The sequence below is a fragment of the Haliaeetus leucocephalus genome, unplaced genomic scaffold (genome assembly GCF_000737465.1).
Source record: "Haliaeetus leucocephalus isolate CR32 unplaced genomic scaffold, Haliaeetus_leucocephalus-4.0 Scaffold0, whole genome shotgun sequence".
NCBI lineage: Eukaryota > Metazoa > Chordata > Aves > Accipitriformes > Accipitridae > Haliaeetus > Haliaeetus leucocephalus.
The window spans coordinates 24,078,078-24,150,166 of record NW_010972436.1 but is presented as its reverse complement, the minus strand read 5'-3'; the positions used below and the strand labels follow the sequence as shown (position 1 = coordinate 24,150,166).

The following is a 72,089-nucleotide window of genomic DNA, read 5'->3' as shown; positions in this document are numbered from 1 at the left end:
ACTGAGGAACAGAAGAAGTACTATAATGCCCTAAAAAAACTTGGATCTAAGAAACCTCAAAAACCCATCCCAAGACCGTTGGTAAGACCATCTTAACTAGAATATGATAGAAGATATAAATATGGTGACCGTATTTAAACTCAGTGGCCAGGCATCTGGAAATAAACTTCATGTTAAAGCCCATCATCTTCCTCATTCAATATAGTATTTACATTTTACTCTCTTTTTCTTAATTCCATCCAATGCAGCCTTTCTTTGTGAGTATTAATTAAGGAAATTTACAGCCTATTTCTCACCTATTCAAATATATAACCTATTTATAAATGTTCGTATTAAGTATTTGATATTCATAACGATCTTGGTTACTTAAGTTGCATAATACTGCTTCTGCAACTAGATTGGATTATTGCAGGTGAGAATGAAGAGTGAGTAGTACATGCCTCATGGCTGTTATTTACTTTTAAATAATCTTATGCTTCATTTCTTATAGTTTCTTAAATTTACTTCCAGGCCTGTCTTCACAGAGTAACTATTCAGTTTTTCTTGCTTAAGACATTTTAATTAGAAACGCTTATCCTAAAATGTCTGCCTCAATAAGTATTTCTATTAAAAGAGCAATCACAATGTACTCTGAATGTTTTCCTGCTGTATATTTTTTTTCTATGGAAATGTGGTTGCATGATACCTGAAAATACTTAGCCAAGTACTTTCTTTGAAGGTCTAAAGAAATCACCTAAAAATGCTTCTAGTAGCTTATTGTTAAATTTATATTCTCTTAAATTCTCTTTCTAAGCACAAATTACTGATTAATATTTGAATGTAGCCTGGGTCTTAGAAGTAGCATTAAGCAGTTCTTCTCGTTCTCTCCACAGAATGTGTTCCAAGGATTACTGTTTGATATAGTATCGCACAAAGCATTTGACATTACGGTTGTAACTTTCATCTGTCTAAATATGGTCATTATGATGGCAGAAGGTAGCCAGGATGGCATCAAGGATATTCTTAATAAAATCAACTATTTTTTTGTGGCGGTATTTACTGGGGAATGTGTCATAAAAATATTGGCCTTAAGACATTACTTCTTCACCAGTGGCTGGAACATATTTGATTTAGCTGTTGTGGTCCTTTCACTAGTTAGTAAGTATCAATCGTTATTAGATCAGGTAATGTGTCTTACCAATACTAAGCCGAATTTCAGTATGAAGTAGCAACTTACATATATCAGATAAACAAATTCCAGATCCATTGTACTTTTTCAAACCATATGCTAAGTGATTCTTTCTAAAAGGATGTATTTTTGTTTTCCCTTATATTTTTGCAGAGTACTAAAAGGTAAATGGATAGTTTTCAATTTTTTTTTTAAAGTATGAGTTTTATTGAGTAATTAATAGAATAGGAATTTAATGCAATACATCTTTTCTAAGTTATTGTACTTAAACTGTTGTCTTAATGTTTTTATGCTTTTGATTTACATGTAATTACGTGAACTGTTGTTTGCATAGTAAAAGTAAATTCAGGTTAAAAATACTGTATGAAAATAATTTGTATGAAAAATGGGAAAGATTTATTTCATTTTCCAGGACTTTCTTTCAAGAAGGCAGATCCTGAAGGCTGATTTAGAAAGCTCAGGAAAATTTCATTGCTCAACACCATTCTAAATCTGGGCCACTATTTGTGACTGTGAAAAGTCTTATTAAAACTGGCTTGGTTTTGGTTTGCTTTTCAAGTAAGACTAGATGCTTGTCGTTTCTTCTACAAAGGGTCATATATAGCTTTAGTTTCTTGTGCAATTTATTTGATCTGTGCTTCCTACTCATGCTCAGGTTATATCATAAAGGATGGGAAAGAAAAATTGATCTGAGTTCTCTGCTTCATCCCTAAGCTCAGTACCCCTTTGCTACCCCATGCAACCCAGAAAAATGCTGACTTCTTAAGCCTTCTGTTTGTAATCATTTACATTCCTACTGTATCATTACTCTGATAGCAGGACATTGAATGAGGTGTGATGGAGGACGAATACTGAAAGACAGTTTTCCTTTATTTTCTTGTCACTCTTCTCTGATCTCATTCAAGTACCAAGCATTAATGCAAGTCTCACATTTAGCGTGTGGCTTAGGCCCGTAGAAGCAGCAATCAAACAGCAGCTAGGAGACAAGCCCCATAGCTTCCAGCACAGGAGCTGAATGGGTTTAAAAGGATTTTTTTAAGTACTTAAGCAATGCGTAATTTCATCCCCTGAATTAGAGAAATCTGGGAGAATGCAGTTTCCAAACTATATATAATCTTGATACCTCTTTAATATTTAAATGTATTACAACTTGTCTTTCTTTCCTTTTGTAAGCTCTTTTGTAAGCAATTGCAGTATTGATGATAATGTTTTTGTTGGAAGTGGTGTAATATGATCAATGTTACTTTCAACACCTAAAGCATAGAATGTAACAAGATGGACATAAATAGGGAATTTCAGTGATATGGCTTGACAACATTTTGTTTTTTGTTTCATTTCAAAGGTATTGGACTTTCTGAAGGCTTTCAAAGTTTCTTCTCTCCTACACTTTTGAGAATTTTTCGTTTGGCACGAATTGGCCGAATCCTGAGATTAGTTCGAAAAGCTAGAGGAATTCGAACTCTTCTCTTTGCATTACTGATGTCTCTTCCTGCACTGTTCAACATTGGTCTTTTGCTTTTTCTGGTTATGTTCATTTATGCCATTGTGGGCATGACAAACTTTGCCTGTGTTGGCTGGGAAGGTGGGATTGATAACCTTTTCAACTTTCAAACCTTTGATAGTAGCATTCTCTGTCTCTTCCAAATTACAACATCAGCTGGTTGGGATGGTCTTTTGGTCCCTCTGTTAAAAGGATCTGATTCATGTGCTCCCAACTTAAATTTAACACGTGAACAGAGAAAAACTTGCACAAATAAGGAGGTTGGTATTTTATTTTTTGTAAGCTATGTCATTATATCATTTCTTATTGTTGTAAATATGTACATAGCTGTCATTTTAGAGAACTTTGGTGTTGCCACTGAAGAAAGCACAGATCCTCTTTGTGAGGATGACTTTGATATGTTTTATGAGACCTGGGGAAAATTTGATCCTCAGGCAACACAGTTTATTGAATATTCTGCTCTTTCAGACTTTGCAGATGCTCTGGCAGAACCCTTACGCATTCCAAAGCCTAATAAAATTCAGCTCATATCCATGGACCTCCCTATAGTTAGTGGAGATAAGATTCACTGCTTGGATATCTTGCTTGCTTTCACTAAAAGGGTCTTGGGAGAATCTGGAGATTTGGATGGTCTTGAATTGCACATGGAAGAAAAATTTATGGCTGCCAATCAATCTAAAGTTTCGTACAAGCCAATTACCACTACCCTTAAAAGAAAACAAGAGGAGGTATCGGCTCTTATTATTCAAAGGGCCTTCAGGAGATATTTGATGCAGCGTTCTTTTAAAAATAAATCTTTCTTATACCGTCATAAACACTATAACAGCGCTGTCTTTGAAGAAGAAACACATGAGAAGGAAAGTCTTATTGCATCAATGCTTAACAAAAATAATGTTAGGAAGCTAGATAAATCACAGACTACATCTTCCATATCTCTCCCTTTATTTTATGATGGTATTGCTGAAACAGATAGTGATAACGTGGACATGTAAGGTTGCCCCAGGCTGCAGCATTTTTGATTAAACCAATGTCAGTTATTTTTAGATGGAGAAAATGTTTTGATCCCACAGCATAATACTCTAAATTTAGAATAATGATGACAGCCTTTAGAATATTGTGATTGTTCAATTTTGCAAATGCTCCTTAAAACAATTGAGATTTGAACAACTATGTCATAAATATTAGAGGAAAATCAAACCATAGTATTTTTTTCCTCAGCTGCTGAAGTAGGTGAGTTAATTTTTACACCTGTCATTTTTTGTATTACTTCATATTTCTGTGTTTACAGAAGAAATCTGTAAAAGATCAGTTGTAACTGTAATATGATTTATAAGCACACAAGGCTGTAGAACAATGTATATCTCTTTAGGGATAAAGCCTGGTTTGAAAAATTGGTTATTGTAGCAAAATTTAATAATTAATGCATTTTCTGTAAAAGAGCTCACTCAAAACACTTGAGTTTAATCAGCCACTAATTTCTATGTTGTTTGGGACCATCTTCCTCCTAGTGCCTTTGGATGGATTTGTTTATGCTTAAGAATTTTTGAGGTATCTTCACACGTGCACCTAAATGGATTTAACATATCATCCTCAGGTGTCTGTGCTTGAAAGTTGTATATAATTTGTTCTTTGTATCATTCAGTGTATGAAAATTGTGATAATAATAGTTACCAAAATCAAAGGTTGTTATGCAAGAGGTGTTGTTTCCAGAAAGTCTTAAGGATTGTTGTACATCAAATTTCATCATTATGCTTTCTCCAAATGTCATAGAAAGTATTACTTAGTAATCTGAAAAGCAGCTCATGGTATATCTTATGAGACAACATTTATTAAAATTAGAGAAAGTATTTAATTGGTTCTGAAAAAAAATGTGCAAACAATGTGTATTAATATTACTTTTACTGTATTTTTGCAGTTTAGGTTGGTCAGGTGAAATGTCATGGTAGCCTCAGAACTACTAAAGAAATAGGACTATTTTAGATTCTTCAATAAAGAATTCAGATGCTGTGCTGGTTTTGGCTGGGATAGAGTTAATTTTCTTCATAGTAGCTAATATGGGGCTATGGTTTGGATTTGTGCTGGAAACTGTTGATAACACAGGGATGTTTTTGTTACTGCTGAGCAGCGCTTACACAGAGTCAAGGGCTTTTCTGCTTCTCCCCCCACCCCACCAGCGAGCAGGCTGGGGGGGCACAAGGAGTTGGAGGGGACACAGCCGGGACAGCTGACCCCCACTGACCCAAGGGATATCCCAGACCATAGGACGTCATGCTCAGCAGATAAAGCTGGGGGAAGAAGAAGGAAGGGGGGACGTTCGGAGCGAATGGCGTTTGTCTTCCCAAGTCCCCGTCAGGCGTGCTGGAGCCCTGCTGTCCTGGAGATGGCTGAACACCTGCCTGCCATGGGAAGTGCGGAATGAATTCCTTGGTTTGCTTTGCTTGCGTGCACAGCTTTTGCTTTACCTATTAAACTGTCTTTATCTCAGCCCATGAGTTTTCTCACTTTTCTGATTCTCTCCCCCATCCCGCCGTGGGGGAGTGAGCGAGCGGCTGTGTGGGGCTGAGTTGCTGGCTGGGGTTGAACCATGACAGATGCTTAAAATATTTTTGTCTGTTTTGCAAGAGGTATCTTCAGTTTCAGTTTATTACAAGACATAATCTGTTATTAGAGGGGTAGAACCACAGTAATACAATTTGCCAAAAATAGCTACCTATTAGCACAAGAAAACTGAAAATGTTTTACTTTTTAGAGGGAATCAGAAAAGATTTAGCATTTTCAGTCGCTGTCAGCTCAGCAGCGCTGGGCAGTGGGATGCAGAGACTCTTGGTGGGTCTGTTTGAGACCTATTTCTCTCCAGCTTGGGTTGCTTTTGTGATGCTTCTGAGGTGAAACTATTTATTCTGTTCGGTGTGAGCTGGAATGAGCGCAGAATTTTTGTTCTACGGTCAGATACCATTAGATGGCAGCATATACTACGTTTTAGAATATGGCCAGTCTAGGGAATATAGCCTAGAATATGGCCAAGCTAGTGAAACAGATGTCGAACTCATCAGTATGGAGATATTAAATTAATTGTAAATAACTTAGAAAGTAATGTCATAACTCTCTTTTTTTCTGTCCTGGGCTCCCAAGCTAGCCACAGTTCTTGATAGGTGCTTGTTCGCTGACTGTTCTGGTTTTTACATATGACAGACCTTTACAGATTGACAGACCTTAATGATTATGAAAAAAAAAAATGTTCTGTGTGCTTGGATATTCCACAAGGGTAGTTTCAAGCATATATCTATAGCACTGTAGCAGGAAATGTTTGTTAGGAAAGAGGTAAGAATGCTTTGTTCTTGCATATTGGAAAAAAAGGAAAGACTGGAAAAGCCGTGAGAGTATTTTAAACACTAATAATATGTAACAAAATGCCTTTTTTTAAAAATTAATCTGATCTTTACAATTTAAAATTATGTTGTTTGAATGCAACAGCAGGTGCTGTGCCCTGATCCAGAATTAGAAATAATTCAAAGGTGAACACTTTATTTCCATTGCAGGGGCAGCAATTTTGGACAGACTCAGACCTGGCATGAACACATCCCTAGTGATTATTTTACCTCAGAAACATACAAAAGCACCTGAATTCACCACAGTGCAAATTTAAAAGTCTGATGAATTTTTTAATATCGCTTAGGCATTAAAGTAGCCTTAGCACACTATTGCAGGGTTGAAAGGAGAATGGTGATATCCAGCTGTTGCAGCTGCTTCATGCTAGAATTGCCCAAAAGCCAAATCAGCTGCTGAGGCAACGTAGAGTTTCATTAAGACAACTATACATGGTGATGAGTTAATAGCAGTGAAGAGGTGTGAGTTTTTGACAATTCTGGTATCTGGAACTGTGAATTCCTCCAGGTAAAACTGCCTGGACACATGGGAACTTCATGAGAAGTGGTCAGGCGTGCTTGGAACACAGTGGAAGGATATTCCTTTCTCTTTATGACATTTGATACTTGGAGAACAGCAAACCCAAAGGAATATTGGATCCCTCCAGTTAGGAAACACGGTGCATGTAACGCTACTAGTAAATTCCCGAGGACCAGCAATATAATACAGAGCAACATTGCCTCCTTCGTGGTGGTGCAGAACTCCATTATTACATTTCCATTTATCACTGTCCTGTGTAGAAATAGTTAGGAACTGACCACTGGTAACTAAGAGTTTTCTCTTACCTTTGTGATAGCCCTGTATCCCTGAGAACAGGCTCCATAAATGTGTTGTGGAAACTTCTATTTTCTGGAGCTCTTCAGTTACTGCTAACCTTGCAATGTTTGCACTATCCATAGTGTTTCTTCAGGACTCAGAGAGGCCCCGTATGTAATTAAGGTATCTGAAAAGAAATGTACCAGAAAGAGAATCTGTCATGGCATCTTTTCCTTGAACCTACCAAAGGCAGGTAAACATTCTGTCTCAATTTGAGAAATCCCCACAACTCATGTTATGCAAGAAGATGTGCCAAAATATGCTTTTCTAATTCATATTTAGAGTGAACGTTCCCATAAGACTAGCACACCCAACAACTGTAGCAGCTTTAGGCAGAGGTCAGGATTATTGCTAGAGGTGATGGAGAAGAGGTCTATCATATTATGCTGAAACTGAGTAGAACAAATTTGTCAATATTTATGAAAAAAGTTACAAATGTAGAGGAATTGTGTTTAAATACTATTGTTAACTACTGCCAGCTAATAGCAAATCTGACTTAGACTTGCTTCAGCAGACTTTAGAGGCTTACTTTCTGAAGTCTCTCTGTCTTACCTGCTGTCCTGGTTTTGGCTGGGATAGAGTTAATTTTCTTCCTAGTAGCTGGTATAGTGCTATGTTTTGGGTTCAGTATGTGAAGAATGTTGATAACACACTGATGTTTTCACTTGTTGCTCAGTAGTGTTTAGACTAAGTCAAGGATTTTTCAGCTTCTCATACCCAGCCAGCAAGAGGGCTGGAGGGGCACAAGAAGTTGGGAGGGGACACAGCCAGGACAGCTGACCCAAACTGGCCAGAGGGGTATTCCCTACCATGTGATGTCATGTCCAGTATATAAACTGGGGAGAGTTGGCCGGGGGTGGGGGAGTGTGCATCGCTGCTCAGGAACTAAATAGGCATTGGTCGGCAAGTGGTGAGCAATTGCACTGTGCATCACTTGTTTTGTATATTCCAATTCTATTATTATTATTATTATTTTCTTCCTTTCTGTCCTATTAAACTGTCTTTATCTCAACCCATGAGTTTTACTTTTTTTTTCCCCAATTCTCTCCCCCATCCCACTGGGTGGGGGGGAAGTGAGGGAGCGTGGTGCCTGGTTGCTGGCTGGGGTTAAACCACGACACCTGCCAAGGAAAAGTTCTGCCAATTGCTTCACAGAGATGAACAATAAAATGGACCTGGCAGGAGCAGAGCTGCCCATCTCTTCTGCTCTGCAAAACGTGGACTGCCTTCAGTATGAACACCCTAGACCCTATCCCAGAGTATCTGGTGACCAGTACCATCCATTCCAGCTATCGGTCCCCTTCTGCTTTGGAGCTGCCTTGGAGATAACCTTGGAGAGCTTAACACATATATTGTAGTTACTGAGACCTAATTCAGGAAGCATATTGCTGTCCTGGCAGGTAGGGTCACCGTGGTTTGGGCAGGTCTCGCTCCAGTGGTTTCCCAGCCACCTTCTTTTTTACTGTTTACCATTAGCTGAATGTCCTGTCTGCTGAGTTTGTGTGGTGGAAGCCCATGCAAGGACTGCCTGTGCAAGCCAGAACTTAGGTTCATGTTAACAAACTTGGATCTTACACGTAGATAATGGTGCGGAAGGAAGAACTATTTGACTTTTTGCCATCTCTCCCTTCTTTCTTCTCACACCTGAACGAATTGGATGGTTTCTTCAGTTATTCCTGGGTTTGGATAACTCTTCAGTTTTAGCAGCTTAAGAGTTGCTGAATTCACAATTTCAGAGTTATTAATATTTTTTTAGTAGCATTGCAAAAAAGTCATTGCCCAGCTTACATTCCATTAGTGCTAAGAATGATACAGAAACATGACAGGAAATTAAGAATGGAGTATCAGTAATCCCATTAGCCAATTCACTTATCACGGTATCTCATCACAGATGCAAGATAAAGGTAAGAAAACACCACAGATTGTGATGACTAACTAAATAACAGCGTAACGATCCTTCCTCTTTGGTATCCCTAAGTGTCATCATTTTCTAGCAAGAGGAGGATAGCCTGAAATGAGAGATTGGAACAAGAAATGGTACAACTGAAAGGTCAGATTGATTGTTTGGAAGCAGCTGGGACAAAAGAAACCTTGAACAGGAAATAGTAGTTCAGGAAAAGAGAATGGAAATGGATGGGGAGAAGAAATGAACTTCGGATGAGAAAGGACAATCTGATGTGTTGAACATACACTTGAGGAATCACTGGCAATCACATATTGCCTGCTAAATCTGGGAAGGTTGAAAAGAGCATCCATTATTCTTTCCCTGCCCATATAACAAGCAGAAGATTTCAGTTCCAGAAGCGAAAACTGTGTCATAAAAAAAGACTCCACCAGTATCTTAGAGGTCTGTATTCCTAAGAAATACATAAGCAGTTCCCAGCAAATTGTTTGATCAATCTACACTGGAAGGCAAAATGTCCAATACCTCTGATATTTTGAACAGAAGGAAAATTCCTACTTCCTCCTTATTCTGGCAACAAGATAGTCTAAGTTTTGCACATACTGCCACATACTGTCCCAGTTTATTTCAAGTATTATTAATTACAACACAGCTTTCCAGTGCTGTACTACCAAGTGGTAGTCATAAATGATTAAGAATCAAATTCCGCATCTGTTGCAAATTAATGTAACTGGAATATTGTCTGGTTTTGGGTTCCTCAAAACAAGAGACATATTGGAGCAAGTCCAGTGGAGGGCCATCAAGATGTTGGTGCACGTGACATACAAGGAAAAGCTGAAAGATTGGTTTGTTCAGTCCTAAGAAGATAAGGTGAAAGTGTGGATCTTACTTTTGACTTCAACTACCCACTGGGTGGTTCCAGAGAAGTGAGAGCCAAACTCAGACAGATGTACACAGTGATACAGATAGGAGTCAACAGGCACAAGTTCCAACAAGGGAAATTCTGTTTAGACATTAGGAAAAAAATCCGCAGCGAGGGTGGATAAACTTTGGAACACATCACCAAGAGATGTTGTGGCATCTCTGTCCTTGGAGACATTCAGAACTTGACTGGACAAGGCACTGACCAGCCTGATCTAGCTCCAAACTTGCGTCTACCTTTGAAGGTGTATCTGCCTTGAGCTGGGTTACTCGAACTTCGGAGGTCCCTTCCAATCTAAATTACTCTATGATTCCATGACAGTAGCCACACGCTTTTCAAACTTAAATATTATGGCTAAACAGGACTTACCCACGTTAATCAACAGCCATTTGTATTATCTGGGATTCTGAGTCTATACCAATCAGTATTATTTGGGGTATGCAGTTCTAGTCTCTCTGTGTGATAGAGTGACATGTTAGTGCAACTTAACAAGAGAATTCTTATCTGTCCACCCCTGGAAAGTGAATGATGAGTCCTCTGTAACTTCTACAACATCATGTCAGCTTTCTTCCTGAGAGTTTCTTCAGTACCCCCATCCATTATAAATATTTGGATAAAGATATTGAGTAGTTTCAGAGCTGAATATGGTGGCACAAGTTTAGGCTCTTTGCTCTGCCAATTCCAGAGAAAATATGTGAAGGCATCAACTTAGTAAGTGGTTTTATTGATCCACAAAGACTTTTGAAAGAGCAATAGAGATGTTTTGGCAAACCCTCAGGAAAATATAGCTGTTTGGGCAAATCCATTGCAGTTGTCTGCTTCATGGTTCCATGCAGCTAAGGCAAGACAGGCCAAGCTGATTTTGATAATAGTCATTACCTTAATGCAGAGCTGCTAGAATTCTGGGCAGATTGAGGGCAATGCAGTTTCCTCTTCTCTCCAGGTTCCAGGGAGGATGGGCTTACGCGGGAGCACTCAAAGGTTAGAGATTCATAGGTTAGACTTAAGACAACAGCCACCCTACCTTGCTGCCCAAACACTGGGTAGAATTTTTCCCCAAAAACAAACTGAAGTAGTCACTTGAAAGATCAACTCTTATGTAAATTTTCTTTTATATATTCATACCCTTCTTGAAATAAAGAGGGTAGAACTGAAGATAGTATTTTAATAGTGGTCTTACTATGCTACCAGTCTTAGCATTCTCTGCAGAATTTATCAGCAAAAATTTCATACCACTACTTCAATTATGTATTTTTTTGTGTGGCTATGGCTGGAATAATAACATAAACATAATGAGGCAAATAGAATGTCACTCTTTTGTTCTTCATTTAATATGTTGTTTGCTACTGCTACTAGTGAAGCTTGTAACTGCTGCAGCGAGAAATCCATGTTTGTGTAAGAAGACAGATTCTTCAATATCTGTACACAGAAATTCACCAAAATACTTCCAGCTGCTGCTTCCCCCCCTCCTTCTGAACAGCATGGGTAGAAAATTTCTCCCCCTTTTCAATGAAATAGCAGTAAGTTTTAATCCAAATAGCAGCAACAAGATCCCACCACAGCACCTTCGGAGAATGGCACTCAGTTTCTCCCTACACATACGTAATGCCCATCACTCATTTCTCAGGCTCTCTGACATCCCATTCAATGTAAAACTTGTGCTTATGTCCATTACATCCACCCTACTTCTCTTCAGCGTCCTCCTATAAATTACTTTGTCTGCCAGCAGTGCAAAAGGCAGACTATCCGATGGCTGTGAGAACATCAAATATAATGGGTAACAGTTAAGGTCTCCTACTTTCCCCCAAGTAGGGGGCTCATCCCTTAACAAACAGGCAATAATCCAGATGGCAAACACCCAGAAAATCCACATAGGAAAGAGAAAGTAATAATGTACAAGCATGGATAAAGTCAGTGCAAGCTGCACTTTCTTATACACCTGGGAATCCATCAACAAAATACAAAGTCACAGGAAAAACTAAGGTTTTCTTAATTCTGCTACTCATGTGACTAGTTGGTCTTTATTCGAGAATACTACAACTAAAAGTATGTTTGCACTATATGTTCTGATCAGTTTGCAGCCTACAGTTTTGGCCTGAAACATGCTTAAACTGATAAATGGTTAAAATGCTTAAACTGATATATGCTTAACATGCTTAAACTGATATTCTACTTCAGCTGAATACCATATCAAATAAAATAGAAGTTGTTTTTTAAAATCAAAATTTATCTCACTGTTATTTTATTTCCTTACGTTGTATTGTTTCATTATGTGCACGGTGATATGCATAGGTACACCTGACTGCCAAAGGAGAAACTTGTTTGTTAAACTGGTAATGCCCAACTCAATTTTCTACATTTACCGCATTTTCAGTCTGGGGTAAAAGTATTTTCTTCCTGTAAAACCTTACAAGGGAGAGAGGCTCAGAGGAGATGGGCAGGGGTGATGTGCCCGTGAAGCTCAGGGAATAATGTAAGGTGTGACGGACCACAGCTGTTGCAAAGAAGCTGACTTTATTTCAACGCAAAGGGGACGGAGGGTGGCCTTTGGTTTAGCTAAACACCTATCAACAGTTGAGTGGATCAGCTGCTGGTGTAAATGTTTCTCCCTGAGTCCATTAAAAGGGAATGTCTCCTTGAGTTAGTGAGAACAGCATGGGGGGAGTGTATACATGGCTCAGCCCAACAGAGAACATAAAAACTGAACAACTAACAAAAAAAATTACAAAGAGAGCAATGAACTTGAGCTGCTTCAACCCACAAACTTCCTCCTGGTGACTGGGGATGCCCAGCATCATGATGGTGAGTGTATTACAGAGAGGGTAATTGAGATTACACTGCTGTTGTGATTGAACTGTATATTCCAACGGCAATATTTTGCTAAGTGTAACCTTACATATGTAATGTGATTTCAGCATATTATGTATCGCTCTGCTAAATCAAAAGCCCCATGTAACATCAAATATCTTCAAATAAGTAAATTTGATATTAAACATCACACCCTCCATGTGTGGAATATCTAAAAGAATCTGGTCAGAGTATTGGTCTCTGCCAGCCAGGCATGGCTGTTCTTTCTGCAATTATCCAGACTCAAGAATCTAAATGAGCAAACATTTAGAGAAAGGCTTTTCTATTTGTTAAAGATGGGGCAATGGTAAAAGAAAAAATTTATGATTTTAGAACCTATTTGCTCATCTTAATGATTGTAGAGACAGTGACAACAGCAGTCTTCATTTAAGGTTATAAATTTTGTATGTTTATCTATGTATACAGAAACAGGTATTTTAATTGCAGTGCAATTAAATTACCTTCATAATGTTTCATAGCATGCCATGAATAATATATAAGAAGTGAAACCTATCTCCATATTTTCTGGTTTGATGATGCTGATTAGTGGATTTGAATACTACCTCCAGCTGTAGTAAAGGAGCAAACAATGGCCTTGATTGGCAGAGGCTTTCATTTCCAAGTGCCACATCATTGCCCTGCTCACGTTATAAGAGTTCACACTGTCCAATGAGCTATTTCTCACAGGAAAATGCGATGGTTCAAACCTGGCTCAGTGGCCACTGCTTAAACAATGCCCATATTCGCAGATTTAAGCAATGGGGATCACTGTCAATGTCTGTGGAGTAATAAGCTATTTACTCACAAGACACTTTCTGGCTTTCTGAAGGTGATTTAGTAAACCTGCTTCTCTACATAACCAAGTGTCATTCCGTCCTTCTTGTAAGGCTTTTCTTTTATTCCATCTTACTACGTGTTGAAGAGCATAAAGGTATTTACTGGATTTATAATGCTGCTGGCCTTTTGCTGGTGCCAGTCCTACCAAATGCAAAGTTGAATTCCCAACTCCTTTACTACAGCAGAGAGAAAAGTCTCTGGCTGGCTTCAGGCACCAGGAAGAGAAGTAAATCCCCAGAAATCTTATAAGAAGGTCTGCCCTTCCCAAACACTTAGCAATCGGATGGTATGTGGTGTATGTACCCCAATTAAAAAACAAAGACAGTTCTACAGTTGCCCAGTGTTCTAAGTGAAAAGTAGAAGCTTACTTGCATGTTCCCATAAATCCCAACAGTTTTAAGATTTTTAGATATAGTCCAACCCACCTATTAACGCTATCCCTTTAGCTTTTGCTTGAATTTTAAGCCAAAAAGTGTTTATGGGCCAAACACCTCACAAATAAAAGCTTTTAACATACCAAAGTAATGGTTGCTATAAAGACTTTTTTTGTGTGTGTGTGAAAAATGTCAGATTTTGCTACTTTAAAAAGTAAACCCTGCCTGATGCACCAGTTCTAGTGTTATAAACTGATGATTCTGTGCAAACAAAATGATCCCTTATGTCAAAAGTCAGCTTCCCTCAATGAAAAAAGAAATTGAATCCTGTTTCGGTAACTGAATAAACTGTTGTGAAATTTGTAGATAAAGGAAGCACTTCCTTCCTTTTCTCTCCCACCTTTTCCCACCTTTTTTCCTTTTCAACTTTAATTTCTTTATATTTTATGTGTTGCAGGAAACACATTCTACATTTACCTCATTTTCAGTCTGGGGCAAAGGCATTTTCTGATGATAAAAACCTTATGGTTAAGATATGAGAATTAAACCAGCCTCTAAATATCTTTTGCTGTATGTGTTTTATGTTTGGTACCTAGAAAACATTTGTATTCTAGTAAGTAAATAAGAATGAGCGTGCTTATAAAATAACATAAAAGTGTGGCCCCAGATGCAGGACATTTGATTTACTTGGGGGAAAAAAACCCCAGATTTATGCATTTATTTGTGCAAATAATGCTCGTGTGTTTATGATGTTACAAAAAGTGCCAACTGCAGGAGACAGATTGCTTGAATTTTCTCTTTTGGAGGATAATGAAGCTCACGTGTTGCAAGAAATATTTGGATGATTAACACCAGTGAGACTGATGTTATTTCAGATTATTACTTCCTCTGGCCTTTATATTATTTTGACACAAAAATACTTGTGGCTGACAAAGTGCAGATGCTTAGAACATAACACATTTCAATAGCAGGAGAAGATCCCTTTGGCCTTCCAATCACGTGTTCCTATTTCCACAAATTCAAAGCTCTAGTTTTAGCTTTAAAAGATAAAGATGAAGATGAAATGAATGATGAAACAAATCCTAGATTTTTTCCATTCTGTTTGTTGAATTTGATAGACTTCTAAAGCGTGTATTCTAAGAGGCAATTTAGACATTTCTCTTAGCATCGTCCAATTAAGCATTGGCTGCAGCTCACTGTATCTATCAAAGTATTACAGATGCTTTCATGTAGGCAATATATTGCTTTTTCAGACCCAAGAGAGGGGAAAAATCAGGCACCCCAGCATCTTCTCCTTAAGTAGGTGTTGAGCAAATTAGCCCCATTACAATTCAGCATGCATTAGTCCATTAAAGAGCTGGAGGAAGATTCCTTTGTGTAAATGACCAAATGGTTTCACTGTATATTTGTATTAGTCATTTCCTGTTGTTCTGTAAAGAAAGTTCTTGATATCTGATATTTAAAAGATCTTAGTTTCCACATAAGCATCACTCTAAAAAAATAATTTAATGAAAGAAAGCATTCCCATATATTTAAAAAGGCAATTGGTTATTTTTGAATACTATCAAATTAAATTATTTTTTGACTCAAAGAACACAACAATTTCTCAATTTGCAAATACCCTTATAATTACCTATAATTAATGTGGCTCCTTGTATACAAAACTTCTCTTCCTTCTCCAAATAATTTCTGCTGCTGTTCCCAGATTTAATGGTAGACCACGCAAAAGAGCAGGTATTTGGACCCTCAGTCAGGGGACTTAGACATCTCGCCTGGAATGAACATGCTCAATTCAAATCAGCAGGATTAGGGCTCTTCAACTCTCTTGAGACACTAGGTTATAGTAATGAACTGGTGCCTTGACCACGAAGTTTGCCTCTTCTCACACTCTTTCTGTTACCTAAGAAGTTTAAAGATGAACTGAAAATGTATAAAAATTGGAAGAAAATAATACTATATACTCAGTTCTCTTCTAGCACAGACTAGGAGAGCCAGCGAGGCCATCATCAGACAGAAAACCCCAAAATAAGAGATGGAGATGCTGAAGAAAGACCTCACAGAAACATGTAATAGATGCTGAATTACATTATCAAGATTACAAGGGAAAAAGTGAAAATTCCTGCAGAAAACTGTTGAAGATTGCAGGCAGTGACAAGCTCCTCTGTTCCAGATAAGGTGGAAAGAATAAAGGATGTAGATCAAAGTGGGGACCTGGCATAACGAGCTGTTGGGGATTATTCAGCTTAGATCTTCTTTTACAACTATTTTGCACATGGAAGAGGACCTCATTTTCTAAACAGTGTTTGACATTCATTTTTTTCAGCTATTCCGCTCTGATGAATAATACAGTCTCTAAATCACCATCCTCTGCCAAACAGATGCTTTAGTCAGTCATCTTATTATGTATTAAATAGCTTATCCACTTGTACTCCCTGTATAGGTCCTTAAAATTGGCTGCTCCTGAAGGATACAGTTTATTCTTACCAGCCTGGACCTTCATTCCAGGGCATAATATCTTCAGCTAACTAAAGTTGCCTCTGATTTACATCACATAATCACGTTTTTGTGTTTTGCTTCTTCAGAAAAAATAGAAAAATAGTGGATAAAAAAAGTTCCTCAAAGAGAAAATATCCAGTCTCTGATACAGTTAGGGAAATCTCCAGGTATACTTTATGCTGCTTGATGGAACAGTATTAGGAATATTAATTTTTTAACTTGATTTACTTCACTACCCTAGTTCTCTTAGTATTATTTCGATAGACCACTGAGGAGAGAGAAAAGAGCAATCCATATTTTTCCATTTGAGTAGATGATAAGCAAATTTTCCTGATTGAAATGTGCATCGAACCATTTAGAAAGCTGAAGATTACTGTATGTAACAGAATGATTTTAATACATACTTACAAAGAAAGCAATTTCCTGTTACTCTGTAATACCAATTATCTGTTCAAAAGAGTCTGAATTTTACATCGCCATGATTTTTTTTAATATACTTTCATTCTCTGATAAAAGGAAATGAGATTCCTTTATACTAGGTCTTTATTTTGACAAAAATGCCAATTAACTACTTTATACCATTTAGACTTCACTATTATGTGAATCAGAAAATGGCTTCAGCTATTCTTTTAAAATAAAGCAGCAATGTAATATATTATAAAAGCTGTTCTAATCTCTGTGCAGTAAAAGGCGTTCATAAATCACTAAAAGCTCTCTGCAACATCATTTCCTTGGTTTCAGACTGGGTGACGAATCCCACATATGTTAATACTCATCCCATAAACAGCAATTTATGAGGGTTTCCCCTCTTGACCAGAAGCTTTCAGTCTCCATTGTATTATAAAAGTGTTATAAACCCACCCCCACCCCCCCAAACCCCCACTGAAAAGGTTCTAGTTTTGTAAAGTCACAGGAACATTGTACAGGTGAACACAGCTCCTGAGCTGACAGGGGTAGTGTGTTTTGGAGGTTAGTTTCCATACAATAATTTCATTGCAGAATAAAATCAATAACACATCCTGAAAAAAAAAAAGGAAATTTTATTATATAAATCTCGTCATGGTGATTTCTTTATGGGAAAGAAAAAGCAAGATGGTTGATATGGTCCTTAATTTATCTGTTTAAAACTGTATCAGTTAAGCGATTCTAAATGAACTGGAATTGTTATACTGAAATAGTACATATACAGAAGTTGCCAAATTAATTTTTTTTTCCAGTGTGTTGGTTGGCATTAGAAATCACAATACTTGCAATTGAAAAGCTATCATTTCTTATTTTAGTTACAGGTATGCTGCTCAGAGTATGTAAGGTTTCTTTTGATTAATGACTATATAATTCTGCATTGCATATCTGAAATCTGTCAAAGAATTTTAACATGAAATATTGTTAGCAACAGTGAAGAAAAGGTATCATAACACTGACATTTTTCCTTTCCCGGATGAAAAATTCAGGTCTGTTTTACACATTAGATATTAACACTTTCTATTTGGTTTTCACCTCCTTTTTCCCCAAATTATGCAGCTGAACTGGTTCTGACTGATGCATCTCTGTGAAATGAAAAACTAGGATTGGTTACAAAACGAAAACCCATGCTGCATCCTTGGAAGAAGATGATAGTGAAATGTGAAAGGAATTTACAGTTAAGATTTCCAAATCACATCTAACTTCTCAGAAAGGATGAGAAATTAATCTTTACTAAATCTGGTGATGTTGTGAGATTCCAGAAATACATTAAAAAATGATTGCACTTGTGCAACGTCTCTGCTTTCTCCCAATTAAAGCTGTCATTGTATTCGCTATTGTGTTCCTGTTACTATAGCAATGAAACCTATATAAAAACATGCATAGATCCTGACTGATTGCTGCACCTGATATGCAATTTTTCACAATCTACCTTCCATTCATTATTTCTTAAATTGCTATAAAATAGCATAGTTTTTCATAACAGATAGGTATGTACACACATATCAATTACGGCATTGTCAGGAAACATTCAGGAATAAGTTGGTGGTTATTTTTAGAAGAACTAAGAAATGAAATTATTTTGTACTATTTTTAAGTAACCATTCCCTACCTCAAAGTTATTGCTACACTGTGGAGGGTAAAACTGAAGGGCAGTTTGAATCTCACTTTAAGCTGACTGTTCAGCTTTATTGTAGATTAAACTACTTTACATTTAATGAATATTCTTCTTTTCTAATAGCAAACATACATCACATGAATATGTTTCACTTGTCTTTAAGTATTAATTTTTCTTAAGTTCAAATATCCATTAACATCAAATATTTACCCACTTCCATTAAGGCATTTCTGTATCATTTGCAAACTGCTCAGCTTTTTAAATACTTCTATACATTTTCCATCTAAACAGCTTGATTTTTTTTATAGACAATTTCCATATGTTTTCTTTGCAAATGGGGAATGTTTTTTAGCTGTTCTTTTTTGGCCCCATCCCTGGCAGTGTTCAAGGCCAGGTTGGATGGGGCTTTGGGCAACCTGGTCTAGTGGAAGGTGTCCCTATCTTTAAGGTCCCTTCCAACCCAAACCATTCTGTGAATCTATGATTCATTTAGCAAGGTTGAGATTTTGTGATGGCAGCATTTACATTTCTACTTTTTCAAATTTCTTTTAGCTTGAGGTTTATTTTCCTCCAGCTGCTCTCACTGACTGGAATTTGTCGAGGTTGGATGTTCTTCACTTTTCCTACTGATGGAGGAGAGGGGACTCAAACAGTCTTGCTGTGAGTACAATGGGTGAAATGAGGATTTAATTTTGGACAGGGAAGGAAAAGTCAATGCCACAGGTTCCTCACCCTTCCCTGTCCAGCAGGGAATCTCTATTTTCTCCCCACGCATTTAAAAGGAGTTGCGACACATCTAAATTCCTGTTTATACTCAGGGGAAATTTCATCAGCACGGTCAATGGAGCCTAGACAGCTACTTCACTCACCTTCAACTAAACGTGCATTTTGTTTGTCTACTGCAATTCAACCTTTCTGCATTTTTCATGTATTTGCTACCCTTTGGACACTACACCAGGAGTTGTGACCTAAAGCCACTGCGCAGCACAGATGATGTGAGACAGCTGCTTTCTCAAGCAATCCTTGGGTTAAAACTGGTTGACTGCTAGAACTGATTTAGTTATCTCTTTGCCATGAGTAGTCAATGCGCTTGGGTAACTCAGTACACACAAGGTATATAGCTTGAATGCAACCTGTAAAAGAAAGTGCCCTTTGAAAACACCCGGGGATATTTTTAATTACTGACAGCTGTCCTTATCTCTTATTCAGTCTGGGACAGAGCTGACAAGTCACTTGCCCATCTCAAGGTTAGTGCAAGGACCTGGGAAAGTCTGACGTAAGCATGAGATGCCATTCCTGTTTTCCTCACCCATAGATGACAATAAATCCTTCTTGCCTCTAGAAACTGCAGGTTGTCTTTCCCCCAAAGCAGAGGAGAATAGCTAATAGGGAGGAAAGAAGACTACCTGCTGTTTCAAGCCTGCTTTTCATCTATGACTTTGGGTGAAATGCAAGTAAATTAGCACTGGAGATGGATATGAAAGCTATCTATGTAACTGATGTTAGGGACACTTTACAGTGGCATTCTTAAAAGTGTTTAGAAGATTAAGTCACATTGATCGCAATGTCATTCAGACACTGAAAATCCTATTTGGCATCCATATATTTCTTTGGGAGACATAAATATATTTTAAAATCTACACTTATTATTTGTCTGTTCCTTCCATATGAATGCAAGGTGTAGAAATTGATACAAAGGAGGAGAACTTTACCTGTCTTCACGGATAACTAAATGAAGCTTTAAACAGCTCAAGCTTCATAAAATTGTCAGATGGTTTTAAAGCTATAGAAGACCTATGACAGACAGATAGATTGCAGGAAACAAGAGATAATATGAATTGAACTTGTGTCATGAAGTCTGAGTTGATGTGACTGATCTGAACATGCTACTTTCTGTAAGTGATGTTACTTTAAAGTGTGATAGTGGTGACAATTGTGAAGTCAGATGGATTAATAAATCCTTCATCTGTTTCAACCTTCCATGAAATTTCCTAATTTAATTTGTGGATAGTCTTCCTGATTGTTCCAGATGTGCTTCTTGCCATGAAATTAAACCTCCTCTGCAGTGCCCTGCCCAAAGCATCCAAGACATAGTTTAACTTCCTACTGCAATGCTTTCTTTAAATTTAGAGCCTAAGGAACCAAAGCTTTTGCTGAAAGGTGACAGTGTTCCACCAACACATCAAACTTAGAGACCCGGTGTACCATCATGACTCCTTTCCTCCATTTCTCACAGTCCTACATACTTTGAAAGAAGGTAACTTTAAAGATAGAAGGAGATTGGCAACAAACTCAAATTCAACAGACAATAAAACAGCATTTGTCTCAGTATATTGCAAGACTACTTTCCTTGAAAGTTTCTCTTCTACCTCAACCAAAGCTGCCAAGGACAAAACACAGATGGGGTAAAAATTTGTTTTATTGATCCTGATTGTATTCACTATAGGGAAGGATCTGGCACCCTGACCTTCTGGGTCAAAACAGTGCTCACGTTTTAATGGATTTCCATGCTTCATAGGTGCTATCTCATATTCCATCCAGGGGTCAGTTGGCTTTCCTTCCTTTGATTCATCCCATTTTAAAAAGGTGAAATAATAGACTTCCTGAAAGTGAAGTATAATCTGAAACAAATGTATCTGCCTTAACTTAGCTCTTTAGTGTCTGATGATTAAAATTTTTTATTGTGCAGCCAATGCTTAATGCAATGAAGACATCTTCCTTCTGCCTTAAAAAGTTCAGCAGCCTGGGTAATTCAGAAATACTACACTCGAGATCCTTCAGATCAGTCTAATTATAAGCGAGACGACACTCTCTGTCCCTAAGGAAAACCACATGGAGAAATGAGTACACTCAGTAAGAGAAATCTTGGTTCTCCTGCAGGAGAGGCAGGATCCTCTAAAACGGCAGGGGTCCCTCCTTGGAGAGGAGGACTGCTGGATTCCCTCCCTGGTTTTGAAGCATAAGAAAATTTAGTTTTATGGACGGAAGTTTCCTGCGCCATTTAGCTTCAGGGCCAGAGAATGAGCGAGCCCTGTCCCATTTTTCTAGTAGTGGAGACATACCTGCAAAGGTAAGTCTCTCTCTCCTATCCAGCAGTGGTTTCAGCCATGGAAGATTTGCAGGTTTCAGGAGTGAGTGAACTCTTCCAGGCTCCTCAACTACTCCTTGCATATATCATCACATATATATAATTAATCTGAATCATATATATGCACTGGCATTTTATTTACATGTATGTATACATACACACATCTACATGTATACACACATAGATACAGAGAGGTAACAGTCATCAGTTCCCCTGCCTTCTATCCAGCTTCAGCCACAGTCTTTCAGCATAATTTATAGATTCAGCATCATACATTTTCTGACTTTACTAAAGTAGAGAACTGAAACTGAAATATTCAAATAAAATATAAAGGTCAATGCCTTTAACAAAAAAACCTGTTATAGTACAGACAGCTCTTGCTGTGAGCTGACAAACACATTTGCCCCATGTTTCCCATCCACTTTGTCCTGCTTCACTCCTGATTTTCTGTGAAAGACACTCAGAAATCCAGGAATGGAACAATATCTTAAATAAATGCTCAGCTTGGAGCCTCCCCAGCTTTACTTACTGAGGTTACAGCCTTTCCCATGAGACCTTGTATAATCACATCAGTTACTTTGATGGCTAAATAGACGCCTCCCTCAACACCCTGCATGTACAAATAACACAGTTCCTGAAGGAAGAGTATCTCCAGAGTGGCGAGGGATTGCTGAAAGGGGACGTAGCTATGATAAAGACAGTGAGGAGGCTTTTGCAACTATTTCTTGGGAAATAACTGGGCTGAGATATGTTTCTCTTGCATAGAAAGAAGTGACTCCTCGAACCTTCACTTAGAGGGGATGGAGAATAATGTAAGTCCTGTGGTTTACTGCACTTCTCTTCTTAGAAAAAAGGTGCTTTGTGGTAGGGTCTTCTATAGGATTCCGTGACCTTTTATTTGCCTAAAAAACATTAAAGAACCTGAGCAGAAACTTTTTTCCTAGGTGAGTGGCATGTAAAAGAAAATGAAAAGTGGGGAGGAGTGAATATTTATTCCCTCCAGTGCAGTAAGTTTGCACAGGAGTTTCCCCTATGGTTTTGACTTGTTATTTTGCTGAAATAACTAGGGTCAAAAATAACACATAGAAGAGTGAATAGGTATAAAAGGAAGTTTTTCTTCTGTGCATAACAATGGCAGAGATTTATATTTTATATACAAAGTTCAGATTCTTTAGCTATAATTTTTATTTCAAAGTAAAGACAGAAAAAATTCAATAACCTTAAGTTTTATAACATTACTCTCTCTTACATAGGTTTATGCTTCATAACATTGTTCTGATACAGACTAACATTTATTTCTTGAGACTTGAGAAAAATGGATCTTATTTTAAGTGGATTTTTTTTGTGTGTAAAAAAGGCTTAATTAAATCTGTTTTATTTGTGGAATATGCTGAACTCTGGTAAATGCTTTTATCAAGATAAACTCTGGGGCAGACAAACTAATAAGTGAATATTGATGAGGAAGTAAATTAATGAATGATGCAATCAAGAGGAGAATAAAAATTTGGCTGTTAGGTGGTAAATTGGCAATAGGAAAAAAGGCAGTCTTTTAAAACTCACAGAAACAGGTCTCTGCTTTAATGAAGCAGAAAAGATTAAGCATTTCAGGTTTGCATTTGAAGCAGCTGCAATAGCTTTTATCTGCGAGGAGTGGCTTATGTGTGTTCAGTTCACCACAGAGACAACAGGTAAACCTCTAGAGAAAAGATTTTAAGTGGAATAGAGCTGTGTATTATATGAAGGTGTTTTATTAGGATGATAAGGATGATAAACTGTGGAGGTAACCAGTACAGAGACCTAACAGAACCAGGTGTTCTGGAGGTTCTTCTCACGGTGCTGGTACTGTTCCTTTACCACATTTCACAGGTTTTGATTTGTTGTTGTACTACATTTTGATTTTCTTTGTAATTATTTGACTTGACCTGAGACTATTTTCCATATCAATGGAGAAAAGTTCTTTGAAATTTGGATTTCTTTCTCTAGGATGAAAAGGGCAAATGGTGAAGTTAATACTGAAAAGTGAGGAGCCCAATAATGATATTAAGTATGTCATTATTAAATGACATTATTAAATGACATACCTAATGCAAATGGGTTGCTCAGAACTGACTTCTGATTAGATACATTTTAATTTATTTAGAAAAATGTTTCTGTGTAGAAAACTGCGGCAGATAAAAGACCATGTAATTTGAAAATTTCATACAACTTGTGGAATTGTTAAGCTTCTGGCAACCAAAGTTAAAATTTAGATTGTATACTCAAGATAAGTTTTGGGTTTTTTTTAAACTTACATGTTAAAAGTTTTCTCACTGTGTTTTATTAACAGGAGGGTTTGGTTTGGGTTTTTTTTTTTCAGATTTTATTTCATGGACCATTTGATTTGTGTTATGTTCTTGGGGAAAAATTTTTGTCTTATGTTGTATCTAAAGTTTTGTCCTCCAAAGCATATATTCAGCTGCTAAGAGACCATTCTGTATCAAAACGTACATGATGAAACCAATCTTCAGAACTACAAAATGACAAATCTGTGACACTTTTAGTGCATTTAGTACATTCTGTTAATGGTAAGAGTCCAAAATCCAATCCATGTATTTCACTGAGTTTCTATAACTTTTGTTTCTTGTAATCAAGTCATATCAATATGAGCTAAAAGTTTATAGAACCAATAATCACATTAACCACATTTGAAACACTGCTTACATGTGGCAAGAAAAAAATCTGACCTGTTGGCAGTCTGGCCTTTAGAGCCCTAAATCTCAAATGCAAAAAAACTACCAAGTTACCATTTAGTAATGTTATCTGAATACAATTGCAGCAACTCTTACACAAGTGTCCTTAGCCTCTTGCAAATTTGAGGTAGTGAGATCTTAGTTCTCATTCCTTAAGGGTGAAGAGAACTCAGATTCCCTCTGTTTGCTGCAAAGTTTGAATATCCATAAAACCTGCAGATGTTTCAGTACAGCACTATGGAAAATATGTGGTGAAAACCCACAACTTGTCCCTTTCCTGGCTGCTAAATGTAACCGGCAGCACACGCTCCTTCCTTCCACTGTTGTCCTTTTGGCAGGACCCAGCCAGCCCAGCCTGATGAAATGAATGAATTTCCCTTCCTCCTCTTCCTTTTCCTCCTCCTCTTCCCCACTTCACGGGGCTGAAAAAAGAGAAACTCACATTGTCTGGCCATGTTTCTTAAATCCGTCCCCAGACCAGCTGGTATCTCTTGCTATGCCATTTCTAAATCAAGATATATTCCATTTTGCTCAAGGTTTCTAAGCACACATAGTGTTCAAGTTAGGAGAGGGCTGAGTCCTAACATGTCTCTTCTCTTTTTTTTTTTTAAAACTCCACGCCTGAGCTTTATTGCCCTGTCATCTGTGTCCAGCAACTGGTCAACCTTCTTGGTAACAGCATAGGAAGGAGATTATTATCTCAGGTCTCTAAGCAATTGTCACCATATAGGACCATAGTGTGCAGGATCGATGGACTCGAATATCAAGACACTTTAATCACAGATATATGCAATTTTATGAGCTACATGACTTTCCTGTACTGCAGCTCCAGCTGTGCCATGCACAGTCCTGGGCCGTGGGCTTCCTTGGGGTCTTCTCCACTCCCTGGGTTCCTCAGAGGTTGGACAAATGGTCCTGAATCCTAGTGCTGGGTCATGGAGTTTCCCACCAGTCTGTCTTTGACCTCTGATTCCCCCCAGTATCCTTAGTTACAGGGATGGGTAGGGAATGCCTTGTTGATGATTACTCAGTTCAAACTGCACAGTCATTTTCACATTTACTGTTGGCGTTCACAATCTTGTTCTGATCACTTCTGAACACTTTTGCACTTCTTGATGACCAACAGGTTGTTTCCATGGTTTGCTATTTCGTTGGGCACACCAGAGCTACCAGTTAAAGTTCTTGGGCTTATGGTAATAACTATGCTGATTAAATCTAACTCATCCTAACTCCTACAGCAATGGACTAGTCTACGGGCATTAAAAGCTTTTCAGCTCTTTTCTTTCAGATTCCTGTGCTGCCACAGAGTTTCTTAACTTCCTCAGTGCTTGCAACTGGCCATTTGACAACTTGTCAATTGACTGCTCAAGCACTTACAGAAAGTGATCTCTGCACAGATTTAAATTATTTATGATAGCAAAGTAGCTGAAAATTAGTCCACCCTTACCATGCAAAGAAAATGTGACTTAACGCTACACTAATTGCTAAGAAGGCTTGTCCTGTAAGTAGTCATTAAGGAATCAATGTAATATAAGGCAGTCCTAGAATTTTTTTGTATTCACAGTCTGCTGGTGACTAATGATGTTTGCCCAGTCCTACCACTGACCGTGGAGTTACTAATCTTTGGAAGTTTAGCAGTTGTCCATTAGTTGAGGCAGCAAGAAGAGTAGGCCTAATGGATGCAACGAGTTGAATTTATCTCATCTCACTTGAGACATCTCAGGTCATCAATTGTAGTCAACTGGCACTCTGAGATGTGATTCATTTCATCCTGAAAGAAATGTGAAAAGGTGTCTCAGCAGGCAGTTGGAGAGCTAGTGGAGATGTAGCTGTCTAACTCTGAGATGTCTGCAGTGAGGTGAGATGAATCCCACCCAAAGGGGCTTTCTGGACGAATGCGAGGAGGCTTTATCAGGTCTTTCTTTTGTGAATCTCCACACTGTTTGCTACCTTTCTTCCCCAGTGCTGGGAACTGTAAACTGTAAATACCAGATTGAAGGAATGGGATTTACCTCATGCTAAATTTTCTTTTATAGGCAATGAAAAAAATCAGTTGCATTTTTCAGCAGTCTTCATGTTTCTTAATCTATATGTTTACTTATCATTAGCTGCTCTGTGTCCTCAGTTTTATTGATCGCAAAGAGGGTATAGGGTAGCTAGATCAGCTGTTGCCATCTCCTTTCATGCAGATGCCATGCTAGGAGACCCAGAGGACTGCAGCTCTCAGCCAGGTTGTCTAGAGAAGGTAAATGAATTTGGGGGTTGAATCTGGAATAATCAAAGGTTGGTACCACAGCTCAGTTCAGGTAAGGTGTGATGTTCCAAAGGCGGGAAACTAATGAGCAAATATGCTGATTATTGTCTCCCTTGGCAATCTCAATGGAGCTACACTGGATGGTGTTATTCAGACCTGTGAGATGTTTCTTGTAGGCTGCTATAAATAGGTAGACTACATGGGCTGAAGTAGGCATATTTGTTTTCCTTATATAGAGGCATTAGGGGGCATTGCCTTTTACCTTTCAAATTAATGCAATATTTTATTTTTTTTTTTATTATTCCAGTGGTGCATGGGGGGAAGACAAGAGGCAAGGGGCATAAATTGGAACAACAAGGGGTCCAAATGGATTGAGAGAGTCACGTAGTGGAACAGACTGCTCAGAGAGATTGTGCAGTCTCTGTCCTTGGAGATTTGCCTGGATAAAACCCTGACCTCATGGCTGACCCGTTTTGAGGAGTAGGTTAAACTATAGACCTCCAGAGTTCCCTTCCAACCAGAATTATTCTATGATAAAAAAAACCCTACAGAAGTTATTTTCATACATGTTTTAAAGATCATTAAGAAAGTGTCATTAAATCATTTGCCTCAAAATATAGAAAAGTTTCTGAGGAAAGAATATAACTGCTCTACAGAAGCTTTGAACTGCTGTTAACTAAATCTTTCGTTATTCAGTTCTATTTGTCTTATCTGCTGGAAATTCAAACGTAGAAAGATGCAACACAGCCCAAGTCTATCATAGTAACTTTGGGTGGTGCAGTTAGCATGTCTTTCCAAGGTCCGTACTGATGTTCTTGGCTCCTGAAATAATTACTGGCAATACAAAGAGCTGGATCAGTCCAGAGTCCCTAACTTTGCTTTTCCAGGCATTGGATATTATCACTGAATAAGATGCAAAAGTGTACAAAAATCAGCTATGCTGAAGGCAATAATAACATTTCAGTTGTTCCAATAGGACAAGGCTTTTCACATACAGTCTTCAAACAACTGTTATTCCAGTTACTTAAGAGAGAATTTCTGTGCATGTTATGAAAGCTTTTTTAAAGCGGAGGAATAGTTTTAACAGACAAGAATTTCAGTCATCCAAGACAAAGAAAAAAAAATCTAAGAAGGTAATCCTGGCCACTCTGATCAAACTAATTACCTTGGTCATGCTGATCACAGTCATTGTCAACATGTTTTCACCTCTTTCCATAATAGATCATGAAGCCAAGAAATCAAGTAATTGAGGACAACATTTATTCATTAACTGAGGATTGAACTGGGGTGATTGTAATAGCATGAAAAGGAGAGAAAACATCTTTGACAATAACCTTGTTTCCTAGTCTGTCACAACGAATATTCCTACAGAGGAAAACACATTTGGAAGAAAGAAGGCTTACTTTGGAAAGCTATCTAGCTACACTTTTGGTATTTGAGAAATAATTCATAGAAAATACATTTGACAGATAAAAGAACAAATCATAAATACCTTTTTTTGGTTTTATTATTATTATTATTATTATTCAGTCATGTTGATTTCATTCAGCATTCTCTGGTCTTCACTCAGTCAAAGGATAAGAAAACTTTTCATTTTAGAGAGATACTAAATGTCACACTATTTTGTAGGTATTTCAAGTCTTGAGAAAAGGCCAAAATGGCACTTTGTTGCTTCTGTGACATCAAGGGCAAAAATGGTTTTGCATTAGTACTTTTTACTTCTTTTGGTCAAATTGCTAAGTCTAGCCCTGGTCAGATAAAAACCTAAATACATCTCAGCTGTACTTTTTATGTTATCCTCCCTGAGACTATAAGTAACAGAAATTATTTTGGGGATATTTTTAAAGATGCTTGAATGTATCAGGAACATTTTTTCCAGATTACTCCATTTTTACTAATCAATAGTTTTTATTCAGGACTAGGCTGAGTAGCTCAGAATTGCCCATGAATGAAAAGTGTAGTTTAGCCTTCTACTCCATGGCTTGCAGCTGCCATCAATGGAAATTTTGCTACTGACAGGTGAGACAGCAAGCACAAGGCTTTAATTCCTTTCCTTAATGTTCGTTCACCTGTGGAAAAATTTATAAAACCACCAGGAAAGACTCCCCTGCCTGGTGTCCAGCTCTGGCCAAGGACCTGCAGACTCTACGTGCCTTCATGCTTCCTTCTATTTCCCCATCCTTGGCTCTAGCCAGCAACATCTTGTCCTCCTGGATTTTGCTTTGCCTTCTAATAGTCTTGAGGGAGAACAGTGTGACAATCAAAGTTTCTTTTCTGGGATTTGAAAGATGGTTTCATGGAAGAGAGGAGAGAAAACTGCGAAGAAATCTGCAGCAAACCCAGAATTTTATAGTGAACTTTTGAGATCAGGTAGACTTTTATGGAAGCGCTGTGTAGAGGGATGGGTATGTTTGGATGATTTGGCACAAAGCAGGATAAAGTAATTATTGTATTCCCTCCGTGCATTGCACAGAAATTGTGTCATTTCATGCATCATTCAGAGCTCTCATTACTGATACCACAACATCTAAATTACTCTGAGCATCAACAAAACAAACACCACTTTGGCTAGCTGAAGACTTGAAAAATTGAGAGTGGATGTTAAGTTCTTCATTTTTGGTATAGTACTACACACAGCTTCCAGACTGTTAGCTTGATCTTGAAAAACGTAATTTAATGAGTATTCTTGCCTGAATGTCCTATTTCTCTTCCAGAAATGTTGCTATTTTGTGCTGGAAGCAAGGGATACTTTTCCTATTTATAATGTTGTCTGCTTATTTAATGGGAGAGGCAGGCAGACTGCAAAAATGAAAAGCTTTCACTGCAGTTAGTTTGTCACTGGCCTCCAGCTGTTGTTCTCACAGCAATGGTTTTCTATAGCTCAGCAATGTGAGGACAACTGAAATCACGCTGTATCTGGGGCAAAATGAAATGGCGTTGCATGGAAGGGGAAGATACAGGGAGTCAGCGCACAGATGGTAAAATTATTTCCAGTAGAACAAAGCCTCTTGATTCAGATTTTGTGTTTTCCTGGGATGTTGCATATAGTGCCTGGAAAGGAAAGGTGCAAGAGCAGGTCATCTGGCAGTTGTCCAGCGAGGACAGCTTAAACTTTCCAAGATGAAGCTCTGGCTGCTAGTGACGGAGTCAACTTTGAAGGGCACATTGAAGTGGTGGTGGCAGCAGCTTCTGGATGGAAAGACCTGGCTGTGTGCCTCTAATGTGATCTTCTTCCATGCAGACTCAGCAATGATACATCCTGCACGAAGCCCTCGACCAGATGGGATCATTTCACAGCCTGCAGATGGGACTGCGCTGGCTCAGTAGCTCTGTGACTCTGTACTGAACCAAGTGTCTTCCTAGAGGTTGTAATCAAAGAAAATATTTTAGAGGAATCTCCTTATAGAGCTTTGGGGTGAGTTTAGCACAAGAATGCAGGTCTGGATCATCTTACTCTTTGTACTGTTTTCAGTTTTTTCACTATCAATATATGTGCACTTCATGAGCTTGCTTTGAAGCTTTTCACAGTGTTACGGTAGAAGGTTGGATTCACTATCCTGCCAAAGTATGCACTCAGGTAGCATCTAGTTGAACGGATCCTATCCAATACCCGACCAAAATTCTCCATTAAATAATGCAAAGTATTTTTCTAGTACAATCTCACTTTTGTTGTTCTGACAAGTGGGCCTAAAATATAAGCTTTCTGCTTGATACTTCTCAGATCGAGCATTTCTGTCCACCATGTCAGTCAGTAGTGACTCTATAGATCGTGAGTTAAATCTTCTGACGCTTGGACACTGCTCGTTCCTGTGCTGACACCACCAGGATGGGTTGTCCATCTATTTACATCTGCACTAGTTAATTTAACACTTGGTCTTTCTGTTGCAGACACAGCTTCCACATATTTGGTTTTACTGTTCCATTTCCAAATACGGAGTTAAACCAATACCTTAGTTTTTTTTTCTGAACAACAGCTCAGGAGCATTTGGGATAACAGGTATCTTAAATGAGGTGCTCTAAATACACTCTTAACTTTATAGAGGTCTGCCCACATCCTATCATCAGATACACATAATTGAAAAAAAATACTGAACAGACATCTCATTGAAAAAGGTATTGATCATATCTTTTTTTTTTTTCTTTTTAGAAGCTGATGGCTCGGAAGTTTATGTTATTAGCCATGCATGGGCAAGCAGTTGTTTAATTTTCATAATTTACCTGTTTTGGAGTTACTTGACTTCCTTTCTACTTGTTTCTATTATTTGGACAGAATTAGTGACAGGAAGAGAAGAATGAAAAATGGCCGAGTTCTTACTACCTGGTACCAACAACTTCCGTAAGTTCACTTATGAATCTTTGGCTGCTATCGAAAAGAGAATTGCTGCCAAGAGGAATTGTCAAAGAAATACTACAGACCAGAAACCTAAGGAGAAACCACGTCCTCAGCTTGACCTAAAAGCTTTCCAGAAGTTACCAGCTCTCTATGGAAATCCTCCTCCAGAGCTTATTGGGGAACCACTGGAGGATCTCGACCCATACTACAAAGATCGTAAGGTTAGAGCCAACCAAGATGCTTGGATTTTAATTTGTTTTATTGTGCTGCTGTGAAGTGTTTATGTGGATGATCTATCAAACAGTTTTGCTTACATCCCTTTGGAAAAATTATCATCCCTTTCTAGATTAGAACAATGCAGACAGTTGGCATACCTGAATGACATGCTGTAATCTTCTTAAAAAAAGCTTAATTTTGAATTACAGGAATTAAATAATATGAACTTGATTAACATTTGAGTCAGAATGGAAGCAGAAAAAAATAAAATGGATAAAGGAAGAAAAGAGGGGTTTGAGTCAGATCTACAAGAAATGATAACTTTGTAAATTTTCTTAAATTCTATGGTTTGAAACAATGTGTTCCTCTATCTCAATGCTTATGTTTCACTTAGATGTATGATAAATGATCATCTAAGTATAAAAATGATTTTAAAACATTTGCTGATGAATCCTTAAAACCTACTTATTCAAGCTCCATATTCTAGTCATGAAGTATTGAAGAATATGGTTTTCAATAAAGAACAGAGAAATGGGAACTAATCCATTGGAAATTATGCTTATTGCTTGAGAAATGGTTAATACTTTGAACTAATTTCTACAGCCTTAGAGCTAGAGGATCACTATCAACAACAGCAAATAATGATAAAGGCTGTGATTCTTCCTTCCACCTCTGTATATCTTGACTCAATGAGATGTTCAATGTATTTTAAGAGAATAGCCATATGCAAGATTAGCTCTGTGCACAACTCTTCGCAAGTGCTAGGGTTTAAAAAAGAAGTTCATGCTGAGGATTTTTTTTTTCAGTTTCACAGTTAATGGGTATTAAGTCTTTCATCAGTTTATGATGAAAGGATAGCAAAGTATTTACAAAGAGTCTTCCCATTTAAACAAACAGTCTAAAGTTAAAATCAAGCTCTTGCTCATCACTGATACAACAGGCTGTAGTAAAAAATATGTTCTGTGTTCAACTTTCTGAAAACTTTATTTCATGTTTATTTTTTTAAAAGATTTTCATAGTGCTAAACAAACAGAAAATAATCTTCAGATTTACGGCTACACGTGCCTTATGGATCCTCAGTCCTTTCCATCCAATCCGAAGAACAGCAATTAAAATTTTAGTGCATTCATATCCTTTTGTTGGCTTCATTCACTCTTTTGATTATGAAACCCTACATAATCCTGTGCTTTTGTATTTTAGAGCATTGATTGAATCTAGATTTTTCCTCACTCCAGATTACTTCTAATTATGAATTACCTTAGAAATTATTATTGCCTTGGTGCTGTTTTGCTACTTAAGAAATAAATAGTTTTGTGAGTACTGGGGGTATTGAAGCTTGATTTTCTACAGATTTGTGTTTTGAGAATGATGTCTGATGTTGATTTGCTGATGTCTCATAAACAAATACCATCTCTGTGAGAAGACTAATAAGGTCTCTATGCTCTTTCTCATCTTCTGCTTACCCAAACTGTAGGAATTAAATTCAAATCATGTGCCAAAGCTGATCAACCATTGGCCAATTTTAAGAAAAAAAGGCTGAGATAGGCAGCCATGCATATGAAAACACATAGAAAGAAAAATTATGCAAACTTAGTTTCTTTTAGGAAATCAGATTAAAAATATATAACTTTGGTATATAAAAATGAAAATTTCCAGGGATGCTGTTGCAGGGAATGCCTTTGGAATATAAAGACAATATAGATCCCACCTCATACATCAAATTTAGGGGACGGGAATCACTAGTGTATTGTTTCAGCTTGGCACTGAGGATTGAGACCAGAGCAATAACATTGTTGCTGAGGGCAGAATCGAGCCCAGTGCAGAGTCTGTGGTATCCCGGTGTGCACTCTAGGTTCCCAGCCATCTCCTGGCTGTGCGGTGCTTCGTTAGCTGTAATGAGTCTGATGCTGTCATCGTAGCAGTGTACAGACATCCCTGAAGGAGCGATGCCTCTCATTTGAGGCTTTCCCCTGGCAGCAAGTTGGCTGATACTGGCATTTCAACACTAGTGGTCCAGTTTGACCATGCCCAGAGCTAAAGCCAGAAGTTGGTTGTTGGGTTTTTTTGTTTTGGTTTGGTTTGGTTTGGTTTGTTTTTTTTTGTGGGGATGGAGAGGATAGATGATGGAAAGGCTAGATATCTTTCCCATGCACATCTACCTCCTGGATTGCCAAAATGTGTGGTATGACACAAAACATGAGACTGAGCTCCAGAGCCAGGCGCTTAAGCTGAGGTGTCTACACGTGAGCTAGATGGCCAAGTTCCTGTTCATACCCTATAGTCAGCAGGTCCCAGAGAGCCACCAAGTAGCCCCAAGGGTTGGCTAAACATGGGCATCTAGAGTCCTTCGAGATACCTGCAAATATCCTGGCAGACTTCACACTGTCCCTTCAGAAAAGTGCAGCTCTGCCAATTTAGAGTCAGATTTGGGCTTCACTGGTGTGACCTTGGGTAAGTTTTTAGCTTTTACGCTATAAAATGAAACTAAAAATGCATCCTTCCTCCCACTCTTTGAGTGCTCGAGGATCCTTTTACCAAGTTTGCAATGCTTAGAGCAGCAGATCTCTAGCCCATACAGAAGCCCAGATGGCATGAATAACAACGGTAGTGTGTTGTCATCTAGTATGGCTCAAAATCAGCAAATACATGTGCATGCTGTCCTTACGTGTGTTTTAAACTCAAAACCAGATATGACGTCTATGACTGATAGAATATCTAGTTACATTTCTGAATCAATGTCATATTCTTTGCCTTCACTCCCGTGACTTACGTTATTCACTTGGTTTATCATGTGCACTATTATAACTAATTGTGTATTCATGGCTCGGACTGAGTCCTCTAAGACTTCTCCATCTCCTTCATGGATCAAGTATGTTGAGTAAGTATCTGTGGGTACGTATGTTTTTTAATTCTGTAGTTATATTGAATTATTGAGACTTATCTTGCCGCTTTTACTCAAGATAGTTTATGGAGATTTAGAAGGAAAGTTGCTTGAGTTAGGACTTTGTCTTTTTTTTGCTTGGAGGGAGTATTTTTGTCTTTAAACTCAATATCTACAATAATTGTGGTGTTATAGGAGAGAGTTAAGTGTAGATTAAGTTCCGCTGTTGAACTAGCTTCATGTCTGTCCTACTGCTCCAGTTTGTTATCCCACTTTCTGAAGTTTCTCAGTAATTATTTGCTTTTTATCCAGACACATTTCCCATTGTTGCTGACGCTGATGAAGCGCATCAAGAGCTCCTGTCTTTTAAAATTCCTTTTAATAATATTGAAATGCTGAGTTTCGCTCTAATAAAATGTTCTGTCAGAAGCTCCTGGCCTCCAGGACACTGTTAGAAAGTAAAGCTCTTATCTTCATTGCTTGCTGACTGTTAACACTTGCAATGTTAAATCACAATAAATCCATGCCTTTGTAGTCACACTTAAGCTGGATAATCCCATGTTTTTATTTTTTTTAAAAGAATATTTCAGCTCTCACTTTTTCAGTTTGGCATAAAAATGTTAGAATATGAACCCTGATAATTCTAACACCTAATGCAAAGCAAAAGATTCCAAAATACTTAGTTTTAAAAACAAGTCTACAATTGTTTCTGGCTATCTTATGTTACATGACACAGAAACAGTTGGGAATGGCAAATCCTCATGCAAACGGGAACAAGACTCTGCATGGTATTAATATACATATCTCCAGAAGATGCTGAGATACTTCTCTACCTATGAGAGCACTAAAGGTTAGATAAGAGTTGTATCTGCTGTTGGCATCAAGACTACCATTCAAATGCATTTCAGTAATAATTTCAGAATACTTCTTTCCAAATGAAGAGGGAAGCACTACAGCCATGTAATTTCTTAGTGCATTTGCTGACTACCAAATGAATGCCTTTTGAATTCTGTAGGGAGACTGCTGCCTTGTTGAAATGATAAGTGCACTCAGTAAGTCCAGAAGAGCTTTTACTGATAATTTTCCATTAATAAGAATAATTGCCATCTTAAATTGAAAAACCTGTACTCTTGTATTTCTCTAAGTGTTTCAAACATTCTGCACAGAAATGGATGCTGTGTGCCCAAGGTAAATAATTTACAGCGTATCACACTTTCACTTGGCTACTTGAAACCAGAGGAAGATACAAATTTTGATCTTTATTTAAGCAAGTAGCTAGGAATTTTGTTGGGGATTCACATGAAAGAGTTTGAAAAAAAATTGTTGAGTGCCAAAACCCATGTCACAGGCATGCACGTTAATATCCACGTCCAGATTGCAGTCAACTACTGTCTCAAACTCCATATGAGGCAGATACTGATAGAATACACTGTAATCAACAGCAGTCTTTCTGTTACTCCTCTGCAGCATTGGCTTGGTTTGTCGGCCTAGACAGTAAGTAGTCCGACTGTGTCTTTCGTGTTAATTGCTAATATTGCTGTTTTCCTTTGGCACTTTTCTCCCTTCCTTAGATTTACTTTCACTGGCATTTACACTTTTGAATCATTGATAAAAATATTGGCAAGAGGATTCTGTCTAAATGAATTCACTCTGCTTCGAGATCCCTGGAACTGGTTGGATTTCAGTGTTATCGTTATGGCGTAAGTGGGAACATATAAAATATGGATTACTTGCAGTTGCGCTTTGTATTTGAAGTTCTTGTTGCTGTGGTGCAAAAGGCTGTCTGCAGTACGAAAACACCCCTGTGGGTCCTAATTGCATCTGAAACTATCTAGGACTTTGACTCTTCCCCTTGTTTTATTGCTCACTGTGTAAGAGCAACGTATTAGTCTTTCAAGAAGGGAATAGAGCAGTGCAGAGCAAGACACGCTCTGTGATGATCGTACGTGAATGGATGCAGTTCAGCCAGTGAAATGTAATAGCTGGGCTGTCAAATACAGACATACTCATCCTGTGAATGAGAGTGTGAGTTTGGAAATTGAGCGATGTTTATAAACACCAGGACAGTGCATTAAATTTGGGCTCTTTATTTCCCAAAGTCATAGTTCGAGCTTCAGTTTGCAGCAATTAGAAAGCTTTTATATTGGTTAGGTGCAGCTACAGAAGGGACCTCAAACCAGTTCAGCCAGAATTTCAGCCTGAATGAGTAATTTTGGGTGTTATCTTTGTTTATAATTTTAATGCATGATATTTTAAGATGCTGACACAAAAGCGGCTGTGCACAAGCCAAGAGCTACCTCATAATGAAACTCTAATAATCAAGAAATGTATTCCTATTTCATATGTCTTCAGACAAGTCCTTGATCTGTAATTTATTAATACTTGAAATATGCTCAGAAGGATTGACAGTTAAGAATGACCACTGTAAAATAATTGCCCTGTTTACTCCATTCAACCACTTGACATATCATATCCTGACTTTACAGCTACGTGGGAGCATTTAGTAACTTGGGGAGCGTGTCTGTCCTTCGGACTTTCAGGGTTCTGAGAGCTTTAAAAACCATTTCATTAGTCCCAGGTAAGATATCCTTTTTGCTGAATATTTTCTGCTACTTACTACTCATTCTCTTCTCCAATAAAATGTTGGCTTTTGCCTTTCCTTTTTTTTTCCTATATCTTTCATTGATTGCAGACACAGCTGAATTTGTGGACACAGTGTCTCAGTCACCTGGCCCAGCCAGAATAAATCAAGCATTAGAAACAATTTTGTATTTAATTTATTTTCATTATGCATTTAAAGATTTTGTTAACACTTTATAATGTCAGTTTTACAGAATGTTCTTCTAGCTGGTCTATGTGTTCAACAGAAACACCGCTGTTGACTGAACAGACTTTATTATTAATCATCTTACATCATCCCTGGGAAAACAGTTTCCTTTTCACTTTTCCCTTAGTTTTAAAGCCAGTGGATTCTTTCTCATGATGAAATACAAATTAAGAACCAGTGAGTTGCCTCTGTCTTCTCTTTCTGGTCTTTTTGATCATATTCATTACTGTTTCCAGTGTTTGCAGTTGCTTCACAGATTACCAGTGTTGGAAATTTCATTTGAATTATGCATATTACTCTTTCTGGATAAGAAAAACTAGACTATCTCTGGCCTCTCATCCTTGCCTAAATATTTTACAGAGAGTAAAGGAACATCTAGAAATTGTAGGGTCAATCAAATGAGGAAAAAAAATATTTTTCTCATATTAAACACTCTTTCATCCAAACTATACTTACATTGCAAATATATTTGTCACATATTATCCAGTAATTTTGGTACTTTGGTTGTTACACCTTGTTTTAACTCTAATCAAGTATGACATATGAATCTCAGTTTTTCATCCTGTTTTTCTTTTGTATATTGTTTTCCTAGGACTCAAGATCATTGTAGGGGCACTTATCCAGTCTGTTAAGAAACTTGCCAATGTGATGATCCTAACTGTTTTCTGCTTGAGTGTCTTTGCCCTCATAGGCCTCCAGCTTTTCAAGGGCAATCTAAGACAAAAGTGTATCAGGAACTCTACAGTGTTCAGTAAAATACCGAATTTCTTTAACAAAACACGGGAATCCTATGAAATGCTTGCTAATGATACAGGTAATTTTTCTCCTTAATTCTTTTTTAGATGAGAGTATAGACACCTATGCATGCATGTATAGCCACTGCTGTAAATGATATTAATGTTTTGATGATTGATATTTTGATGAGTAACTACCTGATAATGGCCTTCAGATTGCCAGAGCAGATTGCAGGCATCCAGGAATGCACCCCTTCCCTTCATTATAAGAAATAGCACTCCCCAATTTTCCAGTAACGTCCAGCTCTGTTTCCCAGAATGATATGACAATAACTGAAATACGCATTAGCTCATTCTCTGCTGTAATTCCCCAAAGTTCACCTTTTCTTACACGCCGAAGAGTCTGTACATCTTCATTTTGCTGCCCAGGGAATTACACTTCAGCATGAAACAGAGGAATTTGTTAAAAAAAGTCAGTTACTTTCATCTTCACAGCATATGTATTTTATATCTTATATAAGATATATACAATATATGTCTTATGTGTATATGTCTTGGCTGAGGCTGGTGATGGAAGCACAGAGCAGAGATCTGAAAACACACCAAAGCATTGTCAGAGGAACAGCAACTGTAAGATGCAATTCAGAAAGGAAAAGCCTTGTGCTCAAGGAAAAGCTAAAGTAAACAATGTCTATGACAAAAATCTGAAGAAAGCTTCATCACTGAAGAAAATCTCCACCAGCGAGTTCAGACACAGCAGCAGTTACATAGAGAGAAAAACATTCTCCTAGGGGAAATGTTGAAATACATAAAAAAGCCACACAGGACTGCAGTTTGTATACACTCTGTGTGGAAGATTTGTTCAGACAGGATTTCTTTAATAACTTCATAGTCCAGGGGGAGAAAGTCTTTGTATAAAAGATTTTCGAAGGAAAAATTTTTGCAAGAAACTCTTGTACCTACTGAAAAACCACACATATAAACAAAGTCATTTACATATACAGAATGTTGTAAAAATCATAACTGAAAGCAAGCTTCAAAAGAAAACCAGGCAGTGACTAGAACTCCACACAAGAGACCATGGATTTGACAAACTTTGGCTAAAAATACTAATTTTCTGTGCTGAGGAGACAGGAAACAAAAAAATCAAAATTTTTTTTTTTTTAAATGCACAACATTGCAGCTGTATAAAGGCAATGGCCTGGAGAAAGTAGAGCTTAAGAAATTAAAAATCTGTGTTGCTTCACAAGCTTTGTCTTGTTCACATCCCATGCAATACGTCTTGTGTGTAGGGCGATTTGCAATGACAGCAAAAGGAATAGAAGGGCCCAGACAGGTTTAATGAAAGTTAGATGACTTTCCTACAGGATTTAGGACTTAGAGCACTATAAGCCCAGTTTCCTATTAAGTGACTTTTTGTATATTTTTTTATGGGCTGCTTTGGTCCTGATTTTGTGGGAAGTTCCCATCTCCAACATGGAGAACTACATGTTATTATGATTCTCTGAAGTTCAATCACTGAATCTTCTTAAAAAAACTTTCTGTCAGTTGGCAGAAGCAGAGCTGAACAAAATTTGGGTGGAAAGTAGCCCAGATAGTGACTCATTCCTTTGTGGTGTATTTACATGGTACGGTACAGCTGGTACGGTACTAAAGATTCCTGCTGGGTCTGAATCATGCTGGCTTACCTGTTGAGCACAGCTAAGGTCTGAGAAGCACCAGGAAGATATGAGACCTCCCTTGCATCTGGGATAATAAACCACGTCTTAATGGGGCTAATTAGCTATTAGCACGAAAGCTATTACTTTCAGTCTGCTGCTAGCACAGGCATTGGAGTAACTCATGCTAAAAGAAATAGGGGAAGAGGCCAAAAGGGCACAGCTCCAGCATCCTCATGGAGAAATCTGTATTTCTCAACTAAGCAGGGTTAGGACCTGCTGTTTGGCTCAGCAGAGCAGTGACACGGTATGGTCTATATCCACACAACCAAATACTCTTCCTTCCTCCTCAAAACAGGGCTTTGTTTTTTATTGCTCATTGGAAACAGAACTGGTCTATGCTAACCCAAATGATGTTTGTACCGTCCTGGAGAGGACTAATTGCTATGGGCCAAAACTGTGCCAGAGTTTGTGCTAAAATTTACAAAACCAGGCCCTGTGCCCTCCAATTCTTCATTTCCTTTATGCAGATGTGGCCAAAATATTTTTTAAAATTCTGTTTTAAGGATTGCCTTCAGTCTGAAATTTGTGCATATACCTTTGTATGTTTATATATGAGGACAGGACATCTTGCAAACTGGCGCAGTTACTGTGAGCGTGGGAAATCTGTCTATGGGTGGGCATATACACTTCCAGGTCACTGATTACTCATCACTACTCATATTAAAGGATAGAGGATTCAGGCTAGAAAGTTCTCTGGTTTTAATTTTTTTTCCCTTTTTTTATAGAAAACTTTGCTAAGAAAGAGGGCACCTCAGATATTTTGCTATGTGGTGCTGGTGCTGGGTAAGTGCACTTAAGAATATTTCTTCTTTGGAAGTTTTCTCTGCTTCACTGCTTCTATATTCACTCAGTTATGAGAGACAAAAGCAGAAATTCCAAGCTTTCCTTGAATGCAGAAACAGGAACACAGACAACAAAATCTAGTAAACGGATAATTTAATACTTGGAGGGAATGAAGCATGAACCTGCAGTTGGCTTATTCAGGGCTAAATTCCTTTGAGCCTTTCAAGTGCTGTCTTTCTCTTCCCCACGGATGTACAAGAGAACCAAAACCAGGAATGATCTCAAATGTAGCACAGGACAGACACGTTCCTCTCTGTGAAGGCTCGTGAGTGTTAAACTGGAAAAACACAACATGGATTTTGGAGGGCAGGCTTGGGCAAGGAGGGAGATGTGGCTGCTTTGCAGTGAGGGGCAGGGGATGAGGATTGGTGATGAGGGAGTTGTCCTGTGTTGCTGGTCTACTCCAGTCTGTCTTCTTCCTTTGTTGCTGGGTTGTGGGTGCTGCTTTTTCCATCCCACTTTCCAGCCAATGCTACCTGGAGTAGAAAACTGGTTTGCAATCTAATGAAATGCAGAGCTGAACAATAATCAGAACTCTCACATAAGCTGAAATTTTCCTTGAAAACTGCACAGTTAAAAGAGCTCTACTTTTTACTATTACTTCTAGGACCTGTCCTCCAGACTATATATGCTTGAAAATTGGGGAAAATCCTGATTACGGTTTCACTAGTTTTGATACGTTTGGCTGGGCTTTTCTTTCCTTATTCCGCCTGATGACCCAGGACTACTGGGAGCGTCTGTACCAGCAGGTACCAGCTTCGTGCATAATTCAGAACTGGTCTTCCAGGGAAAGCAATAGCCAAAGCAGAAAATGTGCAGAGAGAACAAGAAACCTCAAATAAAAGCGATAGCTGTAAGTCATCAAGCCCACATCTTCCCTTCCCGCAAGCTGTGACCCCTAGAAAAGGGATGCTGAAGTCTTGCCCAGCAATAGCCCTATCACCCTGCTGGTTTAGGGACTTAAAAAAGGTCCTGTATTGTTCTTCAGAAATGTAACAATGCCTCCTCAGTCATCCTCGTGGGCTATACGATCAGTGATTCACACGGGACGGTATAGGAAGAGGGAGAAAGAGGGGGAAGAAGGGCCAAGGAAGGTGTATTTCCATCTAAGCTTCCTAAAGCGTTGTGTCTAGGAAGCTGAGTGCTTCTAAAGGATTTCAGAGATGCATTGAAAGCCTATTTGGTATGTTTTATGGTAATTTTTATCTCTGGGGTGTGTTGCTTACAGACCCTCAGAGCTTCTGGGAAGGTGTATATACTCTTCTTCATGCTGGTCATCTTTCTGGGCTCATTTTATCTAGTCAACTTGATTCTGGCTGTAGTAACAATGGCATACGAAGACCAGAACAAGGCCACCATTGCTGAAACGGAGGCAAAGGAAAGGAAATTTCGGGAAGCCTTGGAATTATTACAGAAGGAGCAGGAGGTACATAAATTATTCGCTTGCAAGCATTCGCCTCAGTGTTCTGTTGTCAGGCACATAAGAAAAAGCATCACTCCTTGTGTACAGCTATATATAGTGGTCACTCATGGGAACAGGAGCAAGTGAGAACTTACTGGTAGTGATTCCTAGAGCTACAGGAGCAATTCCTTGTTCAGCATTGCATTTTTCCTGTGAAACAATGAATTTTATTGTGGATAGTGACCATTAAAGGCTGCTGTTACTGTAAGAAAAACAGTATTTTAAAATCTGGAAAATGTAAAATTCCATCAACTAGCAGCTTCCAAAAGAAAATGTAGTTGTTTTTTAATTTTTTTTTTCTATTTTATCATTCTGGGCTGCTGAGCAGAGAAATATACAGTAATTCCTTTGATCAACCACACTAACATCTGAGACAAAACCTATTGTAGTTGAATGAAAGTCTCTTGGTAACTTAAATGGCTTAGAAGCTTCTGGGACAAATACTCCTGTGTTTTGAAAACATTGTCCTAAATTCAGTATGGGAAGGAAAGTCAGCCACAGTATGAATACGGTCCCAAGGATCCCCAACAAAATGACAGATTTTTAATACTGTTTGAGCATTTATTTTGGAAAAGGATGTATTCTACAGCATTATATTTGAACTGAGTATTTTTATTGTAAGCAAATCTGCCATATGGAGGAATAGGAGCTATAATGTGATTATTTTGCCCCTGGCAGGCCCAATACATGCGATCATGTAACATAGTGCAAATAGCAAATTGTTCAGCGCTCCATATGTTGGGGAAATTCTCTCCTCTTTCTTTTAGTGTTATCACATATTGGAAGATTTTTAATGAGTTTTGTGAAACACAAATTGTTAAGAGGAAATAATATAGAGCACAGAAGTGTTTTCTTTCTGCTTATGTTCAAAGTACCCAGCAAAAATATCATCCATGTTTTTGTTTTCATTTCAGTCATTGGCTATTAAAGGAATTGATATCCTGTCAATTAGCTCCTTTGAAGCCTCTTTGTCTCCCAAAGAAATCAAAGAAAGAAGCAATAGGAAAAAGAGAAATAAGTCCTTGGGCATAGAGGATAATGAAGAAGAACAATTCCCCAAGTCACAGTCCACAGACAGTCAACGAAAGTTGGTAATCTATTGTCTGAATCTGAGATCCTTACAGCTTTTCCAATTTTAATACTAAAATAAATTGCTTGAAAGCACAAACCAAATCCCATTACAAACACTGATCACTCTTAAGTCTTTAAAATAAACAATCTTTTGGGATAAGGAAGACTTGTATGTAAAGATTAATTTGAAAAGGAAATACTATAAATGAAGGATGGAAGGAAAGTTATAACGGTTACATTTTCTGTAACAATAAGAAACAGAAAAAAGTGAATGACTATCAGAATTTAAATTTTGTGCCATCGTTCTCTGTTTAAAATTTCTTGCTTAAAATATAAATATAAAGCTTATCACAAAAATAGCTCCTACAGCTGATAGGATTTTATTATCTGCCTTTTAAAATCTAAGCATAATCCTTCCTGAAAAATCTAAATCGGGTAAGAGTTTTGGACTTGCAATGGTTGATAGGAAATGTTGTGAAACTCTATAAACATTTATTCCTTCCCCAGATTTTCTTTATGATATTATGTCATTCTCTCTTTATTCCTTTTCCTGGTCTTGTAGTCTTTCCTTGGCCTGATGTACGGTCCCAACGCAAACCAGGCGAAACGCAGACTTAGCCATGGGAGTGTGTTCAATTTCCAAATACCTGCTTTAGAAGTTGATTCCAGAACAGATTTTGGTGATGAGGAAACCCACAGTGCCGGGGAACATGAAATTCAGTGTCGGCCACTGTCGGTCACGCAGATGGGAAGACGTTCCAGCGTGCAAAGTCAAATGAGCCACAGCTCTCACCCCGCTACCCCGAACTGCGTGCAGAGCAGCAAGTGGGCTAACGTGGACGACTGCAATGGCGTGATTTCGGTGGCGGGAGGAGGAAGCAGCAGGGTGCACAGTCTAGATCCAGTGTCTTCCGAAGGAGGAATGCTCCCACCGGTAATGGAAGACACGGGGAAGGGGGATCTGGTAAGGAAAAGATATTATTTTAAATATATATTTCATATTACGGCTTGTCTACAAATGGCAGGTATTTCTTGTCTTAAAAGTTTCAGTGTAATGGCAAACAGTGATGTGAAATGAAGTTGACTGATGTGGGGAGTTTGTAAGTTGTCAGTGGAAAGTGGTTTTTAACACCGATGAATTCCTGAAAACTAGACCTCAGCATTCCTGTTATAAAACCTATTTTTCTGCCATTCACAATTTGTACTAACATAGTTTTGAAGGTTCCTAGTGCTGGAATTACAAGTCACCAAACAGTCTTTTTATCCCATACTCTGTCCAGGGGGGTCATTTTGAACAGCACCTGTAATTTCTTCCTCCTTCGTAGCACCTTTAGCATCATGCAGAACCTTTGTCTGTAAGTTCCCCAAGTGGGTGGAGATGCTTCTCTATGAGTTTATCCCTCATCTCTCTTCTTTTCCGTTACTCTGGAATATTTCCTAGGCCTATTTCCCCTCATACACTTATTTCCAAGGTTTGTGCTTGCCCTGTAGATATTACATGCTTGCAGGAGCCATTTACCGCAGCATTATTACTGAAGAGTAGGACCTTTGTTTTCAACATCTATTACATCTTGTAAAAAGGTACATTCATATGGCTGCATGTCCTTGTTCCTATTAACTTTCACAGTTAGTCATCATCACATCCTACTTCATTTCATTCCTGTGGTATCACCCTAATCATGTTTACTTCTTTAAGGAGCCAGCTGTAAATGATGAGAGCGGCATGATGCATTCGCCTCCTCATCTGTCGGTGGAGTATTTTAACGAGGCACTTCAGAGACAAAGGGCAGCAAGTGCAGTCAGTATAATTACCAGTGTCTTGGAGGGTAAGTGGTTCCTCATTATGCTTATTTCAATCCTAAGGTAATGCTAGCATGAAAGACCAAAATGTCAATACATTTCATAAAGGTTAAGAGAGATTTGTATATTGTGTAGTTAGGAATTTCATTGTTAATATTTTTTTTTTTAAAAAATGCATTTTCAGAGAGTCGTTATGCACTGGAATGCATCCTTTGCCTATTGTAAGATCTCGTTTTGTAGGACAGACAGTGAAGGGGACTGGAGTGAAAGTGGGTGGAAGGAGTTTCTCTAGCATCTGAGGTGCAGGACTGGGGTACTGTTTTCTTCTCCTGACCCTGTGACTTGCGATATGTCACTGGCAGAGACATAGGCATGCGGAATCTAACAATAAAATTATGCATGTAAAATCAGTTTTGGTAATTCCTGGGTTTTGAATACTTAACCTCACTATTTTATTCCTTTAACTTACCTTTCCATGTGAATTTTTTAGGGGGTTTTATCACTGACAGTTATTTTGATGATGGACAATTTTGTTGCAGATCTTACTGAAAAAATTCAGCCCAGGTTGTTCAGGATGGGGAAGTCTTGTTTTGTTTGGGTTTTGTTGTTGTTGGGTTTTTTTGTGTTTGGGTTGTTTTTTTTTTTTTTTTTTTTTTTTTTTGTCCCTGTCGAGGACCTCTATCACCAGTTCTTGGACCACAAGTATGGGCTGTAGCAAGAGGGTACCATTGTGGCAGGGAGGTCCCTTTTCTTAGATTTTTTTAAAATTTTTCTTGGGAGAACCACAGTTGCAATGCATCCAGTGGAGCCTTGCTTTGCAGTGTAATTCACCAAAGATCTGGGGTTTGCTGCACACTTTCAGCTGTGAACTGGGATGGAACAGGACTTGTAGCTCCAAGTGGCTGTGGATTAACCTGAGAACAGACATTGGAAAGGGGAGTAGAAATGGTCTTTGCTGGATCCACACTGTATACATAAACAAGAAGCCATTTGATCTAGAAGAACAGAAGACGAGCTACACCTGGAGTGGGGTTGAGTCAAGGTGATCCCATGGGAATAAGCAGTGTAGGGTGGAATCTGACACTTGAGCCTGGAGAAGAAGAAATGAAGACTAAACAGCGGGAAGAAATAAGGACAGGTCCAACTAAGAAAAGGATAGGAGTCAGATCCAGCTGATCTGATGTCTGAAAAATTTTCACATCCCTGAAAAATGGATTACTAATTCCTACTGTGCTTGTATTTACCTTTAAGTAAGCTCCAGTTTGTCAATGAATTTGCACAGGACTTCAGCAGGGTCAAAAGTATTTTGGAAGACTCATTAGTATTGATGGTGAAGAAAGAAAGGCTATGAGATTTATATTTGACCAAAAGGATGTAAATGACAAAGCCAGAACAACTCCTATCCCATGTTTTACTTAAAAAAAAAATGGAGAGGTGTGGCAACTTGCATCAGATGGGAAAGGGTAGGCACGACCTTCCCAGTAGAAGTGGCCTAAGGCCAAATTTCAGGCACGGTAGTTTGGATTTGTCTCACCTACAGTCAGAATTCCTGTGGCTGCCATTGACTCTGTAGACTCCCTTTAGAGTCAAAGTAGACAAAAAGATGTTGGGTGTGATACAGCCAGCGTCCTGGACATCGACGTAAGGATAAGGTGGAAGGTGCCTTAGCTGCTACGTTGAACTACAAGACTGTGAGAGGCCACGGTGTGGCCTCTGCGTCATAAACATCTGTATTTAGTCAAATTGTTGTAGTACAAGTCTGAGTCTAAATAAAACCTGATCTAAAGGCTTTGGAAGTAAGTTCACATGAATGACTTTTGAATGCGGTTTTCTCTGAATTTTATCTGCGTGTTACGACCTGATGTAGGGACTACAGGAATGGTAGAAAGTGCAGGAAAGCTTTGGGGCTCCGTGCGAGATGTGAGGTTTCCTTTTTCTTCTCTGGTCTTTTGAATGCCTGAAGTTGTTATTTCGCTACCTTGCTCAGTGATAACTATTTAATTATAGTGGGGTTTTCTTTTGCATTTAGAACTTGAAGAATCTCAGCGGAGATGCCCGCCATGCCTGAATGATTTTGCTTTAAAATATCTCATTTGGGATTGTTCTCCGCTTTGGTTGAGAATCAAGAAAAAAGTGGCTGCTTTCATAAAAGATCCTTTTATTGATCTCACCATCACTGTTTGCATTGTGATGAACACTTTGTTCATGGCACTGGAGCACAATAATATGTCACAGAATTTTAAATCGATGCTTAATGTAGGCAACTTGGTAAGCAAAATCTCAGCTATGTGACGTTTTATACCAAGGATTGATTGATGAGTGTTTTCACTTGAGACATAAAGAGTAACTGTAAAAATTAAAGATAGCAAACTCTGCATTTATAAACTCTAATTTTCTAATACAGACTATTCCCAGATTTTATTGATACACTTCTGACATACTCCTGAGAAGGCAGAAAACAATACTCCTATTTTAATTGAAAGTGCATTAGAAGTTCACAAAAATGAGTTTTCTTGACCTGTCTATGAATGTTATTTGTGGGAACTTGATCTAAAGAGGAGATAAATTCATGGTTACTTTTAGGCTCATGATACTGTTTCTCTGTCACAGGTTTTTACAGGAATCTTCACTGCAGAAATGATCTTAAAAATCATTGCTCTAGATCCCTATTATTATTTTCAGCAGCACTGGAATATTTTTGACAGTGTAATTGTCACATTGAGTTTAATTGAACTGAGTTTACCCAAACACAAGGGCAAGAAAGAAAGGCGAAAAGGAGGAGTCCTGTCAGTTTTACGATCCTTCAGACTGGTAATGCCTCATGTTTACTCAGTTGTATAAAACTTCATGTTGTGAGTATGATAGATAATAATTCTGTTGTCTGCAGTTAGGATGCAGGAAATGTGTTCATTTTGTTTTGTTTTATTTTTCTTGGCACTAGGAATATGAAAAACACTCTTAAACTCCTTGTGAAGTCAGAGTTTAATGACGTATACATTTATTTTGAGTATACTGAGAAGTATTCAGAGGAAAAAATATTCAAGAGTAGACATGTTATAAAATTGGTGTCAAAAATTAAAAACTAGTACAGGAAACTTAGGAAAAAAGTGTCAGAGTGCAAATGCAGAAAAACCAATACTTAAAAATAGATGTGAAATTATGTTAAGGTATTCATACCATACACCGTGGACTGATTTAGGTTGCTTTACCAAAAGATAGATGGTTTTTATAGTAATATAGCAGCCAGTCTTCCAATTTTGGTCCTTTGTGTTACATCTAAGTTAGGCACCCTAATCTACATCAAGTGCATTCTATGGATACCTGCCTGTGTAGCCCAAACACTTACGGGGGACTCAAGATAGCCTGGTCCTTTACAAGGCAGTTAGTTTATGTTTGCAATGCTGCCCAGTTAAAAAAAAAAAAAAAATTAAAAAAAAAAAATCTATAAATACTTTAAAAAAAGTATTAGTGTCACAGTGCTACAAATATTACATTGCTGGAATAGTTCAGAATACCTGTCATGTTTTTTGCAGGATTTGAACGGTTCAAAAATGGGTTATCTCTACTGGCGTCTAACACTATGTTTTATGTTTCTACACAGCTGAGGGTCTTCAAACTGGCAAAGTCCTGGCCAACTTTAAACACTCTAATTAAAATAATTGGTAATTCCCTGGGAGCACTGAGTAATCTGACCCTCGTCCTGGCAATCATCGTTTTCATTTTTGCTATAGTAGGGATGCAACTTTTTGGGAGAAGCTATGGGGAGAACAGCCATAAAATAAACAAAAATGGCCAGCCACGCTGGCACATGATGGACTTTTTCCACTCATTCCTCGTCGTTTTCCGAATTCTGTGTGGAGAATGGATTGAGACCATGTGGGACTGCATGGTGGTTGCTGAACAGCCGCTGTGCCTTCTTGTCTTTCTGTTGGTCATGGTGATAGGAAATTTAGTGGTGAGTTTTTCTATATTTTCCTCTCTTCGTTCTGTCTATGGTAGAATCTACTTAATTGCCACTTTGTCAACAAAAGGTAGTTTCCCTAAACACAGGTGGAAAAGTTACCTGTGTGTGTTATCGGCTGCAAAAACCCTCTTTTGCCTTTCACCTTCGAGTGGCTGCCCATATTTTCACATTTTGTGTGCTTTGCACGCAGCATCACTTGACCTTTTTATGTGGCAATGTGACGAGGAATATCTTTGCAGTAAATACAATACAGGCAACTATGTTTCTTCACGTCTTGGGATTTGGATGTAAATAATCAGTAAGGCTTATGGCTCACCTGCCTGAATTAATGGAGCTAAGCGCTTAAGTCCCTCTGTAAGTCAATTTTAGGTTTGGGGGGTTTTTAAGATCTCATTCAAGGATTGAATTCTTTATCAGCAAATGGCAGAATCTACACTTCTGTGACTGAATAAGGATTTTCTTTAATCATCTTTACGTACGTTTACACCCAAGAGCTAGATCCTGCTATGGCATACCCGACACAGCCTCACACACCAGTGCCGGGGTGTAAGGGAGAGGCTGCCTTCCTGGTCCTCTCCTGTCCTTTCTTAATGCCCAAATCATAAAAACCTCTTTTTTAGTAGCTTTGTTTCTTATGTCATTCTCAGTATCATTAATACACCAATTTTAATTTAAGAAACCACTGAAAAGCACTAGGTTTAGGCAGTCCTTTATGGGAAATATCTGTTCTGTGGCTGAATCCCAAATCCCTGGGTTTAACGTCCCACCTGTTCTACACTGCAATGATTGATTTCGGTGATGAAATGTTGTGAGTGATATTCATATCACATAATGTTATACTGTCAAACAATTAAGTGCTTAGCCTATGTTCCTTGTCTAGGCTTTCTTATTATCAAAGGAAACAGAGAGGTTTCTGAGAGTGAGATTTATTCCAACTTAATGTCAGTAACTAAGACAGATGGGATGAAATGGTCTCTGAAGGGCTAATGTTGTCTGCTGACTGTGGTCCCTGGATGACTCATGGGTGCTATCTGCCCAGTTCTAACATGATAAAAATTAAGATTCATAGATCCCATCCCAAACGGAAACATTAGGAAAAAAATTAAATTCTCCCATTCCCTTAAAAAACAAAGCAAAACAAAAAAAAGTTTATGAATTCTTCTATTTAAATGTACTCAAAAGCAGGGAGGAAACCAAACTTTGAGCTTCTCTTGATTTTGATTTTTTGTGGCAGTGTTGCAGTTTTGATGGAATTGCTGGGCCTGAATCTGATCTCACAGGATTTTGGAAGCAGCTCCACAGAAGCCTGATTTAATTCTAGTTTGAAGAAGGAAGAGATATTATTAAACTGACAAGCCATGACCATGGTCTTTGTTACTACGATAACTTTTTAAAAGTTGTTTTGGCCAAATAATGCATTTGGCAGGCACAGATCTGTTTTAGCTACTATTTTAAAAAACTTTTGGGGGGAAGAGGGTCATGGGAACATTGAACTTTCTGAGAGAGAAGTTTACTTCATCAACCACGTTATGATCAGTCATAGCCATTTCATTATTAGCTTGTTTTGCTTTGCTCAGTAAGACTGAACTTTGATAGTATCTATGTTCCTCAAAGTTAGAATTTAGATATCTGAATGCTACTCTCCTGGCTTTTAATTTTATTGTTATTTCACTGACTTTCAGGTTCTCAACCTTTTCATTGCGCTCCTGTTGAATTCCTTCAGTACCGAATGTCTCCAGACAGCAGAGGATGATGGAGAAATGAACAATCTTCGGATCGCCTTTGCTCGGATTCACAAGGGGTTTCACTTTGTGAAGAGTGTTATGTGGGATACCTGTTGTGAAAAGTTCAGGCATATAAAGAAAGCGCACAGGAAGAAAATCAAATTGACTGCACAGAACCCCCTTGGGCTCAAGTGTGAAGAGATAAAAAATCGTAAAGAGAATTACAATAACGAATGGGCTGAGAGAAATGGGGACAGATGCTCGGGTCTTGAAGATTTTATTACAAATCCTAATGTATTTGTTTGTGTCCCTATTGCTGAGGCAGAGAATACAAGTGAGGGGTTTGAAGATGATGATAAACTGAGCACATTTACAGACATAGACTACAACAAACAGGTAAAGAATTTTTTTATTTGTGTTGGAACAGTAGAATCATATATATATATTGAGGGATGCATGTATGGTAGAAGAGTGTCTGTAGCAGAGCAGGGTGGCATATGTTGATCCATTTCCAGAGAGTTACCAAATTTTGGTACAGATGTTTAGAGTGAGAGTAAGTTACCACTTGGAGCCTTTTAAAATCAAGATTCTTTCATGGTCTTAAAAGAAAGACCATAAATTGTTGGGTTTGCTGTAGGAATTCCTAGCTGCTGAGTTGTGTTACAGGTAATTCCATAGTCCATAGGTTGTCCATAGGTAATTGGCAGTCCTTAGTGAACTTGGAAATTTTATGTAAAAGTTTATGCGAATAATGCCAACTATTTTGGCGTTATTTATATAACAGAGCAAAAATGTATGTTCTGCATAAAGAACATTATCATGGACTCATAATATGAATTTATAGTTCCAGTCCATTCTTTGATTTGTCCTTGCTGTGTGTAGTATATAGTAATAAAGTGCAGAATTTAGAAGGATTAAGTATGGAGTGGCTCTCTTAAGGTCATGTTTCTTATATGATAGCATATATTATCCTATTTCTTTGTGTTCTCTGAATTTTTCAGTTCTATTTTAACCATAGAAGATTGCTGTTCTGGTCGCAAGATTTCTCACCTTAAGTTTCTGTCTTAATTCCTATGCAAAAATTCTTAATTAGCTTTTGACTAGCTCACAAAAATTCCTTAGTTTGCTGCAAGTCGGTTGGGAAAAAATTCCCTTTCTCTGTTCTTAGGTAAAATCAGAGACTCAAAATGATCATATCTTAGGACTTTTTTCTGGAGAGTCCCACTTTAAATGAAATGCACATCTTATCTATCGTTCCTTTCCAACTTGTCCACCCCCTAAAAAGGGAAAAGAAACATCCTCTAATCTGCAGATTCTTTTCAGGATGAAAATCACCTGAGGCAAAGGGGAGAAAGAGGGAAAAATTCAGGCAGCTGGAGTAAAGGATCGGGATTCTCCTCTGAAGAATTCAGTGTGCTTTACCTAGGAAAGGATAGGAAGGTTGAACCATCATCGCCAGAACAAAAAGAGGTAACAGGTTTTTTTCTATGGCAATGACTTTCCAATACTGGTCAAGCACAGGTACGTTTCTGTTCAAGGGTTTGCTGGAGTGGAGTTTAGCGGCAGCAGTGGCTCTGAGCTTGCAGTAGCCAGTCTGGCGGGTTAATGAGGGAGCTGGAATTCTGCAAAAGAAATCAAAGTCATGCTGGGCTTCTAGGTATTGATTTTTAAGAAAAATGTATGTATAAGAGTGTTTTGAAATGGAAAATCTACAAAATAATTTTATTCAAATAAATAATTTATAAAATTCTCTGCCGCTTCCCACTTATTGAAATCTGAGCCCAGAAAAAAAGGAGAGGAGGAGAAAAATAAAGGCATTAAGAGATATGCTTCCAAGTGGGAAATTCCAGCAAGTCTCCCTGTGTCCTACATATCTCAGTTTCAAGAAACTTAATACTTTAAAAGAGTTTCTCGCTATGACATTAAAGATAGTGGTTAGTAATTAAAAATATTTTTAGAATAATTTTGAATAAAGAATACATTAAAAAAAGTAACGAACAACAAGACACAAACATAAAAGAACAAAAGCATAGAGTAAGTAATTTGTAACAAACTGGTGACTCATCAGACATTGTATATGGTTAATGGGATAACAAAAAGCTTTGTAAACGGAGAATATATGATATGATTCCAATTTCTGCTTTGCAAATACTGTCATGGGTGTTCAGTTCCTGATAAAATACCAGATATACTTACCTGGTTCTCCTGTTTGAATGCATCTTTCTATGGTTTTAACCCAAGCAGTTTATACCACTTTGAGTACTGCATATACTTACAAGTAATTTAAAAGCTCTTCAATTTACCAGCTTATTAGGCAGTTACGTTTGGTTCACATAGATATTGTATTTATATAGCTTTGGCCCCTACTTGGATGCACCTATTAGTACTTCTAAGCTCATATACTTTTAAATTTACAAAGTTTGTTCCATTACCAACACCACTTGAAATATTAGTACACAGCCAAATTTTAATTTTGAATTTTATTTATTCATGGATCAATTTATTCATTTGGAGCTGAATGTAGACAGAATCGATACCTGATCTTATTTTGCTCGGTAGTTTGACAGTGTCAGCTCTTCTGAAGGCAGCACGGTGGATCTGACAAATCCTGAAGATTTTTTGAGGCAGATTCCAGAGTTTGCTGAAGACTTCAAGACTCCAGAAAAATGTTTTCCAGAAGGTAGAGCTCTCATTGTTTCACAGCTGGGAAGTGAGAAGAGTTAAAACCCAACTTGTTTCTCTGGTGATGCTGAGTCAATAGGGACAGATTACTTTCAGTTAATTTTAGTGATCTGGAAATGGGATAAATAGTCCAAATCATTGTCCCTCTCTAGTCAACAGAGAGATTGTGACACCTGAAGAATAGACACCCTTCCCCTTAAAGCCAATTGCTTCTAAGTGGGACCTGGGCAGTGGCATAGATCCGATCCCCAAAAATGAGGTTGTTATAGTGGTGAGATGAATTTCACTCTATTGGACAGCATCCAAGTTGCTTTTGGGGTTTAACATAAGAGAAGTGTATGTGATCAGGTCTCACCTGACGATGGCCACTGGAACAAGGCACTTGGCACATCAGATTTGTTAATACTTTGCAACAGTATAAATGTTCCTTGAACAGCATTTCATGAGCAATCTCTGTAACAAAGAAAGGAGTGAAATAAGCAGAGAGAAGCTGCTAGGCTGAAGTGGAATTTCTATAGGATGATAATCTGGGAATCCCTTCTCAAATCATCCTACAACATCTAGCTTTACAAGTTGTTACGGGATGTGTCCAGTACTTTTATGAATTATTCCTACCCTAACACGTGTAACAACATGTGGTTTTCATAAGATGCAAAGAAAGAGCTCTTGAGATTTTTTTCCCCAATAACTGTTACTACTGAAGGCCAGGGGTAATCACTACACTCTCAGTATTAGTTGCGAGAGAGTAGACTATAACAAGTCAGTTTGTAGGTTTATTTCTTCCAAGTGTGTTATATTAAATGAATTAGAACTGTGGCAAAATTCTTCCTGATGCTCCAACTTGCTCTTTGCTCATGCAGTCAGCCTGGCTAACCACCACCATTTCCACCCATCCACCCAAGTTTTCTTTGATTCTGTTGTTTTCTGCCTATTCAAGCTTCCCTGTACCACAAAATGATCAGGAGGGACTTCTCCAGCCTTGCTTACGTGGAGCCCAGCAGCAGGTCCAGCAGCTCTCAGAGCTTGCTTTCCTCCTCCGCTCCCAAAGGCAGAGCCTTTCTCTCATCACTGCTTTCCCATTCAAGCACTGCTTCCTGGATGTTTTATCTGATGAGAACACGGATAAATCAAATCTGGCTGTAATTACTCCCATCCCCTCTTTGCCCTGTTCTGCAGAGCTGGCCTTTTTTCTTTTTTTCTTCCTCTTTTTCCTTTCCTGTACCCTTTTTGGGTCAATGTGACTTCTAATGCACAGTTTTTGGATTGAATCAATAACAGTGAACCATGTCACAATTATTTGAAGCTAGAGAGATGATGTACCTGAATGCAAAGTATTCTCTGTAGTAATAATATGTATATTTTTAATATCATGTTATATGTCATAAATCCTGAGAGAGATCCACCATACTTACATTGCAGTTTGCTTTCTCCAGAAAAAAACCACAAATATTGCCTTAATACAGATGTCAGTTTTCTGAGCTACAGCATTTTTTTCAAAACTACTTTATTGATGGCATTTTTTGCCAGCATAGCTCTAAGAACAAAAGAAATAAAGGTAGGTTGGTTTGTTTGTTTTCTTTCCCTGCCCCAGAGAAGAAATGTGAAATGTCTTGTTTTGTGCTCTGTAGTCCCAGGCTGGAGTGTGCCTGCTGTGGCCAAACTGTTATAGATCTCAACTGAAGATGCAGCAAATCTGTACCTGACACAGTTTTCTGCACACAAAAAAAGTCCATATCTTGTGCAAGTGCCATTCCCTGCCCCATCTCACATCCCAGATCCGCATTAGTGGGGCAACTGGGATTATTGAAAGAATGATCAGAAGTTTTTTACATATGTTATATCCTATCATATATATATGAGCTGTTTGTACGATACTATATGTGTGTGAGGTAATAATATATATGAGACACATATATGCATTATTTTTTCCATGCTTGCAAATGACAGAAGCCTTCTGAGTGACTTTTTTTGCCATAATGAAAACATGAATTAACAGAGCACACAGCAAGGAAAATGACAGCCAAAGCAAGTTAATTCTTGGCAAAATTAATAAGTAATCCAACGCAGGATTTTGTAATGGGGTGGTCAGGAAATGTTAGGTGGCCCTGGTGTCATTGTCACTTATAAGAAGTAATCTGGTGACCTTGAAAGGAGATGTCTCCTTTTATAGAGCCTATGTGTCAGCTAGAATATGGCATATTCTTGCAGGTTATATGATACAAACCCAGCCATTCCATACATTCAGAAGCAAATAAATAAACGAATAGACCTTGCAAGGCATGGTATAATGCTGCAATATTGAAGGCAACTGTTTACCTTCTCTATCGCCAAGCCTTTGTGTTCCTGGGTATCTCATCTCTGCTTTCCAAATAGTGTGCAGAAACTGAGAAAGGCTTTTGTAATATCAAGACTTGTCCCATGGCCCTGAAGTTTTGTGTGCCCAAACAGCAGGTCAGTGAGAGTATGTTCAGAGTCTCAGAAATATCTTGAAACAACAGAAAGTTGTCCAAAGTGGCTCCAACTACTTTATATGTATATAAACAGGAGTTACAAGGCAAACAAAATTAGATATTTCCTATTTTTTTTCTCCTGGCAAAACATGAAAAACAACAATGATGCAGTTAATGTGACCATTGACTTTTCCCTGCCCCCAGAAGTTTCTTGAACAACCCTTCACACGCATGTACGTTCCTTCCATACATTCTTTGCTGTCTCTCGCTTTCAGGTTGTGTGCGATACTTTCATTGTTATGTGGGTAGTGCCATAAAGTTTGGAGGAGAAACATGGTGGAATCTGAGAAAAACCTGCTACCAGATTGTTGAACACTCGTGGTTTGAATCCTTTATCATATTCATGATTCTTCTGAGCAGCGGAGCCCTGGTTAGTGTAGCACAGTTTCATGTATTTATTTAGAAGCATTTTTAGCTCTGATTTGCACCCAGAGAAGTTGTTTTTAGCAGCAAATACAGTGAATATCTTTGAAATCATCAGGAGAAAAAAGAAGAGGCTTCACATAGCAGTCATTTATTCACTATTGTAATTATTGCAAATTATTATTCATATTATTAAAAATTATAAGAGAGTGTGAGCATAACTACAAATATATAAATCTCAGCAGCTGTTTCTATTCTGGCTGTATACTGGATTTTTCTCAGGAAGTTATTTCACAGTTGTGAAATATAAAGGAGTTTTTATATCATTAAAACAAATAAATGACTCTTAAAACTTGGGAAAAAAAAGTACTTAGTTCTCCTCGATGTATAAATTTCTTGAAATAAATTTCTGAAAATATACACTTTTCTCCTAGCATTCCAGTGTACGTGATGTATGTGTCCACAGGGCTGTACTGTATAGAAAAAAGAAAGAGAAGGGACAGGGAGAATTACACATCTATCAGCTGGCATAGATTTGAGTAAAAGACGGCGTTTAGATCGGTGTAAAACACATGTTGAATGACGAAGGGGTCTTAATGATGCTAGACTTCCATTTTATAAAGCTCATCTCTGACTTTTGCCATGTATATATATATTATGATTTCAGGCATTTGAAGACATCCATATAAATGAGAGAAGAAGCATTAAAATTATGTTGGCTTTTCTTGACAAAATGTTCACTTTCATCTTTGTTCTGGAGATGCTCCTGAAATGGGTGGCTTACGGCTTCAAGAAGTATTTCACCAATGCTTGGTGCTGGCTGGACTTCCTCATTGTAGACGTAAGTTCTGCCTTCGTTGTTTCTATGTGGGTCCTGACACAGGATGTAGAAGTAGAATCACTGATTATTTTCTGGATGCAAAGTGAAGACAGTATTCCTGCCTCCTTTAATGTTGGTTTCAGGATATTGCACTCCTGGCACTGAAAATATGGGGAGATTTAGTTTTGGTTTTTTTGTTGGTTTTTTTTTTTTTTTTAAACAGGAATAAAGAGAACAGACATCAGGACATTGCTAATACTTTCTTTTGTCTTCCCATTCAGGTCTCTTTAATAAACCTCTTAGGCAGTTCATTTGGCCCCATGAAATCTCTTAGGACTCTCCGAGCTCTGAGACCCTTAAGAGCGTTGTCACGATTTGAGGGAATGAGGGTAAGATTGAATATAAATTAAAGCCTGACAGTACTAATGAGCACGTAACAGGGTCGTAACTCATGTCTGTGTGTTTATGAAGTTCACAAGTCTACCCCAAGTTCAGTTTAGGACCTATAAAATGAATTTTTAAAAGGCACCTTTGCTGCTGCACTCTTCTGTACTTGGCTGCTCCTTATGGACTTTCCGCGAGTGACCGATCCTAAGTGCCGTTGAAACTAAAACTAGACTAGGCAGAACTTTGTTCCATTGCCGCTCAGTTCTTGTGTTCCTGTCTTACTGAGGTACCCAAAATTAAAATAGAGAATAAGAACTGTGAGCACAATTCTCATTTTCGAAGTCTGATGGCAAGCTAATTCAGAGGAAAGAATCGCCTCCATTTTGCAGGATTTTACTGAACTGATTTACAAAAACTTTAGACTATTAAGAGGTACTTTGCTCAAATTATTGTTCCAAATAGACCATTCTTTTAAAAAGCAGAAGTGTTTGTCTATAGAATATTTGCTGTCTTTTTCCACCAAAGGAGCACCTGGAACAATGTGAAGCTGCTGGACATTAATTACTTTTAATTACAAATCTACCCTTGTGCAAATGCAGAGAAAGATTCCCTCAGCCATATGCAAAACACATCTGTACACTGCAGTGTGAAACAGTGCGATAACCACAGTGGTATGTGGGCAAAAATCTGGTCTATGGAATATACTCTGGCGTGTAAAAACGGATGATAGAAATCCATATGGCCTCACTGTCACACCTTTACATGGGAATGCAGCCTCAATGCAGCTGAGATATAGATTGCTTCTGGATATCTTCTGAAAATGATGCTGAAAGCTCTCTGACTGCAATCTTGTTACTGTGAAGGCAGAGAGAAATTGCATTAAATTAATTAACAGAATGTATCAAAATTTCCATGTCTAGAGTCAATGTTTAAACTGGTACCATCTTATCTTCTGTCTTGCTATGCAGAATGTGTGTGACATGGTCTCCAAAAACCTTCACAAATCTTTTTCATTTTTCTTCTGGTCCATCAGGTTGTTCTTTGCTACCTGACTGCTGAGTTCATCACCTTCACTGTGAAACTCAAAGATATATTCTCATCATTTCCTTACACTGCCCCATTTTACGAAACAACCTGTTATGTCTTAGCATACACTTAAAACCTACGTGGACATTTTCTGTGACTATACAGCACCTAGCACAGAAAAAGTACCTAACTCATGGTTAGAGACCCCAAACACAGTCATAATCCACTAAATATCATAGGTCTAACAAAATGCTACTGGAGAGTTATTACTGATCCTTTTAAAAACTACTTTCTACAGCCTTAATAATACAATTCTCTGCACTAGTGCTTATGGATGAATACTTCAGAAATTTTGCGTTATAAGAGTTTAAAACAAACAAACAAAACATCCCCCACTCCAAAACCAAGGGAAAGTCATCAAAAGAGGATGGACTCATATTGTAGTATACTTATGCGGTGGTGGCTCACAGCAGCCCCAAAAATATCAACTATTCCTTTGAAAGCCTAAGAGATACTATGGACCTTTGAATCTTTGCTCAAGGTACCCATGCCAGCTGTGCCTAGTATTGACATGGAAAACATTAGGTTTCTGTTTGCTGAGATGACTAAGTGACTGCTTATTGCACTGAGCAAATACTTGAGCCCATCTTTGTTTAAGTGTATTTTTCCTCTCCCGTTTCATTCAAGGTGGTGGTCAATGCCCTCCTGGGAGCCATCCCTTCCATCATGAACGTTCTGCTTGTCTGCCTCATCTTCTGGCTCATCTTTAGCATCATGGGAGTGAACCTCTTTGCTGGGAAGTTTGGGAAATGTGTCAATCTGACAGAAGAAGATTCAGAATTGAATGGTTCGATCAATAACATAACAGACTGCAAAATGTATAATAACACAGGAAAAATATTCTGGGTCAACGTTAAAGTCAACTTTGATAATGTTGGCTCTGGCTACCTGGCTCTTCTTCAGGTGGTAAGTGCTGCTTGCCTTCACTAGTCAGCACCATGTCAGACGGGCTTGACCTCCTGTCAGCTCCTAACTCATCTCTCGGAGTGATGGAGAGGAGTGGTATCATACAGCTTGCTTTTCCCTTCTAGCTGGCTGTTCAAACACCAGTGCTGCTCGTGCACACAAATGGAAATAGGGGGAAAAATTAGATCCTGCTGTGATTTCCCAGGTGATGAAGTAGGCATCTGGTGGACAAGTTCTGTTTCAGCCACCAGCAGGTTCATGAGACTGAGAGCTGGAGTCAATTTCAGAAGGAAATCTGGGGCAGATACTGAACTAATATTCTGTAATACAGATTTTTTTTTTTCAGCCATGAGGTTTGTAAGGCCTTGGGTAGACCATGCTAGTTAAGGTTTTTCCTGTCAGCATCCTAGGACAACATGTTCTGTCCCACCCTAGCAAGCTTTCACGTCCTGATAAGGCTGAGAATGCCTACACGTACCCCAGGGGCAAGTTTCCCTAACGTCAGAGCTTGGTGCTATGTGTTTGTGACCATACCAAAGGCTCTTACTCCAGTCAGCGTCATTTGGATATTGCAAATAATGTGAAGACTTTTACCCTGAAAGTTCAACACGTTTTCCATAATCTCTCACTCTAGGCAACATTTAAAGGTTGGATGGAAATCATGTATGCGGCAGTAGATTCACGAGAGGTCAGTCACTATATTCAAACTGTATTTTTTGCTAATGCTACCGCTTTCTAGAAAAACATTACGATTTTTGCACTTTTATATCTACTGCTTGTGCTAGAACTTTCCAGTAATTATTTTTTTCAGCTGGTGTAAACGTTTCATCTATGAATGACTCATAGTAACCTAATTTGTTGTAACAGCAAGTGGGATTCAACTTCAGATCCACTCACCTAAATGCAGTTACCTATACTGTAAGGTCGCTGTGTGAGTTCATCTCCAAGTGCCCTGTATGGTTAATGGAGATCTAGTCAATATGCTCAGAGGGATCTAGGGAGCATTTCAGCTCACCCTGGGTATCTATATTGTTCAGCTGAGCACCTCTTTATACTACATTGACTCTACTAATAACTGGATGTGCATCAGCTAGCAGGGGAGTTCAGAGTTCCCACTCACATGGAGGCACCCACCTTCACACATCTTTTATGAATGTTTTACCGTGACAAAGTTTAAAGTCCACTTCAAAACATAAAACCAGACTTATCAAGAATTGAGCTATTGTGGATAAGCAACCATTTAAAATACACTGTCAGCCATCACCAGTGTACTATTTTATCTACCGTTTACATTGACAGTAGCGTTTGCCGTCTTATCAGAAGTATCATCCAATGTTATACAGAACAAAGTGGTATGTCTTTGGAGGCAAAGAATTTCAGGATATCTTAATTGTTTATGACTTCAAAGGAATCAATTTTAAAAGTAACCATAGATAAAAATGGGGGTGTTTGTGTTTCAATTTGAAAAACTATTTTTCTTGTTCTGGTTTTGTTTTTATCTACAATAGCCACAGAAGAAGTTTTTTGCCAAGAAGAAAAAAACATATCTAAGCCCAGATTTTTAATGGCAAGAGCTTGGAATTTGACTGCAAAATAGTTTGCTTGATTTTTCAAGTACTGAGCAATTTACAACTCCTATTCTTATCGGAAGAAGCCGAACTGATGCTTCTGAAACGCTTGTGAAAATCACGTCAGGAATGTCCAATTCAATAACTGTTTCTATTGACTTTAGTAGGCCCCCAATCAGTTGCAAATGGTAGGATTTCAAGTCAGGTTTGAAAAGAAAAAAATCCCCACAACAATCAGCTTTTGTAAAAAAAAAAGAAATTTAGAATAAAAGTAAACCTCATTCACCATTAGTCAAAGACTAGGTTTTACTCTACAAGTTTTTCAGTGCAAATATATCAGTATGAATTAAATTATCCTGTTCTGCAATGATCTAGCAAGAAACTACATAAAAAAAAAATTGTAAAAAAATCAAATTAACGAATTGCCATAGTACAAACACGTTGTAGTACTATTATTTTGAGCTGTATTTTCTGGTTAGTTATCTCTCGAGTGTTGTGCCTGGTGAATCATTTCATAAAGTTCATGTTTAATTTCAAAAGGGATAGCAGTCAGCATCTGAGCAATAATGTCCCTACAAAGTCCTAGAATTTTCATGCATCCTGTAGTCACCATATGAATGTTACTTTCTTCCATCATTTCATGCTCCTTCCAAAGGCGTCGTATACATAAAATATTTTGTGTTATGCACCATTAGTAGTTTTAAACCATATGAATTTTGTCAGAAGTAGCAGTAGGGCTGTAAATCTTAGTTCTTCCTGGAATCAATTTGTGAGAGGATTAACAGTATGAAGATTATTCCAAATTGAACCTGTGTTGTAACTGGTCATTTTCATGTTGCTTCTCATTCTTGCAGAAAAATGAGCAGCCGGAAATGGAGCACAGCCTATTTATGTATCTCTACTTTGTGAACTTCATCATCTTTGGATCTTTCTTTACCCTGAATCTCTTTGTTGGTGTTATTATCGACAACTTCAACCAACAAAAGAAAAAGATAAGTACATTGGTTGTGCTCCCAGGCACCTACTATCTCTCGAGCAATACTATCTTTGGAGAACAAGGTCCTTGCTATACATAGACTCTAAAAAACTTCTATTGACATTTACAAGAGCATTAGTAATTAAGTTAGCAGATGTAACACCCAGGGTGAGTTTCTTCCTCCTTTTTTTTCCCCTATAACCTGAACACCTAGCTCTTTCCCAACATTTCAAAGGCAATGACATCTTTTCTGCAGCCGCTTAAAATTTTGCTCCTTTTTGGGAACTGAGCACAACAGGAGACTCGTTATTTAGAAAGTGGTCTGGTACGGTTGCTCTGGTGAGTATTGTGGATATTCAGCAAGACCAGGATGAGCCAAGGAAAGATTTGTTCCTGTCCAGGTTTTCAGTAGATCCTTTGTTTTCATGCTTTCTGAGCTAGCTGGGTTTCACCCCAGGACTTCTGCTCTGTGAACGTATGGTTTGTGCCACTCTATTTTTTTGGACACAATTACACGTTTTGAGAAGGGCTAGTACCAGCAAGATGTGAAGAAAGAAAGAATGTTAGTTTCCAGCATTTTAGAATTTTTAACTAAAACAGTGCTGCTTTCTCACCAAATAACAGTGACATTTCTTTATATACTTAGGTGGGGAAGATATCTTTATGACAGAAGAACAGAAAAAATATTACAATGCAATGAAAAAGTTGGGATCCAAGAAACCTCAAAAACCCATTCCAAGACCACTGGTAAGACTGTCTGAATTCTTCAAAAGGAAAATGCATTGCAAAAGTGCAATTTAATTCACTGAAAAGTGCATATGTTTATATATTGCATATAAATTATTTATACTGTCTTTACATTGATACTCAGACAGTGCTCTAAAGTCAACTGCATGCCAAAAAGTTGCACTGAAAGATTTTACAGGTTAAATATTTATTAAGTTCTCTGCATAAATATTATTGGGTTTTACATTCACCTTGGAACTGATTAAACTGGGAAGGGATTTTTAATGTCCTTTTTATTTTCTGCTTTTCCTAAATTTCTCTGACTTCACTATAGGTGAGTGACTTTGCAACATAAAAACTGGAGCTGTTGGAAACATGTATGGATGAGTACTCCCTGCTTTCATAACTGATGCCAAATGTACTTTTTCCCTCTAGAACAGATACCAAGGGTTCCTTTTTGACATTGTAACACGCCAAGCCTTTGACGTTGTCATCATGATTCTCATCTGCCTTAACATGATCACCATGATGGTGGAAACCCATGAGCAAAGTGAAACGAAGACTAACATCCTTAACAAAATCAATATACTCTTCGTTGCCATCTTCACTACTGAATGTGTACTGAAATTGGTGGCTCTGAGGCAGTACTACTTCTCAAATGCCTGGAACATATTTGACTTAGTTGTTGTGATTATGTCACTTGTTGGTAAGTAAAATTGGTTTGGAAAATTCTTTACTGAGTCAATTATTACTCTTTTCAGAAAAAAATTGTTAAAATTTATCAACTGCAAATGGATGTTGAAATGGAAATCATAATACTGTAAAGTCTTGAGGAAAAAGAACTAAAAAGCCCACCATGATTATATTAAAATAATATGAAATAAGATTTTTTAAAATTTCTGCTATTTTCTTTTAATAAGTAGTAAAAAAAAAAAAAAAGGTAGCTGTGTTATGTAAAATCTTTCATAATGGTTCTTTAGGTTGTTTTTTACCTAGTCTGAAATACAGAATGAATAACCCATCATACCAGCACCACACTATGTGGTAATTTCCATTGTTACAGATTTAGTGCCAGCTAAGAAATCTTCACCCAGATAAAAATTGCTGGGTTTTGTCATCTGTGTTTGTGACAGAGAACTGAAATACAGAGACAATCTGAAGACTGGAGTTAGATTATAGACTACAGAATACAGTTTCTGGAAATTCAGGCATGGCTGATTGAAAATAAGGGTTCACACTGTGTAATAGGATAGAAAGGAACAACACAAATCTATTAGCATTTAGTTGAAGGGTTTGCAACGGAAGAATGGTGTGAAGAGCTCTTCTGCCAATTTGAGCTTTCTGCCAATTTAACTATTCCTAGGACCAGTACTGCCAAAATAGCAGAAGGCATTTAGGGGAAGAAAAATACTTGTTTCTTTACTATGACTTATGTTTTGGGTAAGTAAGATTCCAGTAAGAATATGGTTCTTCCTTGAGAAATTAAGTTCCTGGAGTGGAAATCCAGAAAAATGTATCCAAAACATCTAAACCTAGAAAAGCCAAACCTCTTCTAGTGCTACTAGATCTGTCATTTTTTCATACAAACTAAAGATAAAATAACATCTATGTGTAGCTATGTCCCTGAATGAACTAAAAGCCGTTGTAGAGTGTCATGCACAACTTCTGTGTTCATCACTGGTTTGCTTATGTATATCTTGACTATATTACTGAAATGATGACCGTGACAGTATGATTATATCTAGTTTTCTTAGTTTAACTTTGTAGTGTCTATATCTGAAGTCAAATTTAGAAGGTAAATATATAACCTGCACTTGCTGAAGTATTCATGCAACCAGTGTCAAAGAAAACCATCAATATGGATATTTGAAGTTGTGCATAGAAAGGTGCTTGCGATCCTTAGTGCAACGGGTACTCTCTTCTGGTGGATGAAGAATGTAGTTCATAATTGCTGATTTCTACAGCTATTTTTTCAACTCTACCTTCTGTTAAAGGTTGCTCTACTAGGGTCTTAGCACACACACATCAGGTATTTTTCAACTGTACAGATATTATCATTTCATCCTACTTACTAGTTAAGCAGAAATGCGATATTCTAACCAGTTGTTATCCTTTCCGTTTTAGCCTTACTGCTTTCTGGCATCAGTACAGCATTTGAACATTTCTTACCACCTATACTCTTCAGGGTCATTCGCTTGGCTCGGATTGGACGAATACTGAGACTCATCCGGGCTGCCAAAGGAATTCGAACTCTGCTTTTCGCATTAATGATGTCCCTACCTGCTCTATTCAACATTGGCCTCTTGCTTTTTCTGGTCATGTTCATTTATGCTATTTTTGGCATGGCTAACTTTGCCTACGTGAAGATGGAAGATGGCATTGACGATATGTTCAACTTCCAAACCTTTGCTAACAGCATGCTCTGTCTCTTCCAAATCACCACGTCAGCTGGCTGGGATGGTCTTCTCAGTCCTATTTTAAACACTGGGCCACCGTACTGTGATCCAAATGTAAATGGTACTATAGGCGAATGTGGTAAACCTGCCATAGGTATTATTTATTTCGTAAGTTACATCATTATATCATTTCTCATTGTTGTAAACATGTATATAGCTGTTATTCTGGAGAACTTCAATGCTGCTACTGAGGAAAGTACAGAGCCTTTAGGGGAAGATGACTTTGACATCTTTTATGAAATCTGGGAGAAGTTTGATCCTGAGGCAAGTCAGTTTATAACTTTCTCTGCGCTTTCAGACTTTGCAGATGCTCTGGCTGAACCTTTACGTGTACCAAAACCAAACAAAGTTGAACTCATAGCAATGGACCTGCCTATGGTCAGTGGAGACAGGATCCACTGCTTGGATATCTTGTTTGCTTTTACCAAACGAGTGTTAGGAGATTCTGGGGAGCTGGATACTCTGAAAGTACAAATGGAGGAGAAGTTCATGGCTGCCAATCCATCAAAAAAATCCTACGAGCCAATCTCTACTACACTCAGACACAGACAAGAGGAAGCTTCTGCTACTGTCATCCAGCGTGCCTACAGGAGTCATTTGCTCCTGCGCTCCATAAAGCAGGCTTCTTACCTGTACCATCACAGAACTTGCAGTACTGACACTGTTGGAGATGCTGCTCCAGAGAAAGAAGGACTTATTGCATCTATGATGGGTGAAAACTATGGTAGGAGTCCTGAGAAATCTGAAACTTTGTCCTCAGCATCTTTTCCTCCATCATACGACAGTGTCACAAGAGCCAGTAGTGGCAATCTCATGGTTGAGAATGGAGAAATTACAGGTAATCAACAATATCCAGACATTAAATAGCTCATCTTACAATGTTGTTAAGAATATTTTAAAATGTTCACAGAAGCTGATATTGTAAACACATGTCAGCTGAGGCAGCCTCCCTAATAAACAAAGTCCGTTCATCACAATCACTTTACTGTGGTAGATGCTAAATCATAGCCTTTGGCTCTGCTATGTTCAGCTTTGTTCAATACTTACATGTGCAGAGACAGGTTTTGGATCTGTTTGATCAAGGGCACTCCCCTGCAAAGCGAGTCCCGCAGTACCCGAGTGCTGTGGCGTATTCTCAGCAACGATAGGTAACGTCTGCTGACATTACCCTCGGTGCAAGAAGCAGAGAAAAGCCCAAGCACCAACGGATCTACCAGAGAACAAAAAAAGAATGTCAATGTTAAGATGAATTGCCAAAGGGAAAGGAGCTAAAATTTACCCTTAGTCTATTCCTAATTGGTACTCTCATTATAAACCTGTTAAGCAAATGGCTGCTGGTTTTCTTTTTGGTATTTTTTTTATGTTTGGGGACCGATGTACCACAAACACAGCCACTGCATGATCCACAGATATGCCACAGTGTAGTGGACTTCTTCCACTACGATTGGTTTACAGAATAAGTCATGGCATGTATGCTATTGTAGTTGTGTTACTGCAGCTTAATCAAATAATAAATACAACTCAGTATTACGGAAGTTGTACAGAGCTGAGTAAAACCTTGCTTTATATTTTTTCTGTGAGGATTATTTTTTTTAACCTGGTTTCCTCTGGCAGCAATGCAAAGGCAGCCGTGCTGTGTGTCTATCAGTCACTCCATATCAAATTGTTTTTATTACATACTTCCCTCAAACTTCACAGAACGTTCAAGTTTCATGCTCATGTTCATTCCTGCCAATGTGGTAGAGAAGAGAGACACAAACAAACATTTCCACTGGGTGGAAATTGGCAGCATCACTTCAACCACTCCCTTAGACGTCAGAAACCCTGGCTGGGGAGCACCACATAGGGCCCATCGGAGCTGCCCTTAGTCATGGTGGTGAGCATCATCCATGGCCATGGAACGAGGCCTTGACCTAAGGTAGATGTGTCCCATTGGTGGTAGGAGCCTTTCCGCCTCTGTCTGTGCTTCTCTGATGGCAGGACCTGTTTTCTCCCTCCTGCAAAGATTAGAAGAAACCAAAGTACGAGTAATATGAACAATTAGGAAATGTGGGTTGAAGCATTTGGATCTGGGGTTAACATAAGACTAAGGATGTCATCATAAATTCTTCTTCTCGTGAAAGTATGTGTGTGCATAGTCCCTTATGATCCTGACCACATTTTCCTTATTAAGTTCTTTATCTTTCTTCATTTCCTTACCAGCTTGGGCTTCTCAGAAAAACACATGCCCAAACAGTAGTCAGTCTTTTGTCCTTTGTACATGTACTTTGGAGATACTTCCAGCTGATGCACTTTGCTGTCTAACGACTGTTGTGTTATCCTTTGTCATGTACTAGACATAGTCATAAATTACCCTTGACATTTTAATTTCTCATTTAAACTTCAAACATGTTACACACAAACTAGTGTAAGATGCTTTTTATTTTTCTTAGTCGCAAGGTTGTAGCTGTGTGGTCACTGTTGGGTTTGGCAGGTTCTGGCAAGGCTCAGGTGAGCTTTTCCCTCCACACTGATTTCAGCCAGAAAGGAACCCGGGTTTTGTGACTGAGTGGGACCTGCAGTACACCTTGCTTGCAACCTGCGGCAAGTTGCCTGCCTTCTTCAACACCCCTTCTCTATGGTGGCAGTTGTATGTGCCGTCTTGTGTCGCTTTCTTCTTCTCCTGTCTTTTTCACCTCTTCAGATTGTGAGCTTTTTGGACAGAAATTCTCTTTTACTATGAATGTTAAATTACACCTAATAATGAGACTCTTTTTTTCAGTTAATACTGTCTGAACACTGATTGCAAATAAATAATATTTATAGTACCTTTTAATTTCCTCTGTGGTATTTCCCTTAGCTTCTCCTAGCCATTCCTGGCATCGTAGCACCTTTAATTAGTTTTGACTAATGCTTCCTCAGATTTTAAGATAGGTGCACAGGGAACTTGCGTCATACCAGAGAAGTCACCAGCTCTGTGCCATTGGGACTTAGGGGACTCTATTCCTTCACAATAAAAAATAAAACTAACAACTACAAAATAAGTAATAAAGTTAAATGGGTTTAGTTGGCTAAACGGGTTTAGTTGGCTAAACTGATTTTTAAGACCCTTACCCAGTTTGTGACCCACCACAGTTCAGGAGTTCACTACATGGCACTTGTGAGATGGTTTTTCCCAGCTCCAGCCTGTTTGATATCTGCTTCCCATGATGTCCAGGGTCCGTCGAGTAGTAGCGAGCTGCACGCACTGTTCTCACTGATTTGGGTGTGCACCGAACAGCCCTGACATCGCATCCTCTCAGGAGATTATGTGTTTAAACCCATCCATACCCAAAGGTAGTGCAACTCATTTTTGCCAGTTTGTGTTCCAGGAAGGGGTATTTCTGATTGTAAGAATAGTTTATTGACAGTCAGCTACAAACAAGCCTCACTGAAGTCTGTCTGTCTGGGAAGGGCCACCCTGAAGCTGAGTCAGAGCTTCACCAGTGTAGGAGGTAAGATGCAAAAGATCATTTGGTACCTTAAATGAGCTGTTTATTAGTGCAAGAAATGACAAGTACCCCCTAGGGTGAATTTTGCCTTTTGCAGAAGCCCTTCTGAGTAAAGGTGGTATCGTTTTGGGGAAGGCAAATCTCTTGCCGTGTTCTTTAATCCTTCTGGTTCTCCTCTGAAACCTCTTAATTTTGGATCCTACCTATGTCCATACTAAATTCCTCGTTTCTTGTGATGGCTGTGTGGCAGACAGTGTTGTTTCCAGATAGATTGCTCTCCTTTTTGGTCATATTAAACAACATTTTATGTGCCTGCCCCCTTTTAGCCACTATTCTGAGAGCATTGCATTAACAGCCTGGTCTCTTTAACAGTTACCTCCTCCATAAGCTATGTATCACTTACAAATTTTAACCCAAATTATTGCATTTTTAAAGAGGTTATTAACAGGCAACAAAAACATGAGGGCTGAGAGCTTTTGCCTTTGGCAGTCCATGAGAAACACCAGCTCAATAACATGATGTTTCTGTTTGTTTCTTTGATAGTGATGTAGCGTAATAAATATACCAATAAAAGACATGAGAATACCAGAACAACCGTACCTCTCTTCTCTGTAGTGGGCTTGATTTCACTATCTAAAGCACACACATTTGTCACAGGAAATCAAAGTAATGGAAAGGCCTTGAATATTTGCAATCCAGTCAAAAGAGTTAAAAAAAAAAAAAAAAAAAAGACTGCATGGAACTAATCAATAAAAAGCTATTTTCTTCAGCAAAAATCAGGACCTGTAGCATAAGATAGACTGATTTTACCACTGGTACTACTATCATTATTAATGGGACTATGCAGACCATTTAGTTCAGTGTTTCTCAGCTCTCGGGCAAATCAATGGATCTGCATGGCATGGAACACGTATTGCACTTGAAAGAAAAGAGAAGTTTTTTCCTCTCATTTGCCAGATACCTTTGCAATTCAGCAGCTGTGAATTAAAACTGGACCAAGTGCAGAGAAGCAATACTAGAATGAATAACAATCTATGTTATGAAAAGAGATTCAAGTTTATTTTGTTCAGCCTAGAAATAACAGCTGAGAGGATGCATCATAACTCTCAGTAAATAAAGGAGGTGGGAAAATATGAGCTAGGGAGAGAAATGTTTAAAAGACAAATAGAATAGTCAGGGAAAAAAATACCCTGGAAATTAGAAGTGGTTTCTGTTCTTCAGAGGGTGGAGTCCGCTTTGCAGGAGGAGCAGAGAAGCCAGTCTGACCGAAAGGTGAATAGTTATATATTTCTTCAAGGGATTATGTGTCACAGCACTTTCAAGGGGATATGTGACCCAGCAGACCCCTTGGTTCCTGCCTGAAACTCTCAGAAAATTAAGACAGACATCTGCAACAGGACAGGAAACTTGTTGAATGCTTCCTCCTAGTGGTTTTAGTTCAAAATGACATATTCAAAGTGCAAAAAAAGTTGAGGCCTCTATTCCAACTATAGAGATCGAGCCTAAACAGATAAATAACTGTCTTAAAAAAAGAGTATTAGCAGCAAGGAGAGAGCTTAGAAGGAGTGGGACAAAGGGTTGTGCTAAAAGAAAGCTATACTTTAAAGGTCAGAAAATTAAATGAGTGGGAACTTCCAGTGTAAAAGAGAATTAGACCATGAATAGGAAACTGAAACAGTAATAAATAACTCATCGGCTATATAAGAAAGAAGAAGTAAAAATAAAGAAAGATGTAAGATTGGCTCAAAACGGTGCTGGGATGAGATTTTGGACAGCTTTACCTATATCTATATCTATGATAAAGACCAGGTAAATATTCTCCCCTGTGTTCAATGAAGACGATATTCAATATGGGATTATATTTTCCTTGGCTAACAAGAAATGTTTGAATGGAAATGTGAGTACATCCAAGGATAAACACAGAAGAGAATTAAAGCAACGGAGTCGGGGGCCCAAATAAACCCTTTTCAAAAATACTATTGAGAACGGGCACATGAAACTGCAGATCTGTCAGTAACGACTTTGTGAGAATCTGTCAAATCAGAAAAGGTAGCAGGAGGGAAAAAAAAAATCCACACAATCCAACCCAAATGTAATACTTGTATTTGAAAAGGAGGTAACAAGCAATTCAAGTGATCAGAGACTTGCTAATCTGAACTGAGCATGTTGCAGGGCTGTGGAACACATTTTGAAGGGGAAATAATGAAAGACTTGAAGGAAAGTGGAAATTTGAATAAAATAGGTTTGAAATCTACTTACTAAGGAAGAAGTATGTGGTAGATCTTATCCACTGGTATTCTGATAAACAAAATGTAAAAGGGGAGAGCATCAAGTCTTCTACTGGGGGCCAAATGGGGACATTTGCTACCAGGTGATGGCAACAGCAGAGCACTGCAAAGACCTGGATAAATTGCTGAAACAGAATGGTTGTGATGTGCAATGTGATGCAATCATGCAACAGAAAAATGTGAGTGAAAATCTATCAGCTGAGACACAGTCCGTGAGGTACAGGATGTCCTAATGCAATGGGAAGGCATGGGCGAGGTTGCATGGTAAATGATGGTCAAGAAAGAGTCGTACTGCTCAAACAAGAATTAAGGGCTTCTATGATAGACAGGGGATTAGAAAGGCTTCAAAAAGAAGCCTGGAATCCTAGATTTAATCCCACAAAATGAAAGTTGAGACGAGAGACATGACTGTTCCTGAGAGGGGAATAAATGTCAGTGAGGGTTAAACCGGAGTATTGAGCAATGCTTATTGTGAATACAGCCTGCGTGAACCACCCTTCCTCCCAAGTGTATAGGAGGGGTGCAGTTTCCCTGTGGTGAGGTTTCCCTGTGGAAGCTTTCCATGATCCCAATCCTATGGGCCAGGCCTCTGGCACAGAGGAAAGCTGGAAAACGCACCTAGAAAATTTGTCACCCATACCCTATTGGTCTCAAAGCACAAGTTGCTCCAGAACAGCAACATCCAATCATCCAAAATGTGTTTGCTTATCCCATCCAGTCGACTGAGATGGTCCCTAACTGAGACCTCATATGTGTTGGGACAGCAACACCAGAAGGTGGAAAAAGATTTTCCTGACTTTTGCAGGAGGGCATAGGGTGCAGCAGAGCAGGCTGGCACGTTCACAAGTCGTGTCCAGGACAAGTGTTAATATAATTGCAGGCAAATAGATGCAGAAGCTTGTTGGACAGGTACTGAACTAACGTTTGTGCAAGCTGATATGAAAAGCAGATCCAGAGGGTCTGCTTTGGGATAGTATGAGCACAAACCAACTGAGTCATCTTAGCTCAGGACACTATGTTATAACTATGTCATGTCACCACTGAAAAGAACTGGAAACAGGTTTAAATGCTGCCAAATATCTTGCAGGTGAGTGTTGGGCTGCATTTGACTAAAATAAGTCGTCCAGCTGGGGTTACAGCTCTTGACCTGAAGACATCACAAAGAATGCCTGCCTCCCAGTAATTTATTTCACAGTTAATTAGCATTACACCTAAAATCACAAGCCTACCTTTTCATTTAAATTAGCTTGACTTCAGCTCCAAGCCACTGGTTCTTGATATGCCTTTAATGCTACATTAAAAAATTCTTTAGTACCTGCTACGTTCATTCAATGAAGGCACTTATTCACTATCACCTCTCTATTTATTATTTAATGTGAGTGGAAAGACCTCTTAAAGTCTCTCACATAGGCATTTTTCTCATCAATCAAATAATCTTTTGGCTCATTTCAGTGTCTTCCTATATCTGACCCACCAGTGCCATAGCTGCTGCCTGTCATGATTATTATGGCCCTGCTAGTATGCAGCCAATTTTCCCTCTCCTGAGAGCTGAAGAGCAGGAACCAACTGTCAGGAGCTTTATTGGATGTGGCAGGGAAAGAGTTAACCCATTCAGCCATCAGGACCCAGCTGCAAGGTATAAATGATCAGGAGAAAAAAAATAAATAAAAGGGAGGAAGTGATTATTTAGGACAGAGGTGGATGCTTGGGAGAAGTGTGTCTTGGCTCTGTCAAGGTAAGGCGTGGGAGAGCTGGGTGCTGTTTTGCTGGGAGAAGAAGTGGTTTGAGGGCTAGCAGCTGGAGAAAGACTTGGATGGATTTAATGGGACTGGAT

General features: G+C 38.4%; 2 protein-coding genes across 2 annotated transcripts in view; both read left to right on the top strand.

Moving 5' to 3' along the window:
• The window catches only part of LOC104829076 (sodium channel protein type 5 subunit alpha-like), a 56,241-nt gene extending 52,580 nt beyond the window's left edge, over window positions 1-3,661 (top strand). Inside the window, 3 exon segments of the mRNA XM_010563137.1 lie at window positions 1-81; window positions 873-1,137; window positions 2,511-3,661. The exon segment at window positions 1-81 is cut by the window's left edge and continues 20 nt beyond it. Coding sequence (XP_010561439.1) covers window positions 1-81; window positions 873-1,137; window positions 2,511-3,661 — 1,497 coding nt within the window.
• A 27,079-nt stretch (window positions 3,662-30,740) lies between these two features.
• LOC104829073 (sodium channel protein type 5 subunit alpha-like) lies at window positions 30,741-65,364 on the top strand. The gene is made up of 26 exons (XM_010563123.1): window positions 30,741-30,995; window positions 32,000-32,118; window positions 33,761-33,868; window positions 35,443-35,571; window positions 36,358-36,449; window positions 37,291-37,512; window positions 39,879-39,936; window positions 40,604-40,745; window positions 41,225-41,422; window positions 42,373-42,549; window positions 44,229-44,355; window positions 46,359-46,597; window positions 46,940-47,140; window positions 47,931-48,284; window positions 49,976-50,413; window positions 51,341-51,487; window positions 52,577-52,697; window positions 55,425-55,579; window positions 56,240-56,422; window positions 56,674-56,781; window positions 58,493-58,771; window positions 59,406-59,459; window positions 61,194-61,335; window positions 61,962-62,062; window positions 62,477-62,747; window positions 64,166-65,364. The coding sequence occupies exons 1-26, from the start codon at window positions 30,741-30,743 to the stop codon at window positions 65,362-65,364; spliced, it is 5,619 nt and encodes a 1,872-aa protein (XP_010561425.1).
• Window positions 65,365-72,089: the final 6,725 nt, after the last annotated feature.

Coding starts and splice junctions, on each gene's coding strand:
- LOC104829073 (XM_010563123.1), top strand. CDS start 30,741: ATGGCCGAGTTCTTACTACCTGGTACCAACAACTTCCGTAAGTTCACT. Junction 50,414..51,340: donor ACATAGACTACAACAAACAG/GTAAAGAATTTT, acceptor GATTCTTTTCAG/GATGAAAATCACCTGAGGCA. Junction 59,460..61,193: donor CGGCAGTAGATTCACGAGAG/GTCAGTCACTAT, acceptor TCATTCTTGCAG/AAAAATGAGCAGCCGGAAAT.